This window comes from Nicotiana tabacum, chromosome 14 (genome assembly GCF_000715075.1).
Source record: "Nicotiana tabacum cultivar K326 chromosome 14, ASM71507v2, whole genome shotgun sequence".
NCBI lineage: Eukaryota > Viridiplantae > Streptophyta > Magnoliopsida > Solanales > Solanaceae > Nicotiana > Nicotiana tabacum.
In genome coordinates, this window is record NC_134093.1 from 75,723,285 (window position 1) to 75,795,373 (window position 72,089).

The 72,089-nt window shown below is 38.3% G+C and overlaps 1 protein-coding gene across 1 annotated transcript; it reads right to left on the reverse strand.

The window, feature by feature from the left end:
* Positions 1 to 7,966: 7,966 nt before the first annotated feature.
* LOC107829543 (uncharacterized) lies at positions 7,967 to 59,146 on the reverse strand. Its single transcript, XM_016656992.2, has 18 exons — positions 58,713 to 59,146; positions 57,471 to 57,550; positions 54,342 to 54,392; positions 40,430 to 40,948; positions 40,090 to 40,347; positions 39,551 to 39,616; positions 29,911 to 30,090; positions 29,173 to 29,224; positions 28,813 to 29,094; positions 26,277 to 26,387; positions 16,527 to 16,718; positions 15,468 to 15,743; positions 11,319 to 11,942; positions 10,235 to 10,725; positions 10,085 to 10,145; positions 9,933 to 10,001; positions 8,741 to 9,299; positions 7,967 to 8,455 (listed from the first exon to the last, which is right to left on the reverse strand). Exons 1-17 carry the CDS (start codon positions 58,920 to 58,922, stop codon positions 9,228 to 9,230), a joined length of 3,594 nt encoding a protein of 1,197 aa, XP_016512478.1. The 5' UTR covers positions 58,923 to 59,146; the 3' UTR covers positions 7,967 to 8,455; positions 8,741 to 9,227.
* Positions 59,147 to 72,089: the final 12,943 nt, after the last annotated feature.

Below are 72,089 nucleotides of genomic sequence, written 5' to 3' on the forward strand. Positions count from 1 at the left end.
GTGTATATCCGCGAGATCGTCAGGCTTTATGGCGTACTGGTATCTATCATTTCTGACCGGGGTACGCAGTTTACATCACGGTTCTGGAGGGCCTTATAGCATGAGTTGGGTACTCGAGTGGTGTTGAGCATAGTATTTTACCCTTAGATGGACAGACAGTCTGAGCGCACTATTCAAATATTAGAGGATATGCTCCATGCGTGTGTGATGGAGTTTGGGGGTTCGTGGGATCAGTTCTTACCTCTAGCAGAGTTTGCTTACAACAACAGTTACCAGTCGAGCATCCAGATGGCACCGTATGAGGCTCTGTATGGTATGCGGTGTAGGTCTCCAGTGGGTTGGTTTGAGCCGGGCAAGGCTAAATTATTGGGTACATACTTGGTTCAGGATGCTCTGGAGAAGGTTAGGGTGATTCAAGATAGACTACGCACACCCCAGTCCAGACAGAGAAGTCATGCGGATCGAAAGGTTCACGATGTTGCATTCATGGTTGGAGAGCGGGTCTTGCTCCGGGTGTCACCCATGAAGGGTGTTATGAGGTTCTAAAAGAAGGTCAAGCTGAGCCCGAGGTTTATCGGTCCATTTGAGGTATTGCGACGTGTTGGAGATGTTGCTTATGAGCTTGCCTTGCCTCCCAGTCTAGCAGGAGTTCATCTAGTATTACATATTTCTATGCTCCGGAAGTATCACGGCAATCCATCTCACTTGTTGGATTTCAGCTCAGTCCACTTGGACAAGGATTTATCTTATGTTGAGGAGCTGGTGGCGATCTTAGATAGGCAGATTCAAAAGCTGAGGTCGGAGAATATTGCTTCTGTGAAAGTTCAGTGGAGGGGTCAGCCGGTCGAGGAGGCGACTTGGGAGACCGAGCATGATATGCGCAGTCGTTATCCTCATCTTTTCACCACTTCGGGTATGTCTTTATGCTTGTTTAAGAATGAACGCTTGTTTTAAAAGGGGGAGGATGTAACGACCCGGCCGGTCATTTTGAAAGTATTAGCCCCGATCCCCTATTTATTGTTTTCCATGTATCTGTTTCTGTTTATGTGACTTGCCGGGAGGTCTTGTTTTTGGTTTCAGAGTGATTTGGGACACTTAGTCCCTAAAATAGAAGCTTAAGTCTCAGGATTTGGACCGTAGTCGGAATTGTGTGAAGACGACTCTGGAATGGAGTTCCATCGGTTCCGTTAGCTCTGTTGTGTGATTTTGGACTTAGGAGCATATCTGTACTGTGAATTTGAGGTCTATAGCTAATTTAGGCTTGAAATGGCGAAAGTCAAAATTTTAGGAAGTTTGACCCGGGGGTTGACTTATTTTCTATATCGGGGTCGGATTCCGATTTCGGAAGTTGGAGTAGGTCCGTAATGTTGAATATGACTTGTGTGCAAAATTTGAGGTCAATCGGACGTGGTTTGGTAGGTTTTGGCGTCGTTTGTTGAATTTGAAAGTTTAGAAGTTCATTAGGCTTGAATCCGGGTGTAATTTGTGTTTTTGTTGTTGTTCGACATTTTTTAAGGCTCGACTAAGTTTGTATGGTGTTTTAGGACTTGTTGGTATATTTGGTTGAGGTCTCGGAGGCCTCGGGTGTGTTTCGGATGCTTAACGGATCAAAATTTGAACTTGTGCAATTGCTGAGTTTCTGGTGTTCTAGTGTTTCGCACCTGCAAGTGGGGAACCACAGGTGCGGGCACGCACGTGCGTCAGGCCAAGCGCAGAAGCGAGGGTTGAGGAGATGGTCAGGGGTCGCAGGTGCGAGGGGATTTTCGCATCTGCGGACACGCAGATGCGCGTGAAGTTCCGTAGATGCGGAAAGAGTGAGCTGGAGGCGTGAACGCAGAAGCGGACCATTTTCTGCAGGTGCGGCCCCTACATAGCAGATGCGGACCCAGCCATTTAAGTCATTTCCGCACCTTCGAGGGAAATTCCACAGGTGCGAGAGTGTGTCCGCAGATGCGGAAGAACTGGGCAGAAAAATGGGATTTCGAGGGTTTGATTTCCATTTCGATTTTGGGACTTTGAGAGCTCGGTGTGAGGCAATATTTCGAGGTTTCTTCAAGAAGATTGTTGGGGTAAGTGATTCTAACTCGGATTGGATTATATTTCATGAATCTATTGCTATTTTCATCATCCAATTAGGGATTTGAGTTGTAAATTTGGGGGGAAATGGTAGAAACTTCATAGGCTAAAATTTTGAGTTTTGGAAGGTGATTTGAGGTTGGATTCGAGTAATTCTTGTATGGTTGGACTCGTGAGTGGATGAGGGTTCACATTTTGTGACTTTTGTCAGATTTCGAGATGTGGGCCCGGGGGCCGGTTTGAGCCTATTTCAGATTTTGGCTTATATTTTCGTGTTTTTCTAGTGGAATTGATTCTTTTAGCCTATATTAATTATATCGTACTGCTTGTGGCTAGATTCGGGGCGTTTGGAGATTGATTCGAGGGGCAAAGTCATTGCGGAGTAGGATTTTGCGCGGTTTGAGGTAAGTAACAGTTTTAAATCTGATCCTGAAGGTATGAAACCCCGGATTTTTGGTATGATGTGATTATTTTGGCTGTGACGCACATGCTAGGTGACGGGCACGTGGGCGTGCACCGTGGGGGATTGTGACTTGGTCTGTCCCGTGAGACTGTAAAGTTGAATAGCCTATTGTTAATTACCTGTTCTCTATGTGTTATAGAAATTTGATTGCAAATCATGTTAGAAATCATGCTTAGGCTATGCGATGGTACTGTTGGGACCGCAGAGGTCATGTACTTGTTGAAGCAATTGCTAATTGTTGTCTTGTACTCAGTCATGGTTTTACTTGCGTATCATATCTCAGTCGCTTCTTGATTCTTGTTGATACACTATGTTATATTTTTGTTTGGGCTGATCTTTTTGATTTCTGAGAGCCCGAGAGACTAGAGAGGTTGGTGACTGAGTTAGGGCCTGAGTGCCGAGCTGTGAGCTATATGTGTGTATATGGATCGGGTTGCACGCCGCAACGAACCTTAGGGTTGTATGTATGGATCGGGTTGCACGCCGCAACGAGCCTTAGGGTTGTATATATGGATCGGGTTGCACGCCGCAACGAGCCTCAGGGCTGTATATATATATATGAATCAGGTTACACGCCGCAGCGAGCCTTATGGATATTTATATGGGATCGGGCTGCATGCCGCAGCGATATAGCACTTGGGCTGAAGGAGCCCCTCCGGAGTCTGCACACCCCTAGTGAGCGCAGGTACCTATTGAGTGTGAGTACTGAGGGCTGAGAGCTGAGTGATTGAGCTGTTGTGACGAGTTGAGTGACTGTTGCCCTGAGAGGTTGTACTTGCTTTTTCATTTGTTGATTCACTTAGTTGTTATCTATCATTGTCGTGAAATTTCTGAAAGATTCTATATCCGGATTTACTTGCACTTTAACTGTATAAAACTGATTTGATTTGAACTACCGGATTTGAAAGCATATCTACTCTTTGCTGGAATTATTGAAAATGAACTGTATTTGTATAGCTCGTCACCACCTTCTCAGTTCCTTATTTATTTCTGTTACTTGCTGAGTTGGTTGTACTCATGCTACACCTTACACTTCATGTGCAGATCCAGGTGTGTTTCATCACGGAGGTCGTTGAGTTCGTGCGCGATCGAGTACCAGAGACTACGAGGTAGTTGCCGGCGTCCGTAGACCTTATCTCTCCTTCTATTTTTCTTTCTTTTCTGTATTGATACTTAGACACTGTTTGTATTAGACTGGATATCTAAATGCTCATGACTTAGTGACACCCCGATGTCTGGCTATTTTTCCGCACTTATGCTTTGGGTTTTACCCCATTTTTATGAAAGACTCCGGTTATTTTAAATATATTAATTCATTTCTGTCAAATGTTGAAAGTGTTTTGGAGATGTCAGCTTGCCTAGTATCATGATAGGCGCCATCACGAGGGCTTAGGTTTTGGATCGTGACATAAGGTTCATCATTATTTAGCATAGGACATCTCCCTTTCATCTCGTTATTCACTCACTTGTCATCTTGAGGTCATTAGCTAAGTTCATGATTCTTGGGGACTTAACATCGAAGTCATTTGCATTTATTATTTTAGAAGCATACATACAATGATTGAAACCATTGAAACATACAATGCCTCATAATTCTCATTTTGGCAAGCGATCACATTTCATGTTCATACTATCACTTATTTGTACTTGCCATGGGTGATCATAGAACATTAAGAGCATTTAAAACATTTAGGAACACCATATCATTTACTCATGAGAACGTATGAGCTTATAACACATTGGAAATACTTACAAAGCATAACATTAGTTAAAACAACCGCATTTGGACATGACTTGAGCACATAAGCTTTCAGGAAAATCTATTTTCGAAGTCAATTTGGAGCAGTTGAATCAAGGCTCATTTCATAACCTTTCTCGCATCATTTCATTTTATTGGCACCATTGGCCATAAATTTAACTTTCATTATTGGCACGGTAGCCACACTTTACATCTCCAATCCACTTCTTTCACTTTCCATCATCTTTATGGGTTATTAACAACAAGGCATTTCCAATTAAGACATTAGATACACATATGAATAATTAAGAGTCTTAAGCACATTAAGTTTTTCTCACACAATTTGGCATCATAACTTTCATTTGAAACCCGACTCAAAGCCATAACATTTTAATACACAACCCATACTTTGAACACATTTCCGAAGGATAACATAACATGATAAGAGCATTCAGAACACATATTGAACATATCTCTTTCGCACAAAGCTTATTCGGAATAGTCAATTTATAATGAATAACTCGGTACTTACAAGAACATCGTGGGATTCAATTTTAAGAGAGAAGTTTAGCCAACATACCTTTCTTGAGCTTTCCTTACATCACTACAATGTTTCAAAAATCCTAGCAACTTCAATCTATTTAGAAACATAACAAAAGTGAACAATAATTAGGAAGATATTCGTGAGTTCACCTCATTTAAGCATTTCATCAAACACTTGGTGTGCAAATTTGACTACAAGGTTCTTCTACAAGATTTTCTTCACCCCACAACCAATTCAATACCAAGAGTTTACTCCTTTTAGTTAAATAACCTCCCTACTACCCCTATGGTTACGTTCATGCACAAAGACCAATTCCCACACCTAAGAATCATACTTCTCATGACCTACCTTCAGTCCAAATTCTGAAATTTAGGGCTAGGGAGTAGAACCTTACCTATTAGATGAAGATCTTGTGGATTTCTTCCATGAATCTCCAAAGCTTGAGCAAGAATTTGAAGCATGAAGATGTTGGTGCCATCCTTTATCTCTCTAGAATAACTCTCTCCTCTCTCTAAAATATCAGATTTTACATTGTAAAATGACACCCTAAGGCCTTATATCAAAATAGGGTCGGATAAGAAAATTTCCAAAAATGACCCCTCGAAGTCAATTATCTGATGCAATTATGTGGTAGCAGAATCGTTATGTGGGCAGCAGAATCGTTTTGTGGCCAGCAGAATGGTTATGTGGGCAGTAGAATTGTGTTCAAAATTTGCCCATTTTCTGTTCCACTCCGCGACGGATCTGCGGTCCGTGGAGTGATTTTGCGGTCGCATAATGGACCAAAGAAATGCCATTTTTCACAACAATTTACCTCTAACTCCCCAATGCATTGTACAACCCAAAAAATCTGTACCGTGGCTCATTTTCTACAATTTTCAAATACATTAGATTACCTCGGCACCACGAAACCCCGGGTTCTACGTAATATTTTACGGGGCCTAACAAAATCAATGACCCATTAGTCCTTCAATTGAACTGTATTATGAGTTCAACCATATTCAAGTGCACCTTGTGTTATAAAAGCGGTTGAGAAATTTATGTTCAAGTTGCTCCCAGCTATCAACTAAACTAGGCTCGGCATTTCCTTTTAAGGAGCGGACGAACTAGTACTTGATAAGATAATCTCGATAAGTCCCAGGATGTTTTAACGGAGTGCGACATGTGTTGTTTAGAATTACCTTTCAATCAAACTATTGAAACTTCAGAGGTTGATAGCCAGCCGACATCTTCAAGCTATCAAATCTTGAAGTGTATGGTTTTGCATACGCAAAGGAAGACTTGGCAGCAACTTCATACTTATCTTTGATTGTTCCCTCAATGAACTCCTCCAACCGGTTAAGAGCAATCAAGCATTCAGATGATATTTGTTGATCCTTAGCAAGAGGCACTTGCCTTATAGATGAGTCTCATTTATCTTTCACCTCAAGAAGCTTTCCAGGTGCATGACTAGTATCTCTATCTATCATGCTTTCAACTCTATCTATTGACTTGACAATCCGATTATCCCGATCTTGCACATTCTTCGTCAAGACTTCAATTACTTTCTTCAATAATTACAAGTTGCTCTTCAACAGTTAAAGTGTTAGTTATTGTTGGTTGGATGGTTGTCGTGGATAATAAAGCAAAGCATGAATTTTTTCTTACCGTACCGTGAGTGAGCAACTCACGTGGCGTGATTGGGACAGATCTGGTGTTGAAGGCATCATCATCATCTTATGCAATGGTATCCTTAGATCTTAGATGGGCTAAGTAAAGCTAACATATTTTCGACCATTTTAGCAATGTTCTCTCCTTCTTCCAATTCACTTAAGAAGGATCTTTCTCCTTTTAAAGTTTGTGAACCAAAGATAGGAAATGATGCGGACGACACTTGAAATGCTTGTTATCCCAACAAGTATGCTTTGTTCCTGGAGATAGGTCCGAGACTTAGTTGCCTCCAGCACGCTTTCACGTCAGAGAAAAACTTGGAAGCAATAGTCTTAGTAGTAGCAAATTTGGAGATGACCTTCGTAGGAGCCATTTCTTGAATTTTGAAGGTAGCAGAGAAGAGATGAAAGGTGGAGATGGTTCCACTGGGCGTACCAGAAATTTGTGTTTATTTCTCGTCATTTTTATTCAAGTCAAGAAGAAGGTTACAAATTACAAAATATAATATGAAGAGTTGACTTGGATTGCAATCTCCATATTGCTACTAAATCTACAAATGACGTCCTCTGATTCTTCAACTCACAAACATCACTTCAAAGGCTCTTGGCTTGTTCTTGAAAAGACAAGATCCGTCACAAATAGTTTGATGGATGTTTACAAACCAAGATTTGAGATTTGGTTGCCACGAACGAAAGATTTGGAGATGCCCTCCTAGATTCTTGACTTGCACTTTTGTTGTTGGATTGGATCACGAACGAAGAACGCAATGTAGAGAAGACTTTAAATGTTTGCTTCATAGCTTCTCCAGCTTTCCTCCAACTTGCTTGATGTATTTCTTGTGTCCCTTTGGCCTTATGGGAGCTCTTTATTTATAATGGTAGAATAGCTTTCCTCCAACTTGCTTGATGCATTTCTTGTGTCCCTTTGGTCTTATGGGAGCTCTCTATTTATAATGATAGAATAGAAGAGTTGTGATAAAGCCACAATTACTTTCTTTAGTTTGATTCATCCATTTGAATTATGAAGCAATCTCATGTATCTACACTTGACATGCTTGGATTGGCAAGTTACTTGACTTGCTATGCCACATCACTTACCGTATGGTAATCTTCTATTGGCCATACTACATAATTTGATATGTGGCATTAGCTTGGGCTTCAAGATTAACTAGTTGCCACTTGGTCCTTGAGCTAGCGAAATGAGCTCATATTTTGAAGTCCAACTAAATGAGCTAGATTGAATAAAGTTTATCTTCAATTAAATTCATGTTGACTTGAATAATTAACCTTGATTTGGGTTTAGTATTTCTTGAACTTAAGAACTTATTCAAATTTAACATGAACTTCAATCCATAAAAATTTGTATGTCTACAGTTTGACAACAAAAAATTTGGATAAACGAACAACCTAGTTGCGACTTATACAAAGCTGACGCATAAACGGGCGAATCATCGAAACATATCTGCACACTTGCTAAAGATTTCCTCGGCTTATAGTTTGAAGGAAAAATAAAATAAATGGACTTGCATTATCTAATAATTTACATGTTAATATGGATTTTCAGTCAGCGTCTCTTTTACATCTATCAGAAAGATGGTTCCCCTCCAAGGATCTACAATTTCCTTCTGAGGACCCAGAAAGGAAGGACAAAATTGCGCACATGTACAATTCTATGATAAATAATATATAAGGATAAAAATATTTACCCCCTCTTCCTTCCACCATGTTTATTCTTACTAAACAATCTAACCTGAAAATTTTTCCCCTCCATGTTTGATCTCATTAAACATTGCAATCTGAAAGCCGTCCGAGCTTGTGATTCTCGTACGTGCGGGATCCAGATTATAATCCACGGAAATTTGTCCTCCATGGTGCATGGAAGAGTTAGATGAATTTAATTCCATAAAGCACCATTTTAGTGTATTCCACTGGGATATTTTATCCTGTACAAAAGTTCTGATGTTGAAATTCTTGTGAACCAGCTCCTGCTTTCACATGATAAGCACAAAGAGCAATAATCAAGCACAGTGTAAATAAATAGAGCAAGAGCAAGATTAGAGTAATTAAAGATTTAAGAGGTGATATGTCGTCTTTATTTCACTAGGTAAGCATGCATTTACCCACAGGAAGCAGAAGTGCTGGAAAAATGAACTAAAGGCTAAGAGAGTAAGCTGAGACCACTAGCTTTATATTTCTGCAGGAGAAATTCACATAACTAAAGCAAACTCACACTGAGAAGTCAATGTTGTACAGAAGATAAGATTTAATACCTGAAGATGGCTTAGTAAACCAATCTGACACACCAACAATAAGGTCGAAGTATATCCTTAGGATTCCATGTGCTGGCTAGTTCTGGACATATGACGCTTACCAAACTCACTGATGGACAAGAAGCTTCAAATATCATCAGGAGATCTCTCATCCATGCAAAGAATGCCAATAAAATTAATGGAAACAAACTTCCACGGTTGTAATTTCAGAGGAACTTCATGAGATGACATAAGAGAAGCTCCTGAAGCAACAACCTGAGCCAGCCCAGTACAGCAACTTGGCATCCATGTTCCGGGGAGTATTATTCTTTTTGGTTAAACACCCATATAAATGCACACTTAGAACCATTTCATGATGATATCCTCCTTGGGCTTGCAAGTTGGCGTACTTTTCCTGCAGTTGGGCTCCATGATTATCACAAGCATTGAACACCAAGATTCTTCAAATGGCAATTTCATAAAGCACAGCAAAGGATCATGTGGTAGGTCATTCATTAGACAGATGAAGTAAGCCCCGCATTTGAAGGTAAGGATTCTCCAGGAGTTTTTCATTGTTGCTCTGCAAAGAACACCATATCCCAAATGGGAATCTGTTATTACAATTTGAACACCATAAACATTTCACGAGCACAGCTTTTGCAAATGAATGTTCCATACCAATTTTACAACTATCTACAGAAACAGATTAGCTGTACATGCAACCTACAATTAGCATTTAGTTATACTTTTATATGACAGTCAACAGATTTAGCTGAAAATTGCAGCTGCCGCTGAAATGGTAATATGAATCAGGACACATTAAGTCAGCAATTTTACCGACGAAGTCATGTTTCATAAAACAGATACAGGCATCTCAGCATTTCAGGGATACTTCATTTTGAAAAATGTCTGGTGGGAAAGCAACCAATCATCAGACCTACAGATACTAGCTACAAGAAACAATGCGGTCCAAGTTACATCAAGAACCAGCAATTCAAGACATTTGATGGAGTTGCCAGTAGATGCAACTAGTGAATGCAGTTTCCACCAAAATCAATGATAGAACCAGAATATGCCATGATGAGGTCTGGAAACAAACTTTTGCAAGATACTGGTATTCATCATCAAGCGCACACATGGAGGGAGGACAAATAACACACACACCAGTCCCATAAATTTTCTAACAAAGAAGGTAACAAAAAGGGGACCGCACCTGCTGAGCTCTAGAAACAAGGTTATGCAGCATGCGTTGGTAATTTTCTGGTTCCTCTGTCATCATCCTCTGCAAAATGCCAATTTCAGATTACTTCATATTGTAGAGGGACATACCATTGCCAAAGATCAGGAAAACAACAAGAAACTTGCCTTCAGAAGAAACATTGAAGAATAATATGCCACTCTTGAGTCTGTATCATCCAACAACTCCCTGCGAAATACCCATATGTGCAAAATTGTTTATGAACCTAAATTAACTCAAATATACTTATTTGGAGAAAAAACAAATGTAGAAATCACCTAAAGAATTCCTCCCCACCAACTTCTTTAAAAGCCGCAGGATCTGCTGTGCATTTACCAATTAAAAGTAGGAGAAGTGTGGCTCGTATGTCAGAGGTCGAACCAGGAACATTTCCTCTTCCTTTGCTTCCAACAGAAACACCTAATGCGATATTATCAGTCGCAGCACCAGCAAGTTGGATTAGCGGCCAATAAAATAAAGCAGCAGGAACACGTGCGACCAATTGCATAGGAACAATGGCCTGTCCATGGAGAAGCAGTGCCGCCATGGATGCAGTTTCTGGTTTTGGAGGATCCTTGTTTCTGAGTTTGTGGTTAGTATCTTCAATGTGTTCCTCCCAGCCAAAGTTCTCCTGCCGAGAGAAGCTTTCTCCTGGACCAAGCTTCTTATTCCAGCTAACATCTTTGATACAGGTCATAGGATCATCCAAAGATGTCATAGTTGAAGGGAGGACTTTTAGGCACAGTTGAGAAAAAAGAATTTCACACATCTGTTAAAAGGTCAACAGAAATATTGGAGTGAGACACGGAAACTGACTATTAAAGACACAGGTAATTAACAGCAAGAAGATACAACCACTTGTGGTGAAATAAGTTAACAGCACTACTAAACACCCACTGTTCCCCGATTGGCAAGTAAATTGGCATTTCGTAAGATGATCACTCTATGGGCAGTGCAACCCTAAACAATAGACAAAATAGGCTGGATCTTGCACTGATAAAGATCATGACAATAAGTCCATAAGAGCAGAGTTATCCAAAATACTGTTGTGATTAAGGTTTGAAGTTCTCTTTTTAAGGGATGGGAGCCAAATATTTATCGTTCCTAAAAAGTATAATACTATTGCTCAACAGAAACAAGCATTACAGAGATATGCAAATGTAGCTCAAACTCATATATCTCTAAAGGTCAAATAACAAGGCATAAAGGTGCAGGTGTCAGCTAACTCTTGGTCCATGATTTCTATCCTCTTAAGAACACCATGTCTGAAGCGTTTCAAGATTGAATTACTTTTTTATTATTATTATTATTATCATCATCATCATCATTATTATTTTACCAGAAAAGGACAAAAGAAATCACCTTTAATATATTCATGCGGTCCGTTTCATTAATCTGGGCCATCAGGCACAAGGCGCTATTCATGATGTCAATGACTGCATTCGCTTTATCGAGACGACTTTTATTATGCAGATCTCCAACCGTTTCACCACTAATTGCATGTTGGACTTCACTTTCATCTAATAAAAACTTGCAACGCATAAGAAGCCTCTCTAAAACATATAAAAAGCCCCATCGAATGAGGTTATTTTTCGATTTTAGTAGCCCACACATGAGCCATATAGATAATGGGACATCTAAATCTGGTGAATAGTCAATAACACTGGCTAGAGAAATTTTGTCCTGCAAGCTTCTGATGCTTGACCATATACTAGCATCCCCTTCCTCGACAATTTCTGTGATGATCAAATCCCCCAGCCAAAGATAACCATTGTGACGACACAGAGTTCTTTCAGAATGAAGAAGAGAATGTAAGGTGGCCCAAGAGAGCTTTGCTTTCATGCCAAAACTGTTTCCATAAGCTCCATCAATACTTTCCAGCAATTTGCATGATTTAGTTATATGCTTCATATGAGCAAATTCCTTATCTAGATGAGTAAATGACTTTATAAGCATCTCAAAATTCTCGACAATTTTTCCCAAGAACTGCAAATGAAACAAAGGTCAGACTACAACAAGAAAGAAAAAATAATTCACTAAAAAAAGTCTCTGTGAATGGAAGTAAGGAGCATTATGTAGGCGTATAACAACATAAATAGAAGACAAAATAGTTATAACAGCCTTTAATTTCTTTGCAACGTCGAGAAATCAAATTTATACACTCAAGTGAAGAGAAAATGACAGATTCAGAGATGCCCAACAATCCAAAAGGCTTTTCATTTGTGCCTTCAACTAGTTTATCAGCTCAGTTTAGCATGAACATTAAGAAGTCCAAACACAAAATGTGGAATGTTGTTATGGAGTTTTTTCTATTAAGTACCCAAATATCAGGCTAGATCAACCAACACTTGTCCGAAACTCCTAGGACAAAGTCCAAAAACACTAGTTTTGCCACTTCTCTTCAAATGTTGGACCCAAGTCCTTAAAATTGGATACAAAGACACCAAAATATACCTAGTAGTCTTCAATTCAATGATTTCGGAGATATATATAATTTACCGTAGAAATATTCTATTTCACTCTCCCACATCCCACTTTACGTGTCAGTATGTGACTAGCATGAAATTTAAGATGCTAACTTGACTTGCATAATTTATAAGTAGTGGTGGAAGAAACATAATTAAAATATAATGGTCGAAAAGTAATAAATCATGGGAAGAACTCATCTAAAAGCTTAAATTGTTGGAGATGGGACCTCCACCTGATTCTTTCTCTTGAAACAAGCAAGTGAAAATATTTTATTGATGTAATTTGCGTGAATTGACTAATCTAAAAGCTTAACATTTATAGATGGGAGCTTTTCTATTTATTTATTGATATCAAAGCAACAAAAAGTTAGATTAATTGAGAATTTATTTTTAAGAAAAAGTTAGATGAATTGAGAGGAAATCAAAGAATGAAAGGTGATTAATCCAGTAAATTTTGATTTGAAAAGTTGTGGAAATTATGTAAAATAATATTATTAGTAGAGTAGTATTAGACTAAGTTGCTCTGACACAGCAGTTTAGGTGCCGCACCCGTGTCGACACGATACTAGTATGGGTGTGGGTATGGGATCCCTACCGGATCTGGTCAAACAATTTTGGGTATTTTGACCACGAAGATGGAAAAATTCAAGACGAGATACAATTTGATTCTTGAAATCAAAACATAAAACTAGGGTAAATTTGAAGAAAATAGCATACCTTATCTAGGAAATCAATCATTTACTTATCTACAACTTGAGAATAAAAAAGAAATCCACACTTTACAAGCTATACGTAAGTATTTTACAAAATTTCTCATAATTTAGAAATATTTTTATATTTTTGAATTATTTTTAGCCGGATCCCCGCACTCGTATCCGTACTAGGATCCATATCCCCGAATCTTAGATTTACATCTCGAAGGATCTGACATCTAGATCCGCACCCGTGTCCGAGCAACTTAGGTATTAAACACTTGGGAGTTCCAAAATGGAGAAAGCCAAATGAATTAAGACGGTATTACAGGTCCAAATCCAGTATAAGAAAAACATCATTCTAGTGAACTCCAAGAAGAAAATTAGAAAAAAGGAGCCATCCCCTACCAACAGTAACAGATGTGTTGACTGCTTTACGAAGTTCAAAGCGGAGCAAGACGAAGACTTTTTAATGTTGTGTAAGGTTGGTGCTTTTTGAATTAAATTGACCTTATCCAAATAAAAGTTTGAGATATTTCTTTGGTGTTTATATATTTAACTTTCCATGGAATAGATGGAAATATGTTATTTGAATTATCTACGTATGCTTTTGGACAATTTTTTAGTTGAAATTAAAATAGTGTATTTTAAATTGAACTTGAAAAAGGTTTGTGAAAATTTTAGTGTTTGGACATGGACTTTCACTTGAAAAAATATTTGTGAAATTGAAAATTTGCAAGTGGAAGTTGAAGCTTTGAAAAATTTTCCTTAATTTCACCTTCAAACTACTATTTTAATACTTTACTTGAAGTTCAAGTAATATTTCACTTAAACTTACGACTTCATAGCCAGGCTATTATTTGCAAATTATTGTTTCGGTATTTGAAATATTGAAATAACTATCTCATGGTAAAAAGGAACAAGCATTTCAATGGCATATTTTAAGATATATATGATACTACATATAAATACCAGTTCCCATGTTGCTAATTTTCGAACATTCCATTTCTTTTCTTTTTTTATATAATGGTAACATTAACATTCCATGTCTTCTTTCTGACTCCACGTTGTACATAAAGTAGTGACTGCCTCCGTGTGACGTAAACTTTTAGGTTCATTTAGAGAGAGAGCAACAGTGACCAATCTTGAGGAAAAGGCAGAAAATAAAATAAAAATATCTTCAAGAACAGCTTCTAATCGCATCATGAGGTAAATTTGCATGGTGCATTCCAGGAAAAAATTTGCATATATTGTATTAGCTAATGGCTCTCTCTAACGGACTTGAAGGCGTTATAACGCTACTTATAGATTCCAACACCAGGCTCAATTACCTACACATACATCACTAGACTTCCAATTGACACCTATTCTATGATAAATGGCTTGTCGCGTCCTGACATTCTTAGTAAACAAATTCAGATGGAATTTCAGCTAAACTCCCCAAAAACTAATAAAAAGATGCAAATGCCAAAAATTTTGAAACATCACTAAGTTTTCTTTCTATAGATTGTATCACTCGGTGACTATATGGTAGTCACCCAAATCACACAAACTCATGCAAAATAACATGTCCCTATGTTTAAGTTTTTGGCGAAACAACACCAGCTGGAGGAAAACCTGAAGGGATACAGAGACAAATATAAAATAGAAAATCTGGGCTTACTACGTGAATGTTATAGGCCATTATCATCTTGAATAATCACATCATTAGCCTAGAGTCTTAAATTAACTAAGATCATGAAACTTACACACAAATGGCAATAAATTTGAACAAGTAATGCCGACAAAAAAGTCAAGATGACTGAAATAGGGGTAAAACAAACATTTTGGTTCCTTCCCAGGACTAAGAAAAGAGAATAGAAGCTCAATGCATATGGAATCTTTATCTGTAACATATAATCGCCCTGGCTTGGGGGGATATTGGATACATGGAAATAAGATTGGAGTGCACATACAGATTAATACAGGTAACGAACAAGATTACATTAGAGACCATTTTGATTGCAGGGTAGACAGGTGACTCTTCATCATACACACCTCGAAGAGGCTTAACAACCCCACAATCTCCTCAAAAAACCAAAAAGAAAGGCAACCATATAGAGAATTACTTTCACTGAGATGCAATTTCCCCTTTCATCTATATTTAGGCTATTAACTATGTGATTAATCACCAAGAAGCACAACCAAGTTACTTCTCATTAACACATCATATAATGAGAAGCATCAATCTTTTTACAGTTCATCACAAAGAAGCATGATTGGATAAGCTTTCTCAGATGTTTTCACCGCAAAAATGACACTATCATGTTTTGACGTCCAATGAAAATTAGCAAGAATGAAGTGAGCATTACCATAGCAAGTCGGTCAGAATTTGGATATTTGGACAATGCACTAGATATTGGGCGTTGCAAAAGCTCTAAGATGCCTTCCAATCCAAGCTTTACGGATATATGCAAAGCTTCAGGTGCATCTGCGAGCATCAGCAGCATAGCGACAGGTTGGACCTCATCATCACTGTAGTCTGAAGTTCCACTAGCTATGCATGACTCATTTATTTGATGCAAAGCATAATCAAAAAGCACCAGGTACAGATTCCTTCTTTCTTCCCTTGAGTTTGAAAGCACTAACTGCATTGGTCGAATAAACTTATCTTTAAGCAAAACCTATTTCTTTGTGCGACATACAAACAATCACAAGTGACATTACTAGTTGAGCTGATACTGTAACTTTATCAGCAAAAAACATCAACCATCCCCCACCCAAAAAGAGGAACGAGAACAAATATAACATTCCCAACTGGAAAAGCAAATTACCATTCGACATAAGACTCCCTCATGTTTGAATACATAAGATGCCCTCACATTAACATGATTTTCAATAACCCAGTTAAAGTATAGCCAAACACCAACTCAGTAAACCAGAATATTTTTTGCTAACAGCTCATGAGACAATTTGGAATCTTTTCACAAACTCTGCTGGGTAAAAATCATTATCCTGCTCCAACTTTGCCTAAAAAATTATTAATTAAATACCCTTCCCCCACCCCAGCTTTAGATTATTCCAGCTATCACAGACGAAATCTCTTCAGAGATTCTGCACATCTTAAATAAATCTGTCAACAACTTATAGCACATAACTGGTCGGATACAAAGAAAGCTTCTACAGATAGTTTGACCTATAACTCTGGCTTGTACCAGAAAAGCAGAAACAACGTACACTTGAATTTTATACAATAGACACAATATGCCAAGCAAAGGTTATTCACATATGATGGACTCCCAGTACAACTTTATCTCCATATAATAGGTACAAAATGCCAAGCAAAAGTTATTCCCATATTATGGACTTACCTCCATTGTCCCTAGAAACATAGGTGAATTATAAGCTTATAACCATGGTTAGGAAAGTACCTCTACAAATATGAATTCAATTCCACCGATAAGATCAACCTGCTGAATAAGAAAAACAGGAGTAGCTGAAAGAGCTTTATTAGATAACTCAGGAATTTCATAAAACATGTTTGTTAGCATTCCGATAAGCTTGCTGTGAACTATTTCAGCCCAAGAGTTTATCCTGCTAACAGATATAAGCACCTGAACAACCTGCACGAGTATTAAGAAAAAAGTTAGAACTCAAACATCAAGCACTTTTGAAGCTTAAATTCTTATCATAGAAACAGAAGTACAGGTGAGAAAGATTAGTATTAAATGCACAACCGTCAATTCATTGGTCATATGGATATTCATTTAGGGATCACAAATTATAACAGTGGGTGTTGACACTCATATTTACCATTATATGAAGGGGAAAACTAAGAGACTAATTGAAACAAATAAGGCAGCACCTGAGGTCATTGAGGACAAAATACAATAAAATACTTAAGGTAAAAGCATCCAACTTATCCTGCATTTTCATGTGCTTATAATTTCTTTAGTTTACAGCCGAATAATATCTATATTGGTATAGATTCCTGTTAGAAAATAAGACGAGCGGATTGAGAGAAAACTCAGCTTGATTATTCCCTCAAGTCATTGGGGTTTAAATAGCAAAGTGTACATATTCTAAGAAAAGATAGAGAATCAATCACAATCAATTTACAATCAAGCTATATACAAGATCCTGGAATATTTTAGAATATCTACGAGATTCTAACATTCCCCTTAAGATGATGCATATAAACCATATGTATCAAGCTTGTTACAAACGCAGCCAATATGAGAACCAGTGCCTGATTTGGTGAAAATACCTGCACGCTGATCATTTGACTTCACGAATTTTGTAACAATATTTCACGAGAGTACCTTCTCTCCGATGAAGTGACAATCGATCTCAATGTGTTTAGTTCTCTCATGAAACATTGGATTTGATGTAATATGAAGAGCAGCTTGGTTATCATCCCACAATATCCATTGACTAAATTCTTTAAACTTCAATTCTTTGAACACTAAGTTTAATCCAAATCAATTTGCAAGTTGCCACAACCATTGCGCGGTATTCAGCTTCGGCACTAGATCGAGCAACCACATTCTGTTTCTATTCCAAGATACCAAATTACCTCCTACCGGAACGCAATATCCAGATGTAGACCGCCTATCGAAAGGTGATCCTGCCCAATCAGCGTCTTTGTATCCAACATTTGCTCAGGACCTCGATCCTCAAAAAGTGATCATTTGCCTGGGGCTGATTTTAAGTATCGAATAATACGAACAACTGCATTGCTGTGACTATCACACAGAGGGTCCATAAACTGACTTACAACACTCACAGGAAAGGCAATGTCAGGTCGAGTCACGGTGACATAGTTCAACTTACCAACTAGCCGCCTATACCTTCTAGGATTACTAAGGGGCTCCCCCTATCGTGGTAGGAGTTTAATATTCGGCTCCATAGGAGTGTCAATGGGTCTACAACCTGTCATAATTGTCTCCTAAAGATTGTCTAAAGCTTTCTTACGCTCTAAGATGACAACTAAGATGACAACTCCTGATTTGGACTGCGCGACCTCAATGACTAGGAAATACTTCAAACTGCCCAGGTCCTTCGTCTGGAAATGCTGAAAGAGATGTTGTTTCAATTTAATTATACCATCTTCATCATTGCCCGTGATAACTATATCATTAGTAAACGCACAGATTATGAGCAGTATGGCGATAGAATACAGAATGATCAGCCTCACTGCGAGTCTTACCAAATTCGTGAATAAGTATGCTGAACTTACCAAACCATACTCGAGGAGATTGTTTGAAACATATAGGGACCAGCACAACCGGCACACAAGACAACTAGATTTTCTCTCAGCAACAAAACCAGGTGGTTGCTCATGGAGAAAACCATTCGTAAAGTCCAACTGACAAAGAGGCCAATGGCGAACAGTAGTCATGGATAGAAAAAGATGGACATATGCTATTTCAGCTACGTGAGAGAAAGTATCACCGTAATCAAGCCCAAATATTGAGTATAAACTTTGGCAATAAGGCAGGCTTTAAGCCGATCAATTTGACCATCTGGACCAACTTTTACTGGATACACCCACCGACAACTAACGGTAGATTTACCTGGAGGTAGATGAACAAGCTCCTAAGTGGCAAGTACCACTAGCATGTAAAGCAGACATCTCCTCGATCAGAGCATGTCGCCCTCCAGGATGAGATAACACTTCACCAGTGGACTTAGGGATAGAAATATAGGACAAAGATGACACAAAGGCATAATGGGGTGATGATAAACGATGATAAGTAAAACCAATGTACTAGGGGTTAGGATTAAGAGTAGATCGAATACCTTTCCGGAGTTGGATTGGTGGACTAGGAGATAAGTCCGCAGTAGGTGAAGGATCCGATACAGGACATGATGGTGGACGTTGACTGTGATGATAAGTTAGGAATGGTGGAGCGGTAGAAGATGGAACTAGAGATGTAGGTGGCGGAGCTGGAATTATATGTGGTGGAGATGGAGCTGTAGGTGATGAAACCAGAGCTATTGGTGGTGAAGGCAAGGAGGAAGGTGAAGGAGAGATAGTGACTGAATCTCCAAAACATGGAACTGGTAACACCTTAGAAATGATCACTTAAACTTGTGAATTATGATTGGTTTTCAAAGAAGGTGACATTAGGAGACATAAGGCACCGCTTGGAGGTCTGGTGAATAACATTATTATTCCTTTTGCAACCACAACAACATACCCAGTATTATCCTACACTGTGGGGTCTAGGGAGGGTAGTGTGTACGCAGACCTTACCCCTACCTTGTGAGGAAAGAGAGGTTGTTTCCAATAGACCCTCGGCTCAGGAAAGCATAAGCGCATATTAATGGAAATATAGACAAGAAGGGACAGTACCAAAAAGCCATATAAAAGCAGAATAAAAACAACAAAATAGTAAAGTGATCAACAATGAAAGAAAACAACGGTTAGTCATACTACCAACAGAAAGCGAGACTGCGGGCCAATACTACTGTTACGAACACCCTAGACCACCCACTCTACTACCCTAATCCTCGACCTGCATACCTTCCTATCAAGGGTCATGTCCTCGGTCAGCTGAAGTTGCGCCATGTCTTGCCTAATCACCTCTCCCCACCTCTTCTTTGGCCTACCTCTACCTCTCTGTAGGCCCTCCAATGTCAACCTCTCACCTCCTCACCGGGGCGTCTGTGCTCCTCCTCCTGACATGACCAAACCACCTAAGCCGCGCTTCCCGCATCTTGTCCTCAATAGGGGCCACACCTACCTTGTCGCGAATAACCTCATTTCTGATCCTATCTAACCTGGTATGCCCGCACATCCATCTCAACATCCTCATCTCTACTACCTTCATCTTTTGGACATGAGCGATCTTGACTGGCCAACACTCAGCCCCATTCAACATCGTTGGTCTGACCACAACTCTGTAGAACTTACCTTTAAGTTTCGGTGGCACCTTCTTGTCACACAAAACACTGGAAGTGAGTCTCCATTTCATTCATCCCGCCCCAATACGATGTGTGATATATTCATCAATGTCCCCATCCCTCTGAATAATAGACCCAAGGTACTTAAAAATTCTTTTCCTAGGGATGACCTGCGAGTCCAGCCTCACCTCTCCTTCCCCTCCTTGAGTCTCGCCACTGAACTTACACTCCAAGTATTCTATCTTGGTCCTGCTCAACTTGAAACCTTTAGACTCTAGGGTCTGCCTCCATACCTCTAATTGCACGTTCACACCATCTCACGTCTCGTCAATCAATACAATATCATCTGTAAATAGCATGCACCACGGCACCTCCCCTTGGATGTGGCGCGTTAGTACGTCCATCGCCAGAGCAAACAAAAAAGGGCTGAGTGCCGACCCATGATGCAACCCATCATAACCCAAAAAATAGTCAGAGTCCCCACCCACCGTCCTCACTCGGGTCTTTGCTCCATCATACATGTCCTTAATCAACCTAACATAGGCAACAAGTACACCTCTAGCCTACAAACATCTCTACAAAACCTCCCTCGGAACTTTATCGTACGCCTTTTCTAAGTCGATGAACACCATATGCAAGTCATTCTTTCTCTCCCTATACTGGTCCATCAATCTTCTAACAAGGTGGATGGTTTCTGTAGTCGAGCGCCCCGGCATAAACCCGAACTGGTTCTCGGAAATAGACACACTCTTTCTCACTCTTAGCTCTACCACTCTCTCCCAGACTTTCATAGTATGCCTAAGCAGCTTGATACACCCTGATAGTTATTGCAATTTTGGATATCATCCTTGCTCTTATATACATGAACCATCGTGTTCCACCTCCACTCTTCGGGCATCTTCTTCGTTCTAAAAATAACATTAAATAACCTAGTGAGCCACTCCAGGCCTGCCTTGCTCGCACTCTTCCAAAACTCCACCGGGATTTCATCTGGCCCGGTCACTTTGCCCCTGCTCATCTTACGCATAGCCCCCTCAACTTCATAAACTCTAATCCGCCTACAATACCCAAAGTCACAACGACTCCCGGAAAGTTCCAAATCACCCAGTACAATGCTCATGTCCCACTCCTCATTCAAGAGACTATGGAAGTAGGTCTGTCATCTCCGACGGATAAGCCTCTCATCCAACAAAACTCTACCTTCTTCGTCCTTGATGCACTTCACTTGGTCCAAGTCACGCGCCTTCCTTTCTCGCACCTTGGCTAACCTGAACAACCTTTTATCCCCACCTCGGTCCTCGAGTTCCTCATACAAATGACTAAAAGTTGCAGTCTTGGCCGCCGTAACTGCTAGCTTTGCCTCTTTCTTAGCCAACTTATAATGCTCCCTATTCACCCTTTTCTCTTCCTCGTCTACACTTTCCACTAGCTTCAGATACGCTGCTATTTTGGTTTTCACTTTTCCTTGCACCTCTCCATTCCACCACCAGTCTCCCTTGTGACCACCAGAGTAACCCTTTGAGACTCCTAATACCTCTCTCGTGGCTTCCCTAATGCACTGCGCAGTCGTGGTCCACATAGCGCTTGCGTCCCCACTACTCCAAGCCCCCATAGTCAACAGCTTGACCCCTAACTCCTGCGTCTTAGCTTCCGTCAAGGCTCCCCACTGGATCCTATGTTGGCTATACATCGCCCTCTTCCTCCTCTTCCTCGTTATCTCAAGGTCCATGACCAGGAGCCTATGAAGGGTCGAGAGGTTCTCACTCGGGATGACCTTGCAATCCGTGCAAAGATCTCTATCGGACTTCCTGCAGGGTAAATAATCAATCTAAGTCTCGGCCACCTAACTCCGAAAGGTGACCAAGTGCTCCCTCTTCTTCGGAAAACTCAAGTTTGCTATCACCAAATCAAATGCTCTAGCAAAGTCCAGCAGAGACATTTCTTCTCTGTTTCTATCTCCAAAACCAAAGACACCATGCACATCATCATACCCCCCAGACGTCGCTCCAATGTGGTCGTTGAAATCTCCTCCTATGAAAAGCTTCTCAGTATGCGGGATACCACGCACCATCTCATCCAAATCCTCCCAGAAACGCCTCTTGACTTCCTCATCCAAGCCTGCTTGGGGTGCGTACGCACTGATTATGTTCAAAGTAAAACCTCTAACAACTAGCTTAATAGTCATCAGCCTGTCATTCACCCTCCTAACCTCCACCACTAGTTCACGGAGGTCCTTATCAACCAAGATACCCACCCCGTTCCTGCCCCTACCCTCCCAGAATACCATAGTTTGAACCTGTCCACATCTCGCGCCTTATCTCCTACCCACCTAGTCCTCTGTACACAAACTATATTAACTTTTCTTTTCTCAAGAATCTTCGCCAACTCTTCAAATTTTCCAGTCAAAGTTCCTATGTTCCAAGACCCCACTCTCAGCCTAGTAGTTCTCCCTTAGCCCTCTTACCCCTTACCCCGCACTCCCTCCCCCGCACTGACACCCCCGAGAACAAGACCTTACCCTACCTACCATCGTTCACCAAAGCCACTATAATCTAGGAGTCACTACGCAAGCACTATCTCGAAAACAAGCGACAAAATAAAATGAATTACCGAAATATAATCCACCACTAAAGGTCGCAAAACAGGTGAAGAAATAAAATAAAGGAACTAACGGGAACTATAATTTACAACTAAAGGTCAGAAAAACAGGTGAAGAAATAAAATAAAGGAACTAAAGGAAACTAATAATCTACAACTAAATGACAGAAAAATAGGTGAAAAAATACAATAAAGGAGCTAAAGGAGACTATAATCTACAACTAAAGGTCAGAAAAATAGGTCAAGAAATATAATTGCTATCCCTTTTGCATCCTCGGGAAACCTGGAAATACACATATAAGAGCACAGGGAGCTAACTTAACTTTTCGTGGAGTAAGGTAATGAACAAAACACGTGCTCCCGAAGACATGAGGTGGAAGTGAGAACAAAGGTTAGTGTGAAAACAACACAAAAAATGAAACATGATTCTGGATAGTCGAGGATGGCATACAATTAATAAGATAACAAGTTGTGATAATTGCACCTCCTAAAATGCAACCAATGATGAGATTGTATGAGTATGGTACAAGTAGTCGCAATGAGATTCCTATCATTCTTTTATCTACTCCACTTTGTTGAGATGTGTAGGGGCAAGATATTTGATGAATGATCCCATGAGAATTCATGAACTATTGAAATGAGGAAGACAAATACTCTGGGCATTATCACTACAAAATGTGCAAATAGAAACCCCAAACTGATTTTGGATTTCCGTGTGGAATGTCGGAAAATAGAAAACAACTCAGATTGATTTTTCATCAAAAATATCCAAGTGCACCTGGAATAATTATCAATAAAACTGATAGAGTTACAGATTATCAAGGTAGAACTGACCCGACTAGGGCCTCAAACATTTGAATTTGGACTAAAGTGAAAAGTGACTGCCCAATTATCAAGACGCCGAGGAAAATGGAGCTCGTATGCTTACTGAGCTGACATGACTCACATTCTAGAGTGGACAAGTGAGACAAACCGAGTACTATTTTCTGAAGTTCTGATAAAGTGGGATATCCCAACTGTTTATGTAGTATCAGTAACAGGATAAGTTGTTAAATGAGGACAAGATGTGAGTCCATGTGACTTAGCAAAAATAAGGTAACAAAATCCATTTGATTCACCCACCAATATAATCTGCCCCATACTACGTTCCTGTATAAAAACAAAGTCATCAAGAAATAAAACAAAGCAGTTAAGTGATTTGGCTAAGCGATTAATTAGATATGAGATTAAAAGGACTACCGGGAACATAAAGAACTAAATTCAAAGGTGAGGAAGTGGACTTGCTTGACCTATTTCAATTGCGATGGTTTGAAACCCATTGATCATTGTGACTGTTGGAAGAGATTGAGAATAGAAAATAGTAGTGAAAACAGATTTATTACTAAAAATGTGATCAGACACTCCTAAATCAATAACCTAACTATTGGGAGGAGAAGATTGAGAGACACAAGTTACGCTATTAATTATCTGAACAACAGAAGCTATCTCAGAGGATGCCTGCTTGTGTGCTTTATACTGAAGGAATTTAATGTAATCTGATAAAGAAATCATCCGGCAATTCAAAGTGTTAGATCCTATTTTAGCGCAACCAAATTCCTCAAATCTAGGAAGCTGCCCAAATCAAGACAGAATCTGATAATTGTAGCCAAAAATCAAGGTCACAGTGGCTGAATTTGAACTTGCCGGAAAAAGTCACCTGAATATTTTGAAAGTAGGAACTAGCCTTGGAAAGTTGCCGAAAAATTGACGATTTGCAGGAAAAAGTAATCTAAACTTTGTTGAAACTCTAGCCTATGATCGGAATGTTCTGAAAACTGGATGGGTGGCGTCGGTCGTCGGAATAGTGAGTCGCACCCCAAGAAGTCAAGGTCGAAGTCTAAAAGTCGCAGGAAAATGGCTCACGTACCCGGCGCATGAGATAGATCTCGCTGGAGCTTTTCTCCTTTGTACGGCGCATGGAAGCGCATGAGAGCTCCTTTTCCGACTAGGATGACTGGGATTTTCTCGCCATAGGAAGCCTGACCTGATGGTGGTGCTGGTTCATGCACAGCAGCTACAGAAATAGAGATAAGTTGGAATAGTACGTACAATTGCCGGAAAATTGCACGGTGATTCTCTAGAAATCGCTGGTAAATGCATAGCGAGTTTTAACACAAGGTCTCTGATACCATGTTAGGAAATAAGACAAGGAAGAACGAATTGGGAGAAACTCAGCTTGATTATTCTCTCACGCCATTGGGGTTTAAATAGTAAGTACACATATTCTAAGAAAGGAAACAGAATCAACCACATTCAAAATACAATCAAGCTATATTCTATTTACAAGATCCTATAATATTCTAGAACATCTATGAGATTCTAACAATTCCAAAACTCATACTTATGTGGTACTATGTCTTATTAATTTGTTACACAAAGATTAGAAATAATTTGACTTTAACCTTTTCATTTTATCCGTAATGGCCCGCTTTTATAGCCACAAAAGTCTTATGACATATTTAAGACCAAAAGTTCCAAAAGGTTTTCTTTCTTTCTTAAACTCCTTGCACAATCAAACTACACAAGGTAAATTGAAACTAAGGGAGTAATTATTTTCCTTAATTCTATCAAACAAATCAACTTCATTTATCAATATCCTCTTTTTTATAAACAACAAAGGCAGATAATGTGTTTGCCTCTCTACAATTGCAACAACAACAACAACAAACCCAGTGTAATCCCACAAGTGGGGTACAGGAGGGTAGAGTGTACCAGGACCTTACCCCTATCTTGTGAGGGTAGAGAGCTTGTTTCCAATAGACCCTCGGCTCAAGGAAAGATGAAAAAGAAGCAATAGCAATAACAACAACACGATAATAGATCAACCAAAGCGAAGAAAACAAGAATAGGAATAAGAATGAGAAACAGAAACCCCAGGTAGTAAAGGAAAACTAAGCGTAAGAAAATACAAGAGCAATATCAATAATACTGATAAGTGAAAGAAATACGTTGCACTACCTACTATCCTTCTACCTTAATCATCGACCTCCACACCCTCCTATCAAGGGTCATGTCTTCAGTAAGCTGAAGTTGCGCCCATGTCTTGCCTAATCACTTCCCCATAAGGCCACAACACCTGCTTGGTCTACCTCTACCTGTCCTTATACCCTCTAAGGCTAACCTCTCACATCTCCTCACCGGGGAAACTGTGTCCCTCCTCTTCACGCGCCCGAACCACCTTGAACTCACTTCCTGCATCTGCCTCTCTACCATTCTCTCTCTAAATACCAAAATTGGTTCACCAGCTAGGGTTCGAACTCATGGAATTTATTGATAAATAATATATTCAACTCATAAACATCATTTATCAGTCATATCAGAATACCTATTTCCTTTCCCTATGTTTAGTTGGTTCCGTCAATCAAGAAGTTAAATGTCCCACTATACACACCTTCCCTCCATTTTCTGGAATTTTATGGAAGTCCAATCAAATCCTTTTTCTTTTATAATGGTATAAAGTCTTACGTTAATGCTCAGCACCAAGATGGTACTGAAAAGGTTACACAAACTGGACTTGTCCAGATTACATGACAAAAGACTCTAGCAAGTCCAGAAAATCAAACACATCAGTATTCTCCATGAAAAAGAAAGTGAGTAAGAAATGTCAACAATAACAAGCCAAGGTAAAGACTCACCCTTATGTCAAGGCCTTTAAGTCTCCTCCTCCTTATTCTGCCTCTATCACAGACAAAATATAGTAAACAACTCAGAGCAGAAGCCCAGATGGATTCTTCCATTTCTTCTATCTGTTCATCACAGTGTAAATAGACTTAGAACGAGAATAGCAATTAGCACTTAAGTAACATCATCGCACAATGCTATTAATTAAAGATAAATGAGCTCAAAGTATGAGAATAAGTGAGAAGCAGGAGATGATGCTGGATCAAGGAACCATTGCTTTCAACCTAATAAATCTGAGCATGAGAAGCACAGTTCCATCTACTTACGCAGTACAGGTGTTTATGAGCCCACGATTCCATGTTCATTATATCAGACACATTTGAAAGGAATTTGCAACATATTATCCTAAAAGGAAGAAATATATAAACAAAAAGAAAGTACTCCAATATGGAGAAACTTTCTTATTCCAGTTTGCCTCAGTGACGCGTTACGAATGAATGGAACATAAGGCCTTTGAGGGGTTGAAACTTAAGTTGCACAACTTGGAAGATTACTTTCGGTTAGTGCATTATTTTGGTGGCTGAAACATGCAATCCTGATGTCAGTGGATCTTGCCAATTTTTAGGATAACCAGAGAGGTTGTTCAGTACACCAGATGGGATAAGCTAGAATGGCAATCCCTTCAGATTTTCAGATTGGATGGTAGGGAGGACATCACTGACCAAATTGGATTGCAGTCCAGTGTTTGGCAAACAGGTATAACAGGTAACTGTAAGATCAACTATATCTTCTCATTTCAATGTAAACTCCAAGGTTTAGCTAGTTTGGAGAAACAGAGTAAACTGCCCAATATGTCTCCAACTTATTCTTGAAGCAACCATTTTCTCCTTGCCTATCATTTCGTTTATATTGCATCCTCAACTTATAAGATTTTGCCCTTAACTGGTCCTTCCAGCCATCGTTGGCCATATATATGGTGTTTCATCCATTTTGGGCTCCTACACTAATATTAATTCTATAACTGCTATCTTGCACATGTGGGGATCCTGAATGACTATGCATAGATCATCTCCTTTTGTGGTTCACTCTACTGACATCATTCCCACTTTTATTATCCCTTTCCAGTACAGTAATGAAACAAGAACCTGGACATATGAGTAACACCTGATGCTTCCCAAAGCTTCGAACAAAATTTCTGTCCAAAAACGCAAAGGCAAAAAAAAAGGAACATGAAAAGAACAAAAATAGAAGAACAGACAAGCTATTCTTCATTGTTCAACCACAAAGCTGGCCAGGCGCCCACTGAACCCCCTTCCCTCTGGGTATCCCTCCTCTCTCTTGACTTCTTTCACTAATCTGCAAATCCGTGACCTCCCAGAAAGGCACTGGCTGTGATTCTTTTGAACACAGATGATGAGGTAAATTTCTGTGAATCTCATTTTCATTGTTGTTCCTTATTTACACTTGTTCTTCCTTTTATGTATTTTTCTTCAGAATTGATTTATCAACAATAATCTTTCAACAACTACCCTTTTTAGCATCACATGCCATTACGTCATGCTGGATCCCAGCTTCAATTTGTCCACCAGCTGTCAGAAGGACATGGCAAACACAACTGTGATGAATTCAGGATGCAATGGCAACAAGGTCAGAGCCAAGGACAAAATTGTACCTTCAGGAATAATTTGGCAACCAATTAAGCAATTCACAAAACCCAAACTAACTCAAAAATTCAGGTGTAGGACTAAGCCAGTGAATCAGTATCCCAACTCAGTATTGAGAACTTTCCAACTGAAGTCCAACGGCTTACTCAATAACTGATCAGTTATTCCTCAACATTAAAGGTTAAATCTTGATTCAGCTTAATCAAAGAACTTCTAGCCCAAAATTTTAACCTTTGGAGTGGACGGCAATTCAGATTTGTGAGCGCTCAAGCTATGTAACAATGCGTGCAAATCTCAATTATCAACATTTTATACTAAAACTTTTTTTTTTTTTGAAAAGGTAAAATTTTATTAATACGCAGTATCAAGAGAATACTACAGCAAGAAAAAAAGAAACACACTAGACTTGGTACATCAGATCTCTATAAAATCTAACAAGTCTAGCACATCCTGAAAATTAAAAACACAATTTCCACTCCTCCAATAGTACAGATTTTGAATGCATCTAAATTTCAGAACTTGAAATTGCTCCTTTTTGCCATCAAAACTTCTTCTATTTCTCTCCATCCAAATTGTCCATGCAATGCATAATGGGACATTTATAATAAATTATGATAAAATAGAAGAACAAAAAATAAGATTCCGGGAAATCAAATCTTACAAAAATCTCTCTTTCCACATTGAGGCGCTCGATATAGAGGCAACCAAAAGAAAATAACAAAAGAAAGGAACAAAAACAAATCTAAAACCAACATCTAGTAAAAGAAACTGTCGTTTCTTGTGTTTCTTGTGCAACTCGGTCAAAATAAACATTAAAAGTGATGACCAAGAAATTACACACATACACACACGCACAGAGAGAGCTTTGACTGTTGGGCACACTTACCTGGACAAGATGAAGAAGGATCTCGTACAGGATGCCTAAGATCCAACACTCAAACTTATCAATGGCTGAGGAATTTTTAACTTTCTTAAGATAATCTGATTTTATATTTCCCTCCAAAGAAAGTTGAATTTCATTGTCCAAATAAGTTTCTTTACAATACTCTTCAATTGTCGAAGCATCATCTGTTGTTGGAGGCTCCAATAAATGAGCATGAACTCCAAGATTCAAAATTAAATCAAAGGCCCGAGTCTTTGATTCCAAACGAGAAGAAGTCATCATTTCCTACGGTCAATTTTCACAAAAGTTAGTATACTGCATATCATCTACACAATAGAGCGGCCATCTAGAACAAGGCAGCACCTCAAGCATGGACAGGGCAAGAGGAGCAGCGGTCTCAGAATCCAAAACATACCTACAAAACCACAATTAGAAAAGATTACCCTTGGGAAAAACTACCAAAATAGAACTAAAACCATTTGTCATGGAAATGTGAAGTTGATACACCACTAAACATAAAATGGTACTCTTAGACGTATCCATAAGGTCCATATTAGGTCAATTAAGATCCATATTAGCTCTTCATAGAAAAGATCCATACCACGTCAAATAATTTCTACTTGTCAAGTGTAAGATAAGAAGAAAAAGAAGAGAGAGACATCTGCAGCACTTGCATTATCAAAAAGTTAATACTAAAATTAAACTACTGTTACAAGACAAGTAGGACTGTAAATTGTCCTAGTCTAAAACCCATGAACATGAATGGCAAGGTACCGAATCATTGAAAGCTGTTGGCTACTCAGTCAAGGATCAGATTTCAAAATCAAGAAGCTGGAAGAGCGCATCAAATGTTGATACTCATAACACACAAGCATTTATGATATTGAGCATGCAGTAAAAATTATGCCAATGCCATACTTTGATGTTTGAGAAGAAAGTGACTTTCTATGACAGAACTAATTCTACTTTGCTGCCGAATTGCACTACTAAAGGTAAATCAAATTACCTTTTAGGGGATAATATATAGAAATAAACAAGATTTAAGTTATGGTTGTCAAAGTTTATTGTAAAAGTTGTAGATGCAGGGAAAGGAGCACATACATGTCAATTACAAGTTTGACAAGTACGCTGACAGCCACATCCATTGATGGCTTTCCACTGTTGTTACTTAGTTTAGATGAAACAGTCATCAGATAAGTATTTGGAGCAGAAGTCTCAGAGCAGGCTGCAGCAATAACCTCATACACCTCCATGGGATTCAGTCGCAGAGGCTGTTGTTCACTGAAAACAGTAAAATATTAGGAGTGAAGAGTGACAAAAAGGGAGGAAATTAGGTAGTGGGAGATGGATGCATAACTAGAAGGAAAGCAACAGTGAACATATTATTAAAGAAAGTAAACCCAATGACCAAACATATTAAAGAAGACCTACAACAAACTGATAAACCATGTTCTTGAAGAGAGAACATTTCTTCAAGTAGAAACAACTTTCAGTATCATATCTATCATCTCTCAAAATAATTTCTACCTGCAGACACACTTTGCCTCCTGTTATTTAAGAATCTCAATGATTAAATCCCCTGGTTTAGAAATCTTCTACCCTTGTGAGGATTTCAACATCAGCAATTTTCCCATTATTTTAACTTTTCCAGGTGATAAAAAGAGCGGAAAACCCCAAAAAGTAACTACGGGTACAATACAAGTATCCTCTGTTTTAGTTTGCTAATTCATAGTGTATTTTGACAAACGAGGACGAAGCACCCATGGCCATGTCAGGTCGATCAACACTGGTCTCGAGATAGACAAAGGATCAATATAGCAAAGCTAAAGTTTGCACTTGTAAGACAAGTAAGAAGCAACGTGAAATTCGGCAAAATAATGGATATGAAGAGAAAAGATAGGAGGTCATCTATCTTTGTTAATTGCTCATCAGCAGCTGAATAAGGATGCCCACACTTAGACTACGGGACAAATCGTATCTGTAAAGCACGTAAATAGAGAAGGTATTAGCTAGAAGTACTTTAAATTCATGGAGGGGGAGACAGACCAACTTCCCCGGGGGGGCGGGGGGACGGAAATTGATAAGATTCTAGTAAACCTGCCGTATAAACTAATATGACCCAAGATAGCCAACATGCGCGTTGGTCCAATTAGAGGCTACTGCCGTAATTGGGCAGATACATGTGCAATTTGGCCAAAAATTGAAGACTATATTGTATTTGGTGGTTATACTTGTAATACTTAGCTCCTTAGGTTAGTATAAGGGTATTTTGGTCATGTTAGCCAAATATTCACTCTGGTATAAATAGCCCTTAAGGCTTTCATTTTAGGTTAGACATTTGATGATTGATAAGTTCTCTTTTGAGATGTGTAATGATTGATTCCCATTGTTGATGACTTGTTCAAGATTGTTCAAGATGTGTGGAATCACACTTCCACCTGAAGGTATTCCTGTAGTTAGGCTCACTTTGTTTTACAATTATTGGATGATTGATTATATCAATTGTTCTTCAATTACTACTTTGTGGGGTCTATTCTCAAATTCTATCCTTTATCTTTAATTTATTGTATTCCCCATTTTAATTCGCACCATTTTGGTATCAGAGCTTGGATTTGTTTGTTTCTACATACATTGGCTAGAATTTGATTTATCAAATCAGAAAATTGCAAAAAACAAAAAAAAATGAAAATTTCCACACACAAAAATAGAAATCAATATATGTGTTCTTTTGTTTTAAACTGAGTTTATCTATTTCTTCATATCTCCTTGTTGACTTTGATCTTCTAAACTTGTGAAGCTCAGCTTTGTTTTACTGAAAGTTGAAGGGAATTATGAGCTAATTAGATGAATTAAAAACAGAAATTCATCTTTGATTTCTGGGATTGGTTGAGTTTGAATCGACTTGAGGGTGTTATTGCTTTGTGGACTGAAATTTGTCTTAGTTGAAAGTGTGCTTCAGTTCAAAAACTGATTTGCTGCTGAAAATCGCCTGAGTTCTGCTGAGTTAGCTGCTGTTTTGAGACCCCTTGTGATGAAATATTCAGTTGGTATTGGCATAGCACCATATTTCTATATTGCTGAATGGAAGAAAACTGTTGAGTCTTTAATATTTTTGCTGCTATAGTTATGCCATTTCAGTCCAGAATTCCTTCACAGTTTTATACCAGAATATGCACCAGTTAGCTGCAAATTTCTGCAGAGAAGGAACTCAATTTGGGACAGTATTTGACAGCAAATTTCTGCATTGTACATCAGTTCTCTGTGCACTAAGAATTCAAAATTCTGAACAGTGAGCAGTTGAAGTTTGCCACTGTTTGTGGTAAATTTGAGGAGTAAATTGATAGCTGAAATTCTCCTTTTTTTTTGTGCTGTACTTCTTAACTGCTTGTACTTTTCTATGTGTTCTTTACTGGTTTGGTAGAACTGGTTCATAGCTATTGAGAGTTTTGAAGTTTGGTTAACATCTGTTGTTTGCTTCTGAGTTTTGAGGTAAGATTCTTGAGATTGGACTGGTCTTGAGGTGAATGGAAACTTAAGTTTTACACCAGTTTGAGGAAGCTGCTGATTGCTACCAGTTTCTGTTCACTATTGAGCTTATTTCTGGGTAGATTTTGATTGAAATCCTTATAATTTGAGGTTCTGCAGTTTCAGATAAGTTCCTGCACTGTTCACCAGAAATTTCAGGTTGTTTGACTGCAGTTTTGTGCCCAGTTTCTGTCAATTTCTGATCAGAAACTTGCCAGAAATTTTCACAGCAGTCTTGCAACTAATTTGCTGAGTTTGGACCAAACTGAGTTGGAGAACAAGTGACAATTTCCCTGGCAGTTTGAGTGACAGTCTGCACAGTTCAGTTGTATTGATTGGGGAGGCTGCATTGTTTGCCTTCTAGTGGGAACTGATTGAAGATTAGTAGTGAATTCCAATAGGAATCTCATTTGTGTAATACTGCAAAATCTCTTACAACTGTGAGCTGTTGCAGTCGTGAGAACTTCCTAGAATTTCAGGTTGCACGGATTAATTTTCCTTACTTCAGTTTCTTCCTTATCTCTTAACCTTGCTAGAATACAACTTGGTATTTGATCCATACTAGCGATAATCTAGTTTACTTTGAGTGCATATTTTATGTTGTGCTACTTCTTTTGTGCTTTTCTCTTTATTTTGGTTGTGAATTATTTGGCTTGTCTGATTGCTTTGATTGTGCCTTTCTTTCATGTCAACATAACTTCCTGTTGAGCTGTCCCACATTTGAGGGATTTGAGGTCCTTGGTCTCCTTATATGGTCTTGGGCAATCCTCACCTCATAAGCTAGCTTTTGGGGTTGAGTTAGGCCCAAGGTCCATTTATCATGGTATCAGAGCCAGGCACATCCCAATTATTGTTACCGATGTTGTGCCCCCATTTATGTTGTCCACGCTCCAGTTTGCAGGCATGGGCGTGAGGGGGAGTGTTGAGTTGTCCCACATCGGAGGGATTTGAGGTCATTGTTCTCTTTATATGGTATTGGGCAATCCTCACCTCATAAGCTAGCTTTTGATGTTGAGTTAGGCCCAAGGTCTATTTATCACTTCCACTCAAGGTTTGAAAGTTGATGAAAAGCAAGACGCTTCTAGCTATGCCAAATTGAAACTTGAAGTCAAGAGTCTTTCCAATGACTCAATGGGAACTCTTGAACGTATTGTACTCCTAATGAAATAAATGAGAGAGAAAAGATAGAGATGAGTAAGGGAAAGAAAAGTGGCAATCCTAGAGAGGAAAAAGGAAAGCATGATTTGCAAAATGAGAGTGGATTGTCACAAGGAGAAAAAAGCAAAAACCGAAAAGAAAAATGAAAAGAGAGAGAAAACAAGATGAGATAAGAGAAAAACAAGAGTGTGAGTGACAGTATATCTTATTATAACTCTAATCTTTCTAACCTTCTTCCTTTAGTTGTTTGGATTCTTTTGTAGCTAATTGTGAAGACGAGCCAATTGAAGAGATAAACATGGGAAGAACTTCGTGACTTGGGCAATGCAAAAGAAGTTGAAGTTTCTTCTTCAAATACGCAAGTGAGCTCAAATTTGGAAGACCAAGGTAAAAAGGCTTCTATAGTTGCTTATTAAGGTAAAATGGTTAATCCTAACTCTCTAGTTACTTCAAATGACATTGTTAGTGACTTGATTGCGAGCGATAATTTAACTACTTGTGATATTCAACATTCTTTACTTTGTGATGACACGCAAAAGGAAAGTTGTGACCATACACTAGTTGAATATGATTTTGGAGATCAAATTGTTAATGAATGTGAACTTGAAAAGCTTCAAATTAGTTTGTGCCATTGGTTGGAAATCATGAATTTGAAGGTGTTTCCTTGAATGCTTGCCATGAAATTAAATTTATTTTTTCTTTAGCTACAAGAAACACGTTTGAGAGTGAAAATTTGACAGAGGATGAATGTCTATTCATCTCTTGGCTAGTGAGTTTTGTCTATTCGTAACACGGTACAGATCTAAAGGTCGAATTCTTCGAGATGTAAATTCTACGATTCGGGGATACAGATCCTAGTACGGATACGGGTGTCGGGATCCGGCTAAAAATAATTCCAAAAAAAAAAAATATATAAAAATATATCTAGATTATGAGAAATATTGTGAAACACTTACGGATAGCTTGTAAAGCATGGATTTCTTTTTTATTCTCAAGTTTTAGATAAGTAAAGGATTGATTTCCTAGATTAAATATGCTATTTTCTTCAAATTTACCCTAGTTTCGGTTCTGATTTGGGGAATCAAATTGTATCTCGTCTCGAATTTTTCCGTCTGTCGTGGTCAAAGTACTCAAAATTGTTTGACCAGATCCGGTACGGATCCCATACCCACATCCATATTAGTGTCATGTCAACACGGGTGCGGCTCATAAACTACCGTGTCGGAGCAACATAGACTAACATGACCAAAATACTCTTATACTAACCTAAGGTGATAAGTATTACAAGTATAGCCACCAAACACAATGTAGTTTCAACTGTTGGCCAAATTGCAAATGTAGCCGCCCAATTACGAAAGTGGCCTCCAATTGGATCCAATGGCTTATTGGCTATCTTGGGTCGTATCATCTCCTTTATCTTTAATTTCTTGTATTCCGCATTTTAATTCATATTGTGAGAAGGCACGGAAGAAAATATGTTATTAATATTGGATGATAAATACAATACAAGAGGTCCCTATTTATAGCTATACACTACAAGGAGATATTACTCCTCTTCCAATGTGGGACAAGACTACACTATACATATCTATAAACTAACACTCCCCCTCAAGCCGGTGCATACACATCATATGTACCGAGCTTGTTACACATGTAACTAATACGAGAACCAGTAAGAGACTTAGTGAAAATATCTGCTAGTTGATCATTCGACTTTACAAACTTTGTAACAATATCTCCTGAAAGTATTTTTTCTCTAACAAAGTGACAGTCGATCTCAATGTGTTTAGTCCTCTCATGGAACACCGGATTTGACGCAATATGAAGAGCAGCTTGGTTATCACACACTAGTTCCATCTTGCTGATTTCTCCGAACTTTAACTCATTGAGCAACTGCTTGACCCAAACTAACTCACACGTCGCCATAGCCATCGCCTGATATTCGGCTTCGGCGCTAGATCGAGCAACTACATTCTGTTTCTTGCTCTTCCACGAAACCAAATTACCTCCTACTAGAACACAATATCCAGACGTAGAACGTCTATCAAAAGATGATCATGCCCAATCAGCATCTGTGTACCCAACAATCTGCTCGTGGCCTCGATCCTCGAATAGTAATCATTTGCCTGGAGCTGACTTTATATACCGAAGAATGCGAACAACTGCATCCCAGTGACTATCACAGGGAGAATCCATAAACTGACTTACAACACTCACCGGAAAAGAAATGTCAATTCTAGTCACTGTGAAGTAATTCGATTTGAAAACCAACCTCATATATCTCGTAGGGTCTCTAAGAGGCTCCCCCTATCCAGGCAGAAGCTTAGCAGTCGGATCCATAGGAGAGTCAATAGGTCTGCAACCCATCATTCCAGTCTCCTCAAGAATGTCTAAGGCATACTTCCGCTGTGAAATAACAATACTTGATCTAGACTGAACGACCTCAATACCTCGAAAATACTTCAATCTGCCCAGATCCTTAGTCTGGAAGTGTTGAAAGAGATGTTGCTTCAGATTAGTAATACCATCCTGATCATTACCAGTAATAACAATATCATCAACATAAACCACTAGATAAATACACAGATTAGGAGCAGAATGCCGATAAAACACAGAGTGATCAGCCTCACTACGAGTCATGCCGAACTCCTGAATAATTGTGCTGAACTTACCAAACCAAGCTCGAGGGGACTGTTTCAAACCATATAGTGACTTGCGCAATCTGCACACACAACCATTAAACTCCCCCTAAGCAACAAAACCAGGTGGTTGCTCCATATAAACTTCTTCCTCAAGATCACCGTGGAGAAAAGCATTCTTAATGTCTAACTGATAAAGAGGCCAATGACGTACAGCAGCCATGGACAAAAAGAGACGAACATATGCTACTTTAGCCACGGCAAAGAAAGTATCACTATAATCAAGCCCAAAAATCTGAGTATATCCTTTTGCAACAAGACGAGCCTTAAGCCGATCAACCTGGCCATCCGGGCCGACTTTGACTGCATAAACCCAACGACAACCAACAGTAAACTTACCTGCAGGAAGAGGAACAAGCTCCCAAGTGTCACTCGCATATAAAGCACACATCTCGTCAATCATAGCATGTCGCCATCCTGGATGAGATAGTGCCTCACCTGTAGACTTAGGAATAGAAACAGTGGACAAAGAAGATATAAAAGCATAATGTGGTGAAGACAGACGATGATAACTTAAACCGACATAGTGGGGATTAGGATTAAGTGTGGATCGTACACCTTTGCGGAGTGCAATTGGTTGACTAAGAGGAGACAAGTCCGCAGTAGGTGCAGAATCTGATGCGGGGCGTGAATCAACTGGGCCTGATGCTGGATGTGGACGACGATGATAAGTCAAGAGTGGTGGAGCTGCAGAAGGTTGAACTGGAATATGTGGAGGAACTGGAGCTATAGGTGGTGGAGCTACAACCGGAGCTGTAGGTGGTGGAGCTACAACCGGAGCTGTAGGTGGTAGAGTTACAACTGGAGCTATAGGTGGTGGAGCTACAACTGGAGCTGTAGGTGGTGGAGCTGGAGTGACTGAATCTCCAAAAGAAGAAACTGGTAATACCTCAGAAATATCTAAGTGATGATCCGAACCTGTGAAGTATGATTGGGTTTCAAAGAAGGTAACATCAGCGGACATAAGGTACCGCTGGAGGTCAGGAGAGTAGCATCGATACCCCTTTTGTGTTCTCGAGAAACCCAGAAATACGCACTTAAGAGCACGAGGAGCTAACTTATCTGTTCCTGGAGTAAGGTTATGGACAAAACAAGTGCTTCCAAAGATACGGGGTGGAAGAGAGAACAAAGGTAAATGGAGAAACATGACAGAGAATGGAACTTGGTTCTGGATAGCTGAAGATGGCATACGATTAATAAGATAGCAAGATGTAAGAATTGCATCCCCCAAAAACGCAACGGAGCATGATTGTATAAGTAGGGTAAGAGCAGTTTCAATAAGATGTCTATTCTTTCTTTCAGCTACCCCATTTTGTTGAGATGTGTACGGACAAGATGTTTGATGAATAATCCCATGAGATTTCATAAACTGCTGAAATTGGGAAGACAAATACTCTCGGGCATTATCACTACGAAATGTGCGAATAGAAACCCCAAATTGATTTGAATTTCAGCGTGGAAGGTCTGGAAAATAGAAAACAGCTCAGATCGATTTTTTATCAAAAATATCCAAGTGCACCTGGAATAATCATCAATGAAACTGACAAAGTAGCGGAATCCTAAGGTGGAACTGACCCGACTAGAACCCCAAACATCTGAATGGACTAAAGTAAAAGGTGACTCTGCTCGATTTTCAAGACGCCGAGGGAAATGGGAGCGGGTATGCTTACCGAGCTGACATAACTCACACTCTAGAGCTAACAAGTGAGATAAACCAGATACCATTTTCTGAAGTTTTGACAAACTGGGATGTCCCAACCGTTTATGTAATAAATCTGGTGAATCAGTAACAGGACAAGTTGTAGAAGGAAGACAAGATGTGAGTCCATGTGATTTAGCAAGGATAAGGTAATAAAGTCCGTTTGATTCACGCCCGGTACCAATGATCCGCCCCGTACTGCGTTCCTGTATAAAAACATGGTCATCAAGAAATAAAACAGCGCATTTAAGTGATTTGGCTAAGCGACTAACAGCTATGAGATTAAAAGGACTATTGGGAACATAAAGGACTGAATCTAAAGGTAAGGAAGGAAGTGGGCTTGCTTGACCTATTGCAGTTGCCATGGTTTGAGACCCATTGGCCATTGTGACTTTTGGAAGAGATTGAGAATACGAAATAGTAGTGAAAAGAGATTTATTACCAGAAATATGATTTGATGCACCTGAATCAATGACCCAAGACTCAGAGGATGAAAATTGGGAAAAACAAGTCACGCTATTACCTGTTTGAACAACAGAAGCTATCTCAGAAGATGTCTGCTTACATGCTTTATACTGAAGGAACTCAATATACTCTGCTAAAGAAACCATCTGACTATTCAAAGCATCGGTTCCCATGTCGCTACAATTTGTAGTAGTATGGTTAACTTGAAATAGTGGAAATAAGTAACTCCTCTGAGAAAACTGAAGAAATAGCTTGAAAAACACTGTTTACAGCAGGAAAATAGAACATTGTTCAGTTCCGGAAAAACTGTTCACGCCGAAAACACTGTAGCTCGCCGGAAAATTCCAAAGTTGTCGGAATTTGTTGTAACCAGGATGGATAGACTCGGAATTCCTTTGCGAGCAAGCTGTCCTAAAGAAATATTTTCAAAAAATGGCCAGAAAGGTCACTGTTCACGCCGGAAAAATATAAAAGTGGCCGGAATTTTATTTGAATTAGATGGGTAGGCTCGGAATTTTGAGGAGAGCACACTGTCCTGAAGAAGCTTCGCGAAAAAATGGCCGGAAAGTGGCCGGAACCCTCGCCGGAAAAGTTGTTGCCGGCGCGTGGAGGAGCGTGGCGGCTTTTCTGCCGGATAAAATTTCAGGGGTTGGTAGTCGGAGGGTGATCTACCTCGTGGTGGTGTTGGTTTTAGCACAACACCGACAGAAAGTGACTTTCACTTAGACAAGCCTTAGGTCAACGGAAAAATTACACGATGACTAAGTTCTTTCTTCCCGGTTAACGCTGGAATGACGCACAGCGATCTTTTCTCACTAATGCTCTGATACCACGTGAGAAGGCACGGGAGAAAATATGTTATTGATATTGGATGATAAATACAATACAAGAGGTCCCTATTTATAGCTATACACTACAAGGAGATATTACTCCTCTTCCAATGTGGGACAAGACTACACTATACATATCTATAAACTAACACATATCATAAGCAAAATAGAATAAATTGGCAACCAAATTTGAAGAATCAATGGTTAGACATAAGAACTCAAAATCATCTACAATTTGAAAAGCGTAAAATTTCTTGATCTCGCATTGAAAAAGTTGCTTATAGAGAGAACTAAGCACTTGAATTATTTTAAAGAAAATGCCACATGACATATACTTTTTTAGTAAGTAATGCCTCATGATATACCTGTAGTGTCGATACTGGAAAAGCGGCTTTGCACGGGGACGGAAAGTGCTCACTGGAGAATCCTCCCTGATTTATACATATATAAGGAAAGAAGTTAGTATTACAATAATTAGAGCTTCAATGGTTTAGATTCATTACTTTGCATGACTTGAGATTATACTATTGCTCTTTTAGGGGTACATCGTTGAGATAAAGAAGGGTTTTCAACACTTCTGATAATACAGATTACGGAGTCCATTTTTCTATAACTTTAAGTAAAAGCTCCACATGCTTTTGTACCTATATACTATTCAAGATATAATAGCACGTAAAAATAAGCACCAATGCTGAAACAATAAAAAATCAACTTATACATCAGCTTGCACAAAGCACATCTAGTGTGAAAGAAGACATCGAATTCACTGGACAAAATGAATCCCCTTTCACTTCCATTAAGAATTTGAGATTGTTTTTTATCATATTACAAAGCATCCTCAAGCAACATTAAGATGCAAAAATTCAAAAAGATATAGAAGAGAAACAGTGCAAGTTGAATTTACCATAGTTGTTGAGGCCCAGGTTTAGAACGTTTTAGAGCTGTTATTGCTCTTAAGTGGGCACGAGCAGATGCAGAATTGGTCACAGTCGTGAGCAGTGAAGGCTGTAAAAGTTGATCTAGATAAGGCATCTCCGTACTGCCAAAGATTTTCCAAGGCTCACCCTTCATTTTTGCTTCCATGTCACCAACAAGAAGAGCTGCTGCACCTACTTCGAGGAAATTATGTGCACTAACATCTTTGGGATTCAAAAGATGGTCACTGAAAGTTGAGGTTTCCATAATTAGTAAATGCCACGCTGAGTGAATAGAAATTGCAGACCGCTAGGAAACAAATTAACTACCTTTTGGATAGAGATGGTGACGATTGTTGATCTCTGCACCAACGCCAGTTGAAAACATCAAAAGCAGTGAGTTCATGATCTTCCATTCTATTAATTTCTTCAGCAATAGGTGACTCTGAAGTTGAAACAGTAGACACATCTTTATTCTCCAATAATTCTTTACCATTTGCAGGGCTAAGTTGGGAGTTGAAGGATTTGCTCAATAAAGATGACAGCGTGGGAAGTGCTTGTCTTGATGCAGATGTTGCTCCAGCAAAAGCCGCTGGTTGAAATGACCGCTTTGGGATATATTGCGCGACTAGAGAACGAACATAATTTAAGGACTTCACAAGTGCTCCTGATGCATAACTTGAAACAGGCAAAGGTGATACAGTAGTTGATGTTGTAGATACACCACTTTGTTGACTTAAAGAACGTGACCATGGAGCCAATTTTCGGTTGGGACCCACATCACATTCAGAAATGATGCTTACACAAAATCGGTCGATCTGTACCAATGTCTCCTCGCTGGGTTTATATCTGTAACAAACATAAAGCAGAGTTGTAATGGTGAGAGATTTATGGTTTTTCATGGTAAGAGAAGTAAATGACCATAGTATTCAGCTGAAATTAGGATATTATAAGCACGGTAAACATGAAATTTGAGGTCACTTGAACTGGCCCCACTAATGTTTTGTGAGAGGGGAAAGTCAGGATTGATTCAGTTCCATAGGTCGCTCATTGTTTATCAATACAAGTTTAATTAAAGTGATTACAATATATGAAATTGGCTGAATCAGATCCAAGGAAGAGTAGTTATAGCCCGCTGATGATGTAATTACATTGTCTCCTCTTATATTTCAAATCCCAAATTTGTAGCAACCAAATTTACGCTTCACGCTGATGAGTAAATGTAATGTAGGTTATAGTAAGTTTATCGCTCCAAGGACTGAAACTATAGCATGACTTTTATAATGAATTTGTTTGTCATAGTTAATTCTTATAACCAGCAATCATTTCTTCATGTTATCTTTCCACTTTGTCAAATTCCCACATAAATGAATGATCATAAAAATGATCTTTTTCAGAAACTTTACTTCCATTTATATTTCTGTAATTCAAAAACCTTTACAACTGGTTGAGAACTGGAAGTTTGAAGCATCTATTTCCTGATTTATATGCTCTAAACCAACAGGGAGTAAGGAGGTATGGGGTACTCGGAGATGGAATATAACTTTCAAAAGGCTGCTACAGGATTGGAAATGCCCAGAATAACAGAATTCTACATTACCTCAAATCAATTGAGAGGATTACAAGGAGGAGGAGATACTCTTACATGGAGTAAATATAGCAGTGAGACTTACACAATTAGCACAGCATACAAGGACGGGAATCAGGAGTGATCTCAAATCAACTTATGGTCATGGAAACATATTTGGAAAGTGATACTCCATCTGTTCCAGTTTATGTGAACGTATTTCCTTTTTGGTCCGTTCCAAAAAGAATGACCCCCTTCTAAACTTGGAAACAATTTAACTTAAACTTCCAATTCTACCCATAATGAGAAACTTTTATAACCACACAAATAATCTGGCATGTTTAATACCACAAGTTTCAAAAGAATTATAGCCATACAAATATTCTGACTTGTTTAGGACCACAAATTTCAAAAGTCTTTTTTTTTCCTGAAACTCCGTGCCCAATCAAACAGGTTCACATAAATTGGAACGGAGGGAGCATCATACAAAGTGGCATGTCTCACTTGGCTAGTGGCTAATGAAGCAGTGCTCACTCGGAAAAATCTAAGGAGGAAGGGAATGCCAATTTGCTTAAGATGTTATATGTGGACAAGATGCAGAGACAATTAGCCAGCTGTTTCTACACTGTAGAGTGACTAGTCAGCTGTGGCAATTGTTTATCAGTCTCAGGGGTATTAGATATGGACAATGCCTGGAAGAACTTCTAAACTTTTGTCTAGTTGGAACACAGGGGAAAGCTCTACTTCTAACAAGAACAGATGGAAAATTGTACCGGCAACTATTTGGTGGACTATTTGGAAAAAAAGAATTCAAGGTGTTTTGAAGATACAAAATAGCTCTACACAGAAGATCAAGATGAATTATACAACAACATACCCAGCGAAATCCCACAAGTGGGTCTGGGGAAGGTAGTGCGTACGCAGGCCTTAGTCCTACCCTTTGCAGGTAGAAAGGTTATTTCCGATACACCCTCGGCTCCAAGCAAGCATAGTCACAGCAGTTTAGAGAAAGAAATACAATATTGAAGAAGTCAATGGAAAAGAAGCAGTAACAACAACAAGGTAATCATAAAACCAAAGCAGAAACAACATCAAGTAGTAATAGATATCTAAGAATAAGGAACTATGAGAATAATACTACGACTACCTACTAACCTTCTAACTTAATTCTCGACCTCCACACCATCCTAATTAGGGTCATGTCCTCAATAAACTGAAGAAGTGTCATGTCTTGCCCAATCACTTCTACTCAATACTTCTTCGGCCTACCTCTAATCAAGATGAATTATTGCGTCACACAATCTCCAAGTCCGAAGGGATCCAGTGCCCAACTACCGACTCCTCCCGGAATTGCGTTATCGGAGCCGAGCCAGGAATGACCGTTAATGGACACCCACCACTTTTCACCGGTTAGAGAGTCCCTCTTTAATACATTAAGAAAAGATGTTCACAGGGGCCAGAAAGACTCGATCATAGGAATTTAGAACACCTACGTGTTGGTAAACGAAAACCACCTCGACCGGATCAGAGTAAACAAGAATGTCGAATCAGGCCGCCCTTTGCCTTGAAAGAATTCACACGCGGCCACCAGCTTTCCCAAAATAAGGGGAGATCTGTTGCTTACTGCTCACGGAAACATCCGACCTATACTGTAGTCAAGTCGTTCGCCTATCTTTCTGATCTTCTTTCCTTCTATTCATCAGATTTTAGGCTTTGAAATGTACTCTTCTTTTTAGTTTTTGGTATAAACAAGAATATGTAGATAATTAGGACTCGATCACAAAAGTTTTAGGCTCCTCGTAAGAACAAGGATTTTTGGCTTTTGCTTTTTATTTTAGCCTATCAAGCTATAAATTTTGGTTCAAGTACAAACTTTGTGCTGATGATGTGATATATATATATACACACACACATATATATATATACACACACACACACACTGAATATGTTACCTTCTAAAAGAATAACCTTTAAAGCTTCACTCCATAGTTATTACTCCCTTTAGGGGTGATCACGGTTCAATTCGAGTCGGTGTTTCTCTAAAGAGAAATCAAATCAATTAAGTCAAGTTTTCAAATACTTGAACAAATCAAACCAAAATTAGTAGAAACTTCATCGGTTGAGTTTTTGATAGTTTTTTTGAGTTTTATTTATTCATTTTTCGGCTTTTTTTATTTGTTGTCGATCTTTTTAAAAAAATGTGACATAACACTATCAAGGACAAAATCTGTGTAATTGCCAAACAAGATTGCCATGCATAATATACCAATGCAGACTGATAGTAATAGCACCTCACAAAGTGCATACAAACACTTAACTAGTCCATATGTTAAAGTACTTCCATTCACACGGAAGCATGTAGATTACAAATATTCGTCTCGAATAAAACAAATTTTATCAGTGTGAGAAATAGCACAGGAAAAAAAATATTTTATTAATATAAGTTACTTTACCATAATACAAGGAGCCCTATTTATAACCGCATTCGACATAATACATAATACTCCTATATACATTAACACTCCTTCTCAAGCCGATGCATATAAACTAATACAATAACCAGTGAGGGACTTGGTGAAAATATCTACAAGCTGATTATTTAACTTCACAAACTTTGTAACAATAACTCTTAAGAGTATCTTTTCTCCGACAAAATGATCGTCAATTTCAATGTGTTTAGTCCTCTCCTGGAGCATCGGATTGATGCAATATGACGGGCAACTTGATTATCACACATAAGTTCCATCTGATTGATTTCTCCAAACTTCAATTCTTTGAGCAACTATTTGATCCAAACTAGCTCACACGTAGTTATAGCCATTGCTGATAGTCTGCTTCTGCACTAGATCGAGCAACCATATTCTGTTTCTTGCTCTTCCAGGACACTAAATTATCTCATACTAAAACACAATATCCAGATGGAGAACGTCTATCAGGAGGTGATCCTGCACAATAAGCGTCAGCACATCCAACAATCTATTCATCGCCTCAATTCTCAAACTATAGTTCTTTGCCTGGGGCTTATACCGAAGAATCCGGACAACTGCATCCTAATGACTATCACGGAGAGAGTCCATAAATTGACTCACAACACTCGCAAGAAAGGAAATGTCAGGTCTGGTCACAACGATGTAATTCAACTTACCAACCAGTCGCCTATATCTTGTAGGATCGCTAAGAGGCCCCCCATGTCCTAGTAGAAATTTAGCATTTGAATCCATAAGAGTATCAACGGGTATACAACCCGTCATTACCAGTCTCCTCAAAAATATCTAAGTCGTATTTCTGTTGTGAAATAACAATACATAATCTAGACTGAGCGATCTCAATACCTAAAAAATACTTCCATCTGCAAAGATCCTTAATCTAGAAGTGTTTAAAGAGATGTCGCTTCAAACTAGTGATATCATCCTGATCATTACTAACAATAACAATATCATTAACATAAACCATCAAATAAATACTTAGATTTGGCGCAGAGTGCCGATAAAACACAAAGTGATTAGCTTCACTACGAATCATGCCAAACTCCTGAATAACTGTGCTAAGCTTACCAAAGCAAGCTCGAAGAAACTATTTCAGACCATAGAGTGACCAGTGCAATCGGCATACAAGGCAACTAGACTCCGCCTGAGAAACAAAATTAGGCGGTTGCTCCATATAAACCTTATCCTCAAGGTCACCATGGATAAAAGAATTCTTAATGTCCAACTGATAAAAGGGCCAATGATGGACAATAGAGATGGATAGAAAAAGTCGGACATATGCTATTTTAGCCACGAATATTTGAGTATACCCTTTGGCAACAAGGGAGGCCTTAAGCCGATCAATTTGGCCGTCCATACCAGCCTGGACCGCATAATCCCAACGACAATGATCACTATAATCAAGCCCAAATATTTAAGTATACCCTTTGGCAACAAGGGAGGCCTTAAGCCGATCAATTTGGACGTCCATACCAGCCTGGACTGCATAATCCCAACGACAATCAATGGTAGATTTACTCGGATGTAGAGGAACAAGCTCCCAAGTACCACTAGCATGTAAAGTAGACATCTCTTCGAATATAGCATGTCGTCATCCAGAATAAGATAGCGCTTCACCTATGGACTTGGGATAAAAATAGAGGATAAAGATAACACAAAGGCAAAATTAGATGATGATAAACGATGATAACTCATGCAAGTATAATGGGGATTAGAATTAAGAGTGGATCTAATACCTTTCGAAATGCGAACGGTAGACTAGAAAAAGACAAGCCCGCAGTAAGTGAAGGACCTAGTACAGGATGTGAATCATCTGGACCAAATGTTTTACGCCGACAGCAATGATAAGTCAGGAGTGGTGGAGCTCTAAAAGGAACTGGACATGTAAGTGATAAAACTGGAGTTGTAGGTGGTGGAGCTAGAGTTGTGGGCAATGGAACTGAAGTTGTTGGTGGTGGAGCTGGAGTTGTGGAGGAAGATATAGAGGAGAAAGTGACTGAATCTCCAAAAGATAGAACTAGTGACACCTTAGAAATGCCTAAGTGATCACCTGAACCTGTGAAGTATTGCTGGGTTCAAAAAAGGTAACATCAGCAAACATAAGGCAAAACTAGAGGTCAAGTGAATAACATCAATATCCCTTTTCTGTTCGCGAGTAACCTAGAAATACGCATTTAAGAGCACGGGGAACTAACTTATATTTTCCTTGTATAAGGTTATGAATAAAACATGTGCTCCCAAAGACACGAGGTGGAAGAGAGAACAAAGGTAAGTGGAGAAACAAGAAAAAAAATAGAACTTGATTCTGGATACTGAGGATGGCATGCGATTAATCGCAACAGAACATGAGATTTTATGAGAAGGGTACAAGTAGTCTCAATGAGATGCTTGTTCTTCCTTTCAGCTACCCAATTTTGTTGAGATGTGTATGAATATGATGTTTGTTGAATGATCCCATGAGAGTTCGTAAACTGCTGAAATGGAGAAGACAAATACTCTACATTATAACTATGAAATGTGCAGATAGAAACCCCAAATTGATTTTGGATTTTTTGGCGTGGAAGGTTTGGAAAACAGAAAGTAACTCAGATCTGATTTTTCATCAAGAATATCCAAGTGCACCTGAAATAATCATCAGTGCACCTGATAGAGTAACAGAATACCAAGGTAGAACTGATCCAACTAGGATCCCAAACATCATGGACTAAGTGAAGGGTGACTCTGCCCAATTATCAAGACGTCGAGAGAAATGGGGGAGAGTATGCTTATCGCGCTAACACGACGCACACTCTAGAGTTGACAACTGAGATCAATCGGGTACCATTTTCTGAAGTTTTGATAAACTGGGATGCGACGACCATTTATGTAATAAATCCGGTGAATCAATAACAGGACAAGCTGTTGAAGGAGAATAAGATGTGAGTCTATGTGATTTAGCAAAAATAAGGTAATAAAGTCCATTTGATTCACGCACCAATGATCTGCCCCATACTACATTCATATATAAAAACAAAGTCATCAAGAAATAAAATAAAGTAGTTAAATGATTTGGCTAAGCAACTAATGAGATATGATATTAAGAGGACTACCGGGAACATAAAAAAATGAATTCAAAGGTAAGGAAGAAAGTGGACTATGACCTATTCTAGTTGCCATGGTTTGAGATCCCTTGGTCATTGTGACTATTGAGAGTGATTAAGAGTAAGAAATAGTAGTGAAAAGAGATTTGTTACCATAAATGTGATAAGATACACCCAAATCAATGACCCAAAAGTCAGAAGAAGAAGAAGATTGGGAAACACAAGTCACGCAATTACCTGTTTGAACAACGGAAGTTATCTTCAAATATGTCTATTTACTTTGTACTGAAGGAACTCAATATAATCTGATAGAAAAACCATCTAATTATTCATAGTATTGGATCTCATGTTGCTACAACAAATTTCTCAAACTCTTGACTATAACTTATATGGTTAACCTTGGAATGCCAAGTCAGAACAAGTTCGCTTCTGGCAGAATACGAAACAACTTTGAACCTTATGCCGATGGCAGAAACTAAAGATTTTTCAATTAGATGGAGTTGGAAAGGGAAAGACGACCTTAGGAAACCAAGAACTTCACTTGAAGTGACCGGAAATCAATAAATCTTGCAGGATAATTGAAGAACTATCTTGAAAAACACTGTTTCGGTGACTGAAAATTCACAAAATTATATAGGTCAAGTCGGAAGAGGCAGGCGACCACCGCAGAAGGAAAATCAAACTTGGAATATGCCGAAAAAGGGGCTCACGCACCGGCGCGTGAACAGAACTTGCCAAAAATTCTGGGGACCTACTAGGCACATGTCGACGTGTGACATGAGATCTGCCGGAGGGTGTGACTAGAGCATGGTCGTCGAACTATGGTGGACCTCGTGGTGGTGTTGATTTTCGCACAACATCGTCAGATCTGAAGGTTGATGCAAATAGCCACTTAGGTCACTGTCAAATTGCACCACGACTGAGCTCTTTCTTCCCTTATGTCGTTGGAGTGACGCACGTTGATAATTATCTCACCAAAACTATGATACCATGTGAGAAGTAGCACGGGAAAAAATATATTTAATTTATTATAATACAAAGAGCCCTATTTATATCTACATCCACGCAATACATACTACTTTTTTTTATAATGGTAACATGAACATTAATAAATAAAAACAGCATTAGGGCAGTGCCAATCCATATTTACAAGGAAAACAAAAACCAGCTATGTCCACCTAAGATTACAGTGCACCTATCAGGTCTACTAGAGATTCTGCCTCCTCTACACAGCTTTCTTTACACCAGAAATGAAACAAAAGAAAACACTTCATCTTGATGTTCTGTAAAGAATTGCTTGTCTTCAAAAGTTCTCAAATTTCTCCTTCCAAACTGTCCACCAAATGCAAGTAGGAACCAATCTCCACCATTTCTTCTGTCTCACTATACCCCCATTGTAATTCCAACACTTCAGCAATCACAAGTGTTTGTTGGCATGCTCCATTTAAGGACCACAATATTAAGAAAGAGCTGGCACAATTGGTCAGTAAAAGGACAATGAAGAAACAAATGGCTATTAGTTTCTATAGTTGTACCACATAATAGGCACCTAGAGCATAGCTGAAAACTTATTTTCTCAAGTTCCCTTGGGTTGGACAAGCCTTTCTTGCAACTAACCATGAAAAGCATACTTGAGAGGTACCTCGACTTTCCAAAAGTACCTCCAGGGCCACATATTCTAACTGTTGGTTTGGAGTAGAAATTAAGGTATATGCGGATTTGACTGTAATATTCCCATTCCTGCAAAGGTTACAACAAAGTTTATCTTCAGTTTCTCCGAGACCTTGAAATTCTTCCAAGATATTAAAGAAATCCACAACCCTCTCTAATTCCCAGTCATTCAAGGCCCTCCTAAAAGTAACATTCCATCCTTGCTGTGCCCAAGCGCAATACATACTACTCTTATTCCGACATGGGACTAAGCCTCCGACATAATTAACGATCAACACCAACAGAATAAACCAGTCAAGTCAAAAATATCGCCAAAAGCATTACTCTCAAAAATATAAAAAATATGTGCGTGCATAATTATAATTTTTTAATAGAGTATTTATATAGTCAGATTGGTTCGTTTTTCGGTTATTTTTTGCTTAAAACCAAAACAAATCAAACCAAATTTTGTTGGTTTTTTAAACTTAAAAATCAAACCAAATCAAATAAAAAATGTTGTTTCTCCAGCTTGGTTTTCGGTTTTCCTTGAACACACATAACTCCCTCCATTTCAATTTATATAATCCTCTTTTCTTTCTGGAACATTCTTGAAATTCATTTTACCATTAAGCTCTTAATATTGATTTTTTATAAAGTAATAAATTTTATTAATAATGATTGGGCGAAAAAACATGCACGTATACAATTAGAAATATGGTTTTCTACGAACGAACACGCAGTCATTTATGCAATATTGTAACCTTATGAGAAAGTTGCTCGGACATGGGTGCGGGTGTCCGACACGGGTGCGGATCTAGAGGTCGGATCCTTCGAGATGTAAATTCTAAGATTCGGGGATACGGATCCTAATACGGATACGGGTGCGGGGATCTGGCTAAAAATAATTCAAAAAAATAAAAATATAAAAATATTTTTAAATTATGAAAAATATTCTGGAATACTTACGTATAGCTTGTAAAGTGTGGATAAGTAAATGATTGATTTTCTAAATAAAGTATGCAATTTTCTTCAAATTTACCCAAGTTTTGGTTTTGATTTCGAGAATCAAATTGTATCTCGTCTCGAACTTTTCTATCGTCATGGTCAAAATACCCAAAGTTGTTTGAACAGATCCGATAGAGATCTCATACCCACACCCATACTAGAGTCGTGTCGACACAAGTGCCGCACCTAACCTGCCGTGTCGTAGCAACTTAGCTTATGGGTGCATCAAATAGAAATAAGCGACAAAAGTCTACTTCTCAACGGAACAAAGTTCATTTGGACACCCTCAAAAACTCTCCTATTTCTTTCCCTTCAAATGACCCACAAAAGAGCTAGCGCTGGAAGCTTCCATGCCATGTTTCCCCTTTTCTTCCCAACTAAAGATCACCTCTTTCATTGTGCCTTGCATCACCCAAGATATACCATACCAATTAAGAATCTCCCACCATAACCTCGATGCAATCAAACAATGAATGAGAAGGTGGTCAACGTCTTCCCCCGAACATTTACATATGAAACACCAACTGACATAAGTACTCTTCCTCTTCCTCGGGTTCTCAGCCGTCAAGATTACTCCTCTAGTTGCTAACCAAGTAAAGAAGCAAATCTTTCTCGATGCCTTTGGGATCCAAATCAAACTATGCGGAAAAGCAACCTTCTCACTAATCAGGAGCTTTCTATACAAAGGTTTAACCGAGAAAACCATTATTCCTCAAATCTCATCTCCATACATCCTGGCAATCTTGTAATGTACTTTGTTTTAGACGTAGCTCAATTAGACTTCGGAACTTCGCCCACCTCCCAATCCTAAAAGTTTCTCCTAAAACTCACATCCCAAAACACTTTTCTACGTTGGACTATTATCTCCCTTTGACATGAAATGTTGTAAATGTTGGGGAACATATTGCTCAAAGTGTTATCCCCATACCACTTTTGTCCCAAAAACTAACGTTCCTATCTCCTGCCCAAAAGGATATATTTACACTAAACTATTCCCATCCCCTCAATATATTTATCAACAATCCGCATCCATAAGGCATAGTGACTTTCTTTGTCCTCCACCACATCCCATGACCCTATATTTATCCGCTATCACCTCCCTCCATAAAGGATTTTCCTTTGTCCTGAATCTCCATAACTACTTTCCTAGCAGGGCCTTATACTATGTGTGAGAAAGTACGGGAAAATTATATCATTGATATCACTTTTCAATATAATACAAAAAGAAGCCATATTTATAGTTATGCTCTACATAGTACATAGTACTCTTATTCCAATGTGGGACTAGACTACTTATATACATAATGCATAACTATCTAACACTCCCCCTTAAGCTGGTGCATATAAATCATATGTACCGAGCTTGTTACAAATATAGTTAACACGAGGACCAGTGAGGGACTTAGTGAAAATATTTGCAAGCTGATCATTCGACTTCACAAACTTTGTAACGATATCTCCTAAGAGTATCTTTTCTATGACGAAGTGACAGTCAATCTCAATGTGTTTAGTTTTCTCATGGAACACCGGATTTGACGCAATATGAAGAGCAGCTTGATTATCACACACCAGTTCCATCTGACTAATTTCACCATATTTCAATTCCTTGAGCAGTTGTTTGATCCAAACTAGCTCATGTGCTTCCATAGTTATTGCTCGATATTCAGCTTCTGCACTAGACCGAGCAACTACATTTTGCTTCTTGCTCTTCCAAGACACCACGTTACCTCTTACTAAAATAAAATATCCAAACGTAGAACGTCTATCAAAAGGTGATCCTGCCCAATCAGTGTCTGTATCCAACGATCTGCTCATGGCCTCGATCCTCAAACAACAGTCCTTTGCCCGAAGTTGATTTTATATACCAAAGAGACTGTGAATAAACAATAATTGACAAAAGTGACCTATTACCAAAGATATGACCAGAGGCGCCTTAGTCCATGACCCACAGTCCAAGAGTAGTAGACTGAGAAACACAGGCAAAGGAATTACTAGCAACAGAAGCATTAGTCTGAGTAACGGAGGCTACTTGTGGAGATGTCTGCTTACTTGCTCGATACTGAAGGAACTCAGTATATTCCCCTTCAGATAAAGAAAACCCATGGTTACCTATAGTCTCGGTTTGAGCAACATGGAAATTTTTAGGTGGTTGACCATGCAAAGAGTAACACACCTCACAGGTATGTCCAAGCTTATAACAATAAGAACACTTGGATCGAGACCTTCCAAAACGACCACCTCCTCGTCTATCCTCCATAGTATGAGATACCCGATTTCCCAAGGATGCGAGAACAGAGGAGTCAACTATCTGTGATGAGATTAGTGTGTGACTAGGCCTTGCAACAAGGCAAAGTAATCGAGAGAATAATTCATCAACTGTAGGGACAATCGGACTAGCCAAAATCTGGTTACGTACTGAATCAAGGTCATTAGGAAGTCTAGGGAGGGTAAGAACTAGAAACATCTTATGTCGTTCTTGTTGCTTTTCAACACTAGCAGAAACTGGCACCAATATCTCAAATTCTTCCATGACTGCATGTACTTGTCCCGAGTAGAAATATCGAATTCTTGTTTCTTCAAGTTTGTTACTGTGATATCACATTATAGAAACGAGTTATGTCATTAGTGTATAAAGTGCGAGCTTTTTCTCAAACTAAATGACATGTCTGGAATGGACGAAACAAGGGCATCAACTTGGGATCAATAGATCGCCACAGGATACTACATAATTGAGCATCGTTCTTCTCCCAAAGTGGTTTAGCCTTTTCATCTCCCTCACTAGCTTTTTTGGTTAAATAATCTTGAACATCTTGACCCTTACACCACAACTCAACAAAGGAAGCCCAGTCTAAATAGTTTGAACTTCACATTAAGGGTTCTGACGTAATCATGAAGCTTGAATTTTCAGAACCTGTGTTTTTAGAATCAAATACATCAAATCCCAAAGACATTGTTGGACCAAATAATCAAGAAGTCACAAACAACCGTCAAGAAGCAACAGAAAAAGGACATTGTAGCCATCGGAAATTTGAACAATCGCCAGAATCTACGAGTCGCCGGAAAATAAAAAAGTTGTCAAAATTTGGTGTAACCTAGATGGGTAGGCTCGGAATCACCTCACGAGCCAACTGTCAAGAAGAAATTTTGTCAAAAAATGGCTGGAGAGTGCCTCACGCGGCGGCGCATGACCTGGAATCTCGCGGGAAAAATTTTGCCGGCAGCGCGTGCGAGGGTTTCTGCCGAAGAAAATTTCAGGGACTAGTCGCCGAAGGCTGATCTACCTCGTGGTGGTGTTGGTTTTTGCACAACACTAACGGAAAAGGAGTTTTAACCGGACAGACCTGCGGTAACCGGAAAATTTTCCGGTTAACTGATTTTTTTCTTCCCGGAGTCGCTGGTATTTTTGCACAGCGATGAATCTCTCACGGTTTCTCTGATACCATGTGAGAAAACACAGAAAAATTATATTATTGATATCACTTTTCAATATGATACAAGAAGAAGCCCTATTTATAGCTATGCTCTGCATAGTACATATTACTCCAAATCCAATGAGGGATTAGACTACTTATATACATAATGCATAACTATCTAACACTACATTTTCTCAATCAAACTAACTTTATAACTATTACTTTAGTGAAGTCGGACAAAAAATTTAAACTATGTTCCCTATTAAATACTATCATATAGAATGAAACAAATGTGGTACTTTAAAAACTCAGTAAATGAAGGATCAACTTGCCTATTCTAAAATCTTCATGCCAAATTTTGCCAAACAAATTGATGCTTCATGCTAATGATTAAATGGAGGAAGCGTGTACGTTCTTCCCTACAAGAATTGAAACTAGAACTTGGTAATTTATGAAGAGTTTGTTGGTTTACAAAATGCTCTCTTAACCTAAAATAATTTATTTGTTTTTTGTATGTTCTCTTTTGACCTTGTCAAATTCCTACGATAAGATAATGATTGATCATAAAAATGATTTCTTTCAAGTTTTTTTTTTTTTCTGAGGATGGTAACAGTAGTTTTTTTTAAAAGATTTCTTTGATACAAAGAACTTAATAGCTCAACTCCATTGGAATTACTTTTTAACAATTTGTGAGTGAATGTTGGATCAACTTACTCATTCTACAAATACTGCAATAAATTCTAATAAAAACTTGTCTTTTAACATCAATGAGGTTTTTACAACTGTCACAGATCTAAGATCTTACAGTATTAAACATCAATAGATGGTAAAGAAGGAAAGCAATATCAGGTTCATGCAAATTGAGTATGATGAATTTGGTGGTAACAGAAAGCTGTCACAAAATACTGTTAAAAAAAGAAAGCTGTTATAAAATGTATAATGATGACAATCTCAATAAGCTAAATGCCAGTGGTCCAGTGAGATATGAACCTTGGATTTTCAATGGGAAAGAAAGAAACATAAGTTACAGGACGAAACTACCTTAAGAGATACCGTTTCAACAGCGCCACACATTTTGCTACAACTGCTGGGCTGATTCAAAATTAAAAAGGGAAAATTAGGACATAAGTTGGACAGATTACAAAGTAATGGTTATAGGAAACGTGAACATCCAATAGGCAATAAAGCAGAAAAAATTATCAAGAGGGGAGAAATGTAGTTTCAGAAGTATAATGCCTAACAGAACAGTTCAAAATTACAGAAGAAAATTGCTGCTACAATAAACTATTAATGATCTTTTTCTTCCTAGCTTCAGCTGTAACAATATTTCCTCACACTAAAAGAGCAAAGGAGAGCATCAGCAAACTGCCATGATATTCAAGTACAGTGTGAACTAGGATCTAGCAGATACTTTTTGCAGTAAGCTACAAAAACTAATGATTCTCATGTATATACATACAGAAAGCAATAACATAAACAATACATTTCTTACTGATTGATTATTTTTCTTATTTTCCTTCTTCACAGAAAAATATCCTATAATTATGGGTACCTATATTTGAAGTTTATGGTAGTAATCTTTTTTGTGGAAAAATGTTTTCCTTGTTCGCCTATGTAGAGCAAACAACAACAACATACCCAGTATAATTCCACATAGTGGGGTCTGGGAAGGGTAGTGTGTACGCATACCTTACCCCTACCTTGTGGAGGTAAAGAGGTTGTTTCCAATAGTGTTCGCCTATGTAGAGCTTTTATCAAAAAAACTATCTTTCTTTACATCTAAGAGAAAAACATCTAGCAACTTCCATAGTGAATTACTTTATGATCGGAGATGTTGCACTTCTTACGAACCTTTTAGTTTGTGATTAAGCAACTAAATATGCAATGACTCCTTGATTGTGAAGTACTTTCGCATAATAGATGTATCAAGAAGGTTAGATTTCACATACAAAAAGAGGAATAACATCCAATTATCCAATATCCTATCAAGCTATCTTGCAAGCACCAAATTTGAATTAGTGGGCCTTACAGGTTTACATCAAGGTTTGGGATACGAGATGCTTCCCATCAACTGGGCTGCTAACTTTCCTAACTAAAACCTTTACGAATTACTGTGTTTTACCATGTTAGGAAGAAAGTCTTGTTCCTTGACAAGTACAAAAATATTCCTAGTACAGAAATCAAAGCACATGCAAACTTTACCCTGCATTTCATGAAGGGCATATTGGAAAAAATATAAAATTATACCAATATAGAGAATTAACTTCAGAAACAGTTGATAATTAACAAAAAGAAATTATATTAACACAATATTGACTCGAATGGAGAAACAACACTATAAAACTTAGCCTCCACTTCAATATACATTAAATGCCTTTCGTCCACCATTTTTTCTTACTACTTAAGCTTTTAGATCCTACGCCGATCACAAATTATCTTATTGAAAAGGCTATATGATACCATTTAAAATTTTATCACTTTTAATGATTATCTTTCCACGTCCTTAGGCTTCTAGATAGTTTTTTTCCTTGGAAGTGGACTTTTTAAATAGTAGTCTTAAATATTTTTAGATAACATCAAATACCTCACCCTTTGAAGAGGCGATTTTCTTTAGTCCTTCAGAAGTTAAGAAGATAACGGTAATGAACCTGATCATATTCCATACCAATTTGGGTATATTTGGTTGTATGCTTCAGGATTATGAAGTTCATCTGTGGTAACTCAAAATATTGACTTGGATTAAAAACCAAACACTAAAGGAAGTAGTTCTTATTATATTATGTCAAATTCCTCTAAATTGATGGTGATCAACTTTCACAACTTGTTTGTGACCTCCATCTTTTAAAAACTAAAAGACTGCGATGGAAAAAGAATTGGAAATTAGTATGACACCAAAAACATACTTTGCTCAGTCAATATTATTGTGTTAACTAAGTTTCATAAGCCATGTAGGTTGTAAATCAGGCAGTAATAGTAAAGCGTAGTAATTTCAACGGTAATGAAACTGCTCATATTCCATATCGATTTGGGTATATTTGGTTGTATGTTCAGGTTTACGATGTTCATCCGTGGTAACTCAAATTATTAACTTGGATTAAAAATCAAACACTAAAGGAAGTAGTTATTAAATTAGGCCAAATACCTCTAAATTGATGGTGATCAACTTTGACAACTTGTTTGTGACCTTCGTCTTTTAAAAACTAAAGACTTCTATGGAAAAAGAATTGGAAATTAGTATGACACCAAAAACATATTGTGCTAGGTCACTGTTACTGTGTTTTAAGATTCATAAGCCATGTAAGTTGTAAATCAGGTAGTAATAGAAAAGCGTAGAAATTTTGAACTAAACAATATAGTGCAATGACGCTTATCAAAAATGAACAAAATAAAATACAGGGTAACGCAGTTCGATTGAAGAATATCACCATTTCCAGTCCAGAAAGGGTAGATACTCCTAAATCCTTTTTACTGGGATTACTTTTCTAGGCTTTGGATCAAATTGCAAAAGCTACTAATGGAAATGCATTTAAATTCTTAACATAATATGCTTTTTAGGCACGCCACGAGAGGGTAAAATTTCTCTTTTTCTTCCTGCAAGAGAGGACATCAGCCATGCATTTAGTGGTTTGTTAGCTTCCTGCTAACTAAAAATAGTAAAGAACAATGATAACTAGAAGCACGCATCAACTTATGAGCTTGTGCTATTTCATTTTTTGTTTATGGGAATTTGCCTATAATATTGCATTAACTTAGCCTATTAAAAGTCCTACTTTTCCCTTACAAAAATTTGACATCATTGTCCCATAGTGCCAATCAAAGTTGCATGGTACATGTTGCATTCCTTACATATTTCTCATGAGAAAGGATTTGTACTGATTTAACTTCATCTCAACAAGTGCTCATATACATTCTACCATACTAGAAGATAAGACATAAAAAGAAACACTCATCAGAAACCTCTTCTAAACAGTTCTAAATCTACATGAAAAGAATTAGATAATCCTTGATAACTTTATAATCAAAAGAATGGCAATTAGCTAAAATTTGAAATTCAGCACAGAAAAAATTCAGCATAGTTATGGCAGCATAAGACAGATACAGAAGTATACTGCTTTGAACTACATAGGCATGTTAGTGTACCATTGCATCTATCAACAAAGTATTGTATACCTGCGTTCGCGCTCTGCTATTGTATGATCCAAAATAACAACATAAGCCAAGTCAGTGGTTGGATATGCTGCCAGATATTCCTGTAAAAAGATAAGCTTATATAATGAATGCAATTTCTCATCTGATTTTGTAATTTTAGAAACAGCAAGTGCTGGTCCATAGGATTTCAATGAATCCATACTACATGATTACCATAATATAGAAGGACATATGCCAAACAGTGTGCATCTTTACCAATGCAATTATGCTAAAAGAGCTAGTACACCATAATCCAGTAACCACTTAAGTTTCAATTTAAATGACTCCTATTAAGAAGAAAAAATCCCCTGCTAAGACAAGTTATTTACTTCTCTTGTTAAGGTTTGTGGCAAGAAAAACAGCATATGTGATCATTCAACTATTATTCATTCCACCATTAAAATTCATAATGTGATAGTTCACTTGTAAAAATGTAGCACTTACCTTTTAACTAGTTTGAGTCCCATTAATTCAGTTACTAAATAAAAGCACAACAATGGAAACATAAATAGCATGTCAGAAATTGGATGCGACAACATATAAGGAGGGATTATCCTCAAAATTCCGACACGAAAAACCTTTGACCATATAGGCTCATAGAATGCCCAAATATGATAGCTTCTAAGTTTTAGGATAACTGCAAAGTCTTCAATTGAGTATGAAATAAAATAGATGCATTTCAACTTAGAAACTGTTTTAGATATTTGTCGTCATGGCAAGAGTTTCTATATCAGTCTGAACACTCAGATTGTATGTCATGATAAGATTATCTTCATGTATTTATTAATCCAATAAGTTGGGAACGGTTCCTTTTGCTTACAAATTATTAGTCAAATTGGCGAAAGTAGTTAAAGCTTTTCAAAATAAAGCTAGCATCCAAACCTCACACTTGCTCCTTTGATCTTTTGCAGCCTATAAGTTTTTGTGTTTGTCTCCTTTTCCAATACCCAGAAAGACTGCAGCAGAATCCCCTATCTTAAAAACATGCTAACTAAATGACTATATTACACTTAACAACATCATAAATCAAAAAGTCCTAGACATTCCACACCCAATTTCCTAGATTAAGACGCAACTACTCATTACATCGGCAAACGTAAAAGGGAAACTCGAGCTTTAAATAAAAAAGCAGGTACAAAACCTTCAATTTTATCAAAAAGTTGGAATCAAAATTTTGCAGAAACCCTAGATTCAATAGTGTAAAAAGAGGATCGAAAACCTGACCCGAAGCGTGCGAGAAGCTTCGGAGGCAGTGGCGGAGGGGGTCCCATGGTGAGCAGGAGAAGAAGAAGAAGATAGACAATCAGCGACAGCTCTGCGAAGTGGCTCAGGTGGCTTCTTAAGCGAAGAAGATCTCAATCTGGAAGCTCCTCCGCCTCCCAAAGGCAACCTGGAGCTGGCTGGGCTCCGAGATGGACTGTAGATCGCCGACATCGATTGCTATGTGATGGAGATGTTTCGAAGTGGATGCTATAGATACATGGGATAAATGTAGTATTCAACTAAGCTAACTCTGAATTTGCTCCATTTGAAAAATGCAAAAAAAAAAAAAAAAAAAAAGGACTGAAAATCTGTCTGTGAGAGAGAGAGAAAGGGTGAGATGTGGAATTGGCAAAGTGCAAGAGTATAATTAGCTGTATGTCCTGCGGTATGAATGTACTAGAGCTAAGCTACAGACCGTAGTTTTATTATTAGCTGGCAGGCGCTAAGTTAAATGCGGGCACTTTCAACCGCTGACAGGGTTTTTCCCCCATAATTCCTCCTCTTTTTGTATTTTCTTTTTCTTTCCTTTTTTTATTTTTTTATTCTTGTCATGGATCACGGTTAGATTTGTCAGTTTAAAACTTTAAATATTACGATCCAAATCTAGATTTAGGTCGTGACAAGGTATCCAATAAGTCACTACCCATTAAGCGAACCCACCAAACTAAGTCATACTGAAATTGTAGAAATAGACAAGATAAAAAAAAAAATGTGAAAACGAAGCATAATATCAAAACATCTAATACAACCCAATGAAAAGCTTAGTTATGGAGTACTAGAATATGAGTACGAAGTACAAGACCCAACTCAAAAACTAAGGTCTAAACTAAACATAAAGATAGAACTAAAATTGCCTCGCGAAAAAGTAATAATGGCGAGATAAATTGAGTTGCTGGATCATCCTCAATAGAACCTGCACACATACATTAGTTATGAGTCAAAAAGACCCATCAAGATCATCCACTTGATCTCCGAACTTAACCCTCGAACAAGTCTTTAGAAATTGCTAATAATGCATACTTAAGTAATACAAAGCAATACAAGTATAAAATAGTAGACGAGTAAAGCATGTGAATTTGATATCATGAATACTAAAGAAGGTAACATGAAAAATGCTACTACTTAAGAACTGCTAAAACTACTATGGGGTTATGAGTTTGCTCGCTCAAATGTGAATCCAGCTTTGGAGCGTGGGTTGCCTGTCTGACTCACATGATGCGGTGCATCAATCACCTCGTCTTACCGTTACTAAAGCATAGCATTAGTTAAAACAGCCACATTTGGGCATGACTTGGGTACATAAGCTTTTAGGCAAATCTATTTCCGAAGTCAGTTTGGAACAGTTGAATCCAGGCTTATTTCATAACCTTTCTCCCATCATCTCATTTCCTTGGCATCATTGGCCACAAATATAACTTTCATTATTGGCATGGTGCCACGCTTTACATCTCCAACCCACTTCTTTTGCTTTCAAGCATCTTTATAGATTACCAACAACAAGGCATTTCAAATCAAGACTTCAGGTACACATATAAGCAATTGGAGTTTTAGACGCATGGAATATTCTTTCAAAATTAAGCATAATGGACTTTCGTTTGAAACATGACTCAAAGCCATAATATTTTAATACACATATCATTCTTGAACACATTCCCAAAGGATAACATAATATGATAGGAACATTCGGAACATATTTTGAATACATAATTCTCGACACTTTGCTTACTCGGAACAATCGAATTTATTGGGAACAACTCGGAACATGGGAATAAGGAACTTGAGCCAACCATACTTGAAACTTACGGGAACATCATGAAATTCAATTCTAAGAGAGTAGTTTAGCCAACATACCTTGTTTGAGCTTTCCTTAAGTTACTACAATGTCCCAACACTTATAGCAATAACAATCTATAGGAAGATAGCGAAAACTGGATAATAATTAGAAGGATTCTCATGGTGTAACTCTCTTAGGAATTTTGTCAAATACCAAGTATGAAAAATAGAATACAAAGCTTTACAACGGTAATCCCTTCCTCCCTCAATCAATTTCAACAAGAAACTACCCAAACTAGTTCATTAACCCCACATACTACAAGTTATTGACACATGCATGGCCTAATTCCAATCCCACAATATACTTAGACCCTAAAATAACTTGTATGGGTGGTATAGGACAGGAACTTACCGGATAGATGGTGGTCTAGTGAGTGGCTTCCTTGATTCTTGAAGATTGGTGCAAGAATGGATGCTTAGAATGTTAGGCCTTCCCCTTCTCTCTCTAAAATACTCTTACATCTCTCTAAATTTACCAGACATTTGTTTCAAAATGAGCCCCAAAGGCTATTTATCAAAATGGGATCGGGTTATAAAAATAGGAAAATGGACCTTCCGAACTTAGGTCTACAGTCGCAGAATGGACCGCGTAACAGACATACGACCCGAAAAATGGGCCGCGAAAATGATGCCAAGAACTGGGTTGGTCTGGACCGGTCTGCGACAGGTATGCGGTCCGCAGACCACTTATGCAGTTGCAGAATGGACCACAGGATCATCCAACAAAATTCTTCAAGCCAAATCTGCGATGGAAAATGCGAACCGCAAAATGGATATGCGATCACAGAATGGACTGCAAAACGACCTTCAAAATTCAACCATTTTTTTGCTCAACTCTGCGATGGGTATGCAGCCAGTGGAGTGGTTTTGCGGTTGTGAAACTGACCGCAGAATCGCCTTCTTCTGCCAAAAATTTTCATCAACTCCTTAGTGCATTCTTCAACCCAAAAAGTCTGTACCGCGGCAAACTTGATTTATGATTAACAAAATATAGTTTGAATCCAATTAATTTTCCATGAATCTGCCTACAACATCTATAACATCATACTTATGCTTACCATATCATTTACAGCCCAAAACATCATAAGAATAATCTTCAAAAATAGTCTACATGTCTTGCACCTTAACCTTTATCGTCAACCTCTTATTTTTCATGTTATCTTCTTCAATAAGCTTAATTAGCAAATAGATAATCTTAACAACAACATCCGTAACATAATTGAACTATTTATAACAATTTCCAGCCATAATAAACTATATATATAGCATCAACAGAGCCCATAAAAAGAGATAATGATTCCTTATGCCATGTCAATTACTATCTTGTAGATTTCCTCTCAAACAACTCAACCAAAATATGACTAAACTTAAGCACAACCAACAACATGATTTACTTAACTTAGGCAGTATATATAACTTGAAATCCCTTGCTGGTTTAGCTCACAACAACCCTCAATCACACCACAACACCATAGGAGTTGTATTCTCTTCATGAATCAACTTTTGTGTTCAAGTTGGTGTGTAAACAATTGTATTTCTCCTTGAAACTCTAATATATATGAGGTAGTGATTATTACCTTAATCAACAAGAACAACACGAAATCTGAGGTTACTTCACTTGAAGAATCCTCCAAAACAGCCGCAAGATTAAGGACTACGATCTAGCAAGCACCAAGGGATCTCTAGCGTTTGATTCATGTTTTTCTCTTTGGTTTTCACTCTAGAATCACAGAGATTGCTTTGAGAGTGTTTTGGGAGAGTATAGAATCTTGTTGGGTCTAAAGATGACCTCAAATGAGCCTTGAACCGATCTTTAAAGGTTGGAAAATCACCCACCGCCTAAGTAGGTCCCATGGGAGCTGCTTGCGCAGTCTCGCAAAAACGTAAATATCTCTCTACTTCGATTTCATATCGATGAACGGTTTAATAAGTTGGAAACTAGACTCGTAGACCTTCAATTTTGTATGTGGGTCATCCCTTAATTCCAGGTATATTGGGAGAAAAGATTAGCTATATTTGACCTAATTTTCAGCACATTATGAATGTAACTTGTGATGACATTTGCCAACTTTTGTTTCACGATTTGCTTGACTTCAAAATGTAACAGACGACTATCATACGACTAAAATAACTCATAACATAACCTTATTATTAGGTTAATCACTCTAGTATCACCCCGAAAGTATATGTTATAACATTCCTAATTTGTCTACATTCGACAAAACTTATTTTCTTCAATTTGTTTAGCTTCTAAGCCTATCAACCCTCTTGGTACTTTTTATCCATGATCTTAAAGGTTTGTAACCTCCAATGTAACATGATTAACTTACTTTATGTACTTTCAAATATAATCTCATTTATGAGCTTACATAAATTGACTTACGATGTACTCTCACGTACGAAAATACGGGGTGTAACAGTAAGAGGTTTTAAGTTATCAGTGGTAGATTATAGATCAACATTAAGGTGAATCAATAGTATATGGATAAAAGTTCCAAAGTATGATATGAGATTAGGTTGTCATTCTTAAGATGAATAGTAATGAGGAAGCATTAAAGGAATTAGATTTATACATATAGGATAAGCAACAAGAGAATGGCCTAGAGTTGGGTAGCAGACCTTGGTAATAATAAACCAAAGTAAGTTTTATGGCATAGTATGACCTACCTAGATGCAGTAAAGATATAAAATATAGCAATAGTCGTAAGTTTGACAAAGTACGAAGCGAAGAACTACAGTACACCTATAGATTCCCAGAGGGACAGCTTGTCATAATTCGATATGTGTTTACAAAGTGAGGCCTAGAGATTGGCTAAAAGCTAGAGGAAAAAGGAGAAAAGAGTCGCATATGTGAGAATACAAGGATAGAGTCATACATGCTGCATGACAGAAGGTAGCAACAGATACGAGATTGGAAGAATTCCGACCATGGGTCGTGGTGTGAGTAAGAGGCCTGGGGGAGGGGGATGCCCTGGCCTTTGGATTTATTCACAGAACAGTTGCTTTGATCACAAAGACGATATTTAAAGTATTCCTAAGAGTTGTAGGTTATGAGACTCATAAGCGCGTCAGTCAACATTCGAGGAGGAATGTTCCAAAGGGGGGAATAATGTTACACCCCATGTTTTCGTACGTAAAAGTACATCGTAAGTCAATTGATGTAAGATCGAAAATGAGATCATCTTTGAAAGTACATATAGTACGTTAATCATGTTACCATGGAGGTTACAAATATTTAAGATCATGAACTGCAACTACCAAGAGGGTTGGACAGTTTAGAAGCTAAACGAATCGAAGAAAATAAGTTTCGTCGAAAGTCAGCAAGTTGGGAATGCTATAACTCGTATTTTTGGGGTAAGACCAGGGTGCTTAACATGATAAAAGGTGATGTTATGGGGTAATTTAGGCGTATGATAGTCATGTGTTATGTTTTTAAGTCAAGCAAGTTGGAACAAAAGTCGACGAATGTCGTCACAAGTTAAGTTCATAAATTGTATAGAAATTTGGGTCTAATGTCACTGAGCTTTTCTCCTAATATACTTGGATTTACAGGGAGATCCACCTATTAAATTGGAGTTCTACGAGTCTAATTTCTAACGCATTAAATTGTTCATCGATACGACGTCCGAATAAAGCGATATTCACGCTTTTCGAAATACTACGCAGGCCACCTCGTTAGGACCCACTTGAGGCGGCTACCAATTTTACTTCATTTAAATGACGTTTCAGCGTCACTTATTGTCATGACCCAAATCGGAGGGCTGTGACGGGCACCCATGCCTTACTTGTCGAGCACCAATATAACGTATCCTTAACCATACTATCATATATAAATGGGCCAGAAGGGTCGTCATGAGATAACCAGAATAAAATATAAGGGAATACTCGATATAGGACAATCCCCAAAATGATATATATGAGATACACGAGCCTACAAGGCTAAACAAAATTTCTATACACATGACATCTGTCTACAAGCCTCTAAGGAGTACATAAACAACATAAGGTCGTTCATGGCCCCGCCATAACTCTAAATATGTGTACATAAGTATACTGACTCGAAAGGAAACTCCGAGACAAGTGGAGTGCAATAACACTTTATGTTGAGCCGGTAGCCTACTGGGAGGACCGTCAACCTGTCTATCAGGACCTGCAACATGACATGAAGCGTCCACAAATTAAAGAGACGGTAGTACGAATAAAGTACTGAGTATGTAAGGAAGGAAAGCATAATTAAGAGTAGTAATGTAAAGAGAGATAGAGAAGATACAACCTGTAATATCTAAGTGCCTCTGAGAGCGATTGACATGAAATGCATGATATACACAAAAACACACACACACACACACACACTTTTAAAAACATACGCCTTTATGGGCATCATCACCATTATATTGTACTCGGCCTCGAATAGGACTTGGTAAAAATGTACCCGGCCATTATAAGGCTCGGTAGAATCGTACCCGGCCACATGGAGCTCGGTAAAACCCAACCGATTAATGATTAAACAATGCGTCTCGTACTCGGACGACTATAGCGCGGCTCGGTAGTGTAAAATAGCTACATATATATATAATGTATGCTGGACTCATGGGAATCACATTCTGAACCATTTAGAGTGACATAAGGTCGGTAACCTCCGTATACATTATTAGAGCTAATTCATCACCATGAGTCTAATAAGAATCAGGAAATATCAACAAAATTGATAACATAAGAATAAGCGAAGCAACATCAATCATTCCATAAGAAGGGAAACAATGTAAGTACTGCTAGCTTCTAAGAGTGGAGTATCTTTGGAAGCTCGTTTACTTATGTTATGTACAATCGGAGTCGTGAAAAAGAAAGAACGGATAGCCTCACATACCTTGTATATACTGCCGAACCTCAAGCTATGCAAATGTCATGGCTCCTTAGTTTACAATAAGAGAAATGATACTATCATTATCGTTTAAGCGTTGTAACTATTATATATCGACCGCGACCTATTTTACAATAAAACGGGCAACACCTCTCCTATTTATATGACTTCCCACAAGTTACAAAAATCAAGAAACATCCCAAACAACATCAATAATAATCATATTAAGCCTCCCCAAATAGTCCACCAATAAACAACATTACTAACAAGCCTTTCTATAGATATCTCACAAGTTCTAGCTTCAACGACTTAGCCGCACCTTGGATAAGCTTAAATACATGTAGTGTAATTGTCACGCCCCAAAATCGAGGATCGCGATCGGCGCTCAACCGAGTGAACCCGACCGGGCAAGCATGTTAGATTTCCTTCTACCCAAACTCATCCACGAATGAAGATGATAGGTATTTTCATTAATTAGACAAAAAAACATGACCAAGTCTACAATACCAATTCATTACCAATAGTTTTCATCATTTTTAAAGTCTCAAATGGGACAAGTAATACAACCACAAGATAACATAGTTTGTCTTTTCCAGCACCAATACACAACTCACACTATGTCTACGGAGTCTCTATAGATTAAGAAGAGTACAATGATAATGCCGGCAATAAGGCCCTGGCTATACCTCAAACAAAATACACAAAGAACAAAAGATAGATGGCCCCGGGATGAAGTAGGGCTTACCATATCAGCTGGGAAGAAGGTGTACTGCTATCACTGATCAATATCTCCTGCTGCGGAACCACCTACATCCATTTAAAGATACAGCGCCCCCGGTAAAAGGGACGTTAGTACCGTCGAATAGTACTAGTATGAAAACCAAACACCAATTTAAGAATTCAGAAATACAATATGAATATGATGAATCAGAGCGGCAATAGAATAATATAGATAACTGTTCAAACCAGAGCAAGCTTATTAAGATCTATCCGTAACATTTATAGGATTTAAGATGAGATCCTATGCAACCATCTTTACACAAAGCGGCCCCACCGTCTCACCTAATGTATGCAGGTGGAGGTGTAAGCACAATACCCCAACTCTACTCAAGTGGCCCTGCCGCCTCACCCCAATGTATGCGGGTGAATGTATAACCACAATACCAAGAACCTACACAAAGCGGCTATGCCGCCTCACCCCAATGTATGTGGGTTGGAAATGCATCAACGATACCAATACCAACATAAAGCAGCTATGCCACCTCACCCCAATATATATATGTGGGTGGTGGTGTAACAACAATACCAAAACTATGCACAAAGCAGTTGTACCGCCTCACTCCAATGTATGCGGGTGGAGGTGTAATCCCACAATACCATAATCCCTACACAAAGAGGTCATACCGCCACACCCCAAAATATACGGGTGGAGGTGTATCACAATCACAATCTCTCCACTACTTTGCATAATAATTTCCACATAAATCACGATTTGAAATTATAACATGTAGGTACACAATCCATAGTTTGGAACACCTCCTCAATTTATATTGCAATATGATAAGAGTATTTGAACGGACGCTAATATCGGAACATGATAACCGCATGAACGGACCCTAATTCTGAGGGAAAATTCAATTTAGTCCCTTCTCTTGGTAGTTTAGAGTGGCTTTATATATGTCTTGATTAACTTGTCCCATTATGTTATTATGCTCTTCATGAGCGAAATTTTCATGAAGACCTTATTATTAACTCGAGATTTCCTTGAGTCTCGTCATCGCATGTTGGGGTTTGATCTATGACGCTTCTAAGCACAAACACTCTTGAATAAGGCTGACTTTTCTATAACATGATACATTGAACCCGGTCGAACAATCATGTCTTTCAAACTATCCTATGGGGAATCTACATTTCCTTCCGCATCATGCTTTATAAGGAGCCACTCCGTGCAGTTTAAAATGTATCCTTGTGATCCACCCGCATGTATAGATACTACTATAGTTATTATTGTGCGCTACTCAATAGTCGGTAATTGATTATCCCATCTTTCCGTAAAATTTGGCATCTTAGCTTGTGACATGTCTTTGAGCATCTAAATTGTATGCTTCACTTGCTAGAATTATCTTATGTACCCAAGTTTCTTGAGAGGACTTTCAGAAATTATTTGTAATTAAGCACCTCAATTAATCGTAATCGAGGCAGAAATATTATGTACCCGATCCACCTTTTGCACCCTTCCATTTTACATAACCTTTGGTAATTTGTCTAGTAAAAGTAAACTGATTTTTGTCAAACTAACCACAGTCGTCCATGTGGAATCGAACTTTCTATATTTGTAACGAATCTTATGTCAATCACTTCTCATTTCCATATTGGGTTACTTTATTTCGTGTCAATCCATTGGGTTCCTGATATTCTATTTTGTTAGATTAGCAACTGGAATATTAAGCCACGAGCCCTACAATGATTTTCTTCATGCCGTCCTACCAATGTAATCCTTTCACCTCATGGTATATCTTCGACGTTACGAGGTGAATAGAATAGCCTGAATAATGAACCTCTATCCTAATACGCGGTTGGCCATGATATTTCAGGATCCCTCCTTTAATAGACTCAAAAGTTGTAGTTTCCTCTTGCCGAATACCCCTTTTAACTTTCCCTTAAACGAGAATCTTCCCTATTTATTAGAGATGACTTTGCCATACTCCAGGCCGTTATACCTTTATTACTGAGTCTACCAAGCCTATTTCGAACTCGTTAATTGGTGAAGACCTCTAGTTAACCTTTTTTCCTTTTGGGCTTGCTCATTTATCAAACCACCAGTGACTTACGACTAAAGGCATACATTATAATCTTAGTTTCGCTCTTTTTTCTAGTTCTAAGACGTCTTCCATGAAACATGTATACCATTATGGTTCTCCATTCCTCCTTATTTTTCCCACTGCCCCTAGTTGTCAACAACTTCTTATTTGGATTATATTATGATATTCCTTATATGCAATTGTGATCTAATTCCCACACATTCTGAATCCCCTGTACATATAGTTCAGGACCTCATCTATTGATCTCCATCTTCTTGTTACCATATACATTTGATGTATTTCTTCGTTGGTTAGGTTTCAATTTATAGAAGGAACTAACATTGTGAAACAACCTACCTTCATTCTGCTTGTTCCTACTTCGTCCTTTCCTTATTGTCTATCCTAAATCTTATCTTTGGTGTGGACTTTATTGTTTCCACTTTGATGGTTTCTCTTCCTTAGGTATTTCCTTGAAATATTGTACTAACTCCTTTGTTCATGATGTCATCTTGACTATCCCTCACGGTTGCAACATTTAGATATTACCATGGCCTGTCTTTAATTTCAAGAGTCATCGTACTCGGATCCCTTTCTAACTCCTAATGATTGTTCTTCCTTCTCCTTTCAATCTCAACAATTTCATTTGGAGTCGTATCTACCAAATTTAACACATTATTCAGGTTAACATTTCTATATATAAAGTGTTTGACAATGCTTGTCATCAATATATAAACCAATATCGTCTCTTTTCCACATCGTTTATATCCGTGTGTTACTTTAAAGTTGCTTATCCTCTTTTTTGTCCCAACCCTTTTTTCTTCCCTTTTTTTTTTGTAAAACAAACGTGCTCTTGACTTAATACTTTACTAAATCATCTCCCCCCCCCCCAGGGAAATAGTTCAATGTTCCACAGTTGAAGTCCTACTCGTCTTTCACCCTTCCGTAGTTCCGTATTCCTGGTAGCTTACGATTGACCTATGAGTAGTCTTTCTTCCTCAAAGACAATTTATAGGGGCCCATATACGTAAAGAGTCATACATTCTTACTGGCATGCCTTCTTTCGATGAGTTTAACTTTAGTTCACGTGTATTGTCAAGGAGATATTTATAAATTTCTTTCAGGGTTCTTCTCCCACTAGTCCTCTTCCTCCTCCTACTCATTCACTCATTCTATCACTGCAATGTTAGTAAGCATGAGAGTCTTTTGAATCTCTAATCGATACCTTAGTTCTAGTTCATCCTAAGTCACCCTATGATATCAGCACCTCACATTTGTATGGTTAAATTGACCTTCTGATATTCACCGTTAAAATTACTAATCTACTTTTAATGAAAATGTGGCCCATACTGCATTATAACCTCAAAGCTCACTTGCCTATGAAACCTATTGTACTTCGATACTTTAACTTACGTCCCTTAATAGTCTTCCCTATTCACTCATATTACTCAATTTGGTTCCATAAAAACCTTTCACAACATTCCACTTCTCATCTCTTTCGAAGTAATTTCATCAAAACATCCTTGATTTTCCAATTCCTGTACTCTAACTGGCCTCATTCATTTTATATGCAAATGTAGTAAAGATAGACAATAAGCGTAGCATGCAAAAGATATTATCGGGGAGGTTCTATATCTTATGGGGTTATCAGATAAGTAAAGTAATAGGGAAAATAGTAAATAGGGGATCGGGGCTAATACACTCAAAATGACCGGCCGGGCCGTTACACCTTAAGAAAAGAAATTGGGCTCATGTGCCTTTGAAATCGACTTATTGATTCACCATGCTTGTGCTAATGTAATGAGCTGTGTTTCTCCATGATGAGCATGAACATGAAGTATTCCAATGATACAAGAAATTACGACCTTAAATGTAATGTTAATCATGTCGCTTTGAGTTTATATATGGTTATGTGCATAATGATGTGCTATGAACCCTATGGACGGGCTACGAAACGCATAAGTGTATAATATAATATGTGATCCTATGGACGGGCTATGAAATACATAGGTGTATTGTATATGTGATCCTTTGGACGGGCTATGAAACACATAGATGTATTGTATATGTGATCCTATGGACGGGCTATGAAACATATATGTGTATTGTATATGTGATCCTATGGACGGGCTATGAAACACATAAGTGTATAATATAACATGTGAATCATATGGACGGGCTATGAAATGCATAGGTGTGTAATATAATATGTGAACACTATGGACTGTCTATAAAACACATATATGTATAGAATAGGTGAACACTATGGACGGTCTATGAAACACATAGGTGCATAGTAAGAGAGGGCAATGGACGATCTAGTAAGACGCATAGAAAACACGAACCATAGGTGCCACTTTCATTGCCCTTGTTTTGTACATGTTACATTTACATTATATTTTGTATCCCACACATAATTCATATGGCTCAATTGATCCCCAAAGAAGTTCAGAATGGTGTAAGTATAATAAGACTTGGAATGTGATTCTATGGGACGTTTCATAGTTTTTTGATTTACTTTATTTGCCTCTTATTTGAGTTACCATATTTTCATATGTTGTTCTGTCTGCCTTACATACGAGTACTATTCCACATGTACTCACGTCCCTTTTGCCGGGGGCTCTGCATCTTTTAATGGATGTAGGTATACTTCTATTGGATAATATGGATCTTTGATAGGGATTTACTTCACTACTCAGCTTATGGTGAGCCCGCTACAGTTCTAGTGGGTGTTTGAGTCTAGTTCGTTTTATGTACTTAGGTATCTATTGTCATAGAAGCTCCATGTACATTGTGGGTCATGTACTTAAAGTTTTGAGTTTTGTCATGTATGTATGTTCACAGTATTTACAGTTATTTATAAAGCTATGTATCCATCATGAAGAGAATTTTAGGCCATTGAGCCAAATGTATTCAATTTGAAAGTCAAGATCTAATTATGTTATGGTAAATTATGCATGAGTAATGATGAGAGGTTGATGTAAATTAGGCTTCCTCGACTGGGTTTACTCGGTTGAGCGTCAGTCACGCTCCCCGAGGTCGGGGCGTGACAGATTTCATCAATCGATGGTGGAATGTAAGACTTATAAGCAGAGACAGACTTAGTGAAGCTTCTGAAATAGATGTCTATCCAAGGAATGCATTGGGGACTTCGTTATACCATACAAGGTATCAAGCCTAAGTCTTTTTAAAAATTATGTCACGACCCAAAATCCCAATCAAAGGATCGTGATGGCACATAACCCTACTTGCTAGGCAAGCCAACACATAACAGTAAATAAAAAAAGCAATACTAAACATTTAGCAACATTTTATCATAAATAAAGAGTAAAAGCTCCTATAACGACATAATAAGTCTAAAACCATCACATCTGACATAACAACCTCCCAAGACTGGTGTACTGAGTACACGAGCTCTAAAGAATGCTAAATACAATGTCTGAAAAGAATATAATATGGTCTAATACAATTAAACAGCAATACAGATAATGGATAGGAGACTTCAAGGCATGCGGATGAGTATGCAGCACTACCTCGAGTCTCCTGACTAGTAACAGCTAAACACCTCTCGGGACTAGCGCTACCAATGCTTGAATTTTTACAAGAAATATAGAAGTGTAGTATGAGTACAACTGACCCAAGATACTCAGTAAGTGTCGAGCGTAACCTCGACAAGGTACTGATGAGGCTAAGACAAAATACCTACATTATGAACCTATGTAGTTAATAAGCAATAGAACGAACAATAACATAACAAGATAAATAATGAGAAAACTAAAATAAGCAACTAAAGGATATAACCATCATGCTTCCCAATCTCACAACCAAACCTGGCTTCACAACTCA

Excerpts from the sequence above, each read along its gene's own strand:
- LOC107829543 (XM_016656992.2), bottom strand. The coding sequence starts at position 58,922 with ATGTCGGCGATCTACAGTCCATCTCGGAGCCCAGCCAGCTCCAGGTTG. Across the intron at positions 26,388-28,812 it reads TCCTTCTTCATCTTGTCCAG|ATAGAAGAAATGGAAGAATC; the intron begins GTAAGTGTGCCC and ends TGTGATGAACAG. Across the intron at positions 9,300-9,932 it reads TTGTTTCTAGAGCTCAGCAG|AGCAACAATGAAAAACTCCT; the intron begins GTGCGGTCCCCT and ends TGTTCTTTGCAG.